The following is a 72,089-nucleotide window of genomic DNA, read 5'->3' on the forward strand; positions in this document are numbered from 1 at the left end:
TGAGAGGTATTTTTTACCCCTTTGCCAGTCTTTATATATATATATATATATATATATATATATATATATATATATTTGTCTGTGTTGGGTCTTTGTTTCTGTGCGAGGGCTTTCTCTAGTTGCGGCGAGCGGGGGCCACTCTTCATCGTGGGGCGCGGGCCTCTCACTATCGTGGCCTCTCCTGTTGCGGAGCATAGGCTCCAGACGCGCAGGCTCAGTAGTTGTGGCTCACAGGGCCAGTTGCTCCGCGGTATGTGGGATCTTCCCAGACCAGGGCTCGAACCCGTGTCCCCTGCATTGGCAGGCAGATTCTCAACTACTGTGCCACCAGGGAAGCCCCCCCTTTGCCAGTCTTAAACAAGACTAGTTTAATTACCTAACTTGTGTATTAAAGAAAATGATTTCTTAGGTTTCACCTTAAGGCTTTGATGCTTTTAGAAATGTTAGTGCCTTTTTGAGATTTTAGTGTCTATTTTGGATTACAAACCTGTTGAAATAAATGAAATTTGGGAGAGGGGGAGTAAGGATATGTCTTTAGCTATAAGATGTCAAAAATGAGATCCTAAACTATTCAACAGCTCAAAATGGCATAAAATGGCTTTGCTACTATTATTCTCTCCTTCCGTCTTGTGATGTTGAGGTATGATATGTCATAATAAGGAGCTGGCATGATCCATTGACATAAAATACCAGCATTATGTGGATTAGCTCACTGAAATGGTATATTACCTCTTTCTCTCATTCTGTTTCCTTCCTGGAGCAGAATTTGTCTTATTTGTCAGAATGTGGATATGATTTATATTGGGAGAGTTTGATGATTAACCAGAAACTTGGGGATTTTCATAAAATCCCCCTTATTTCAGCTAAGCAATACGTCCTTGACTTTTTCCTACAAGTAAATGAGTGGTAGCCCATGATTTTATGGCAAAATTTAATTTCAAACCTTTGTTCATATTTAGAAAGGAATTTAAAATAAAGTGATCTGATTCTCTGGTCACAGTTCAAAGAAATAAGATACAATTAGGTAATTTCAGGAGAAGACAATGTACATCTTAAAATTTGATTTCACTTTTTAGTTATTCTAAGCTACTCAAATTAATGGAGCAGTATAAGTTTAAAAAAATGATTTTTTGGCTAACATTGTAAAATAGTTCATCAAAACAAAGGTGATTGCCTATATAGTTTAATATTATCTGAAGCAATCATTAGGTTAAAGACCTTTAAATTGCTGATAAGTTATTTTGCACAGGGATCCCAAAACACCCAAAATTCTTAGGGGACTTTCATGATAAAAGAATGAACATACTTCCTTTTCTTAAGACATTTTTGATTTTAGAGGAGGCTTTATAAGAAAATACAAATCCTGAATTTAAATTAGCGTAAGGCCTTTGGGAATCCATAATAAGGGAAAAATCTCTAAATTAGTGGAAGGATTGACACAATTTAGACTCAGAATAATATAAGGTCAGAATTTTTGGACAAACCCAAAATTATATAAAGAAAGACATTTATTGGTATAATTTTTTCAGTGAAATTTTTGACTTTTACTTCTCTTTTTCCTCCTTACATGGAATGTTGTCAAGAGGAGAGCCTACATGTTGCTTTATAGAAAATAAAGTAAAACTAAATAAAGAATTAAATGAAAATAGAATAAGTGTTAGTAATTCAAGATCATATTGCTTTTTTTTTATTTAAAGAAAGAAAATAAGTATAGGTTCATGATTTCTTATCCATAATTTTAAATTGCATAGAGATCTAAAAGAAAGCTCTTTCATAATTTACTTTATTACAAATCCAGACCTGAACTGACCCAAGCTATTTAGAATCTTTATCACACTTAATGTGAATGTTCATAAGTTTTGCTGATGAAACATTAAAGTATTATGTAAATAGTATATATACTTTAGTACATTTCTGAAGTTACAGTGAATTCCAGGTCTGACACATTTGCCAGGAATTTCATTTAGGATAACTTGAATGTAATTCAAGTCTAATGCTTATGTTAAGAAAAATCTCACCCTTAATATTGGTTTGTTCTTAACATTATTTTTTATTTTCTATAAGGGGTCATGACTGTGAATCTAGACACCATGGCATGGATTAAAACCTGGAGAAGACTGATCAGTCAGCTTTTGCCTCTTAAGGTACCTGTTTTCTTTTCTTCTTTAAAAAAGAAATAAAATGTAGTGTTTCAGAGCATGGGCTTTAGATCCAATTAACTTGGGTTTGGATACCTATGCTTTACTAGTTTTGTGACTTCGGGCAAGTTATTTTGACTTTCTAATCTCTAAATCTCTGCTATCTTTTCTGTGAAATAGGAATGAAAAATTGTATGCCTCTTAGGGTTGATACAAAAGCAATGAAATATTTCATGGAGAGAATTTAGGCCAGTGTCTGTTTCATATATGCATTTAATAAATAGCTATCATAATAATAATAAAAAAAATCTGGCCTAAAATCAAAACATGGAGGGGCACTAAGAGAAAGATTATTATTATTTTTTTTATTTTTGGGGGGGACGATCTACTTTTTTTTTTTTGCTGTACGCGGGCCTCTCACTGCTGTGGCCTCTCCCGGATCTACTTTTTTTAAACATCTTTATTGGAGTATAATTGCTTTACAATGGTGTGTTAGTTTCTGCTTTATAACAAAGTGAATCAGCTATACATATACATATATCCCCATATCCCCTCCCTCTTGCATCTCCCTCCCACCCTCCCTATCCCACCCTCCCTATCCCACCCCTCTAGGTGGTCACAAAGCACTGAGCTGATCTCCCTGTGCTATGCAGCTGCTTCCCACTAGCTATCTATTTTACATTTGGTAGTGTATATATGTACTAAGAGATTATTTTATTTTATTTTATTTTATTATTATTTTTTTTTGTGGTACGTGGGCCTCTCACTGCTGTGGCCTCTCCCGTTGGGAGCACAGGCTCCAGACACGCAGGTCCAGCGGCCATGGCTCACGGGACCAGCCGCTCCGCGGCATGTGGGATCTCTGCGAACCGGGGCACGAACCCGCGTCCCCTGCATCGGCAGGCAGACTCTCAACCACTGTGCCACCAGGGAAGCCCAAGAGATTATTTTAATACATTCAGGATGAATAGGATTATAATGCTGGGTAATCTCTAAAACTAATTTTCTAATATAGATATTTATATGATTACATTCCAAAACAAAAATATGACCTCTCTTCCACCTTTTAACCTGTGGTAATTATGCTTAAATCTTTAAACATGTCTTAAGTTAGCTCATTTGGGGAGGCACAAAGAGGTGATACAATGGAGGAATATACTATTGAGTAAAATTGAAGGTTGCAGAGGATTCAAAACATTCTCTGTCATGGTTTCCAGTCCATAAACTCCAAAGGCTGTTAATTCCCCCACATTTTTGTGTTTAAATTATAGTGAAAGTGGCTAATGCTTGTCACAGCTTGTCATGGCTCTCAGTGAGAAAAATCAAGTGAAAATTAAAAGAAACAAATCGCTAGCTGAGTAATATATTCATAATATTTTGAACCTAGAAAGATCATGTAGAATTAGATAATGTAATGTAACCATCACTTTGTTTTATGTACAGGGGAACCATCACTTTGCTTTATGTATGTATGTAAGGACCAAAGAGGCTAATTTGTTTGCCTAGTATGACACAGGTAATAAGTAGCAGAAATAAGCCTAGAAGTAGTTCTCTAATTTTCAGTTCTTCCATAGTAAAACTCAAAGTGTATTACTTCAAGGAAGTATGTATAGATTCTTCTGTATGAGCAGGAAGATGGTGTGACATTACAAGAATAAAATAAATGTTATTATCTGATATTTTGGGCAATTTTTTATTGTAGTTTTTGTAATAGCATATATCTGTGCACAAATGTACTTCATCATGCTAGAACCCACTAGCAATACTTCACATGAAAGCACTTTACATTTGGTCTCCTTGCTTTATTTCTCAGCCTGCTTTTATCAATCAAAAGACAAAAATAATTTATGATAGAAAATATATTACATTAACATCAAAACATAGATTCCTGTAAAAAATGAAATGGGAAATATGAAAGGTGTAAATTTTTTAAAATATAGGACTAATAAAAATTGCTAGGCTAAGACACATAGTATTAGGAGTTATAAAAAATATCAAATCTATATTTAGTTTTGGATAGGAAGGTAGATTTTGTAATTATTTTATAATCTTATTGATTTGTAGTAACTTCCTATATAAATATTACCTTTAAAATAGATTTTATCTCCTTTTGTTATTAGTTTAATGAATTCCAAGGAAGATCTGATGTGTACACACACACACAATTTCAAAGATAATTTTAGACTTGAACTTATTTTTTCTACAATGTTCATGTTAGGTTGTTAAATATGCTCATATTGTCTTTTTAGTGGTTCAGAAGGCTCCAGAAGAAACTGAAAGTCAGAATGCGATCATATTATATTTAATCCACTTTCTAGCTCTAAGAATTTGAGAGACTTAAATAATACCCTTAAACCAGTTTTCTTATCTCTAAAATGGGAGTCATATAGCACCTATCTCTTAGGATTGTTTTGGGGATCAAATGTGACAGGACATCAGAAAGTAAGTGCTCAATACACATTAAGTATTATTATTATCATTATCAACTTCAGTGTGTAAATTCTCTGAGTTATGTCAATTAGACTTTAAGAATGAATTGAATTTTTGTTGGTGAGATTTCAAATTCAACATTTCTGGTGGGTAAGTAGAAAAAATATATCAAATACCTTAAAATGGTTTTATACCATGTAACTTCTAGAAATTTACTAAGTGTAACTTTGTTTATATTACGTTATATGAATGCACTCAAAAGGACTTTGTAAAATGCTATTCTGAAAGTGTTTTTTATAAAAGTTAAATCATATGTGGAATGTACTATTTTGAAGCTACTAAGAATTTCTTAAAGTATTTCATGAAAGAACCAATTATTCATATTCACTGAATCATAATTCTAAGTATAAGAATTTACTCCAAATATTTAAGAAAACAATGGCATCAATACTTAATTATAAAAATGCTCATTGGAGCACTTTTGTAACTATTAAAAAGAGAGAATATAAAAATGTCCAAAAACAGGGAATTGTTCATCATAGTCATACCATATAGTACTATGGAATCAATCAGAAATTTTTGTTTAAGAATATTTAAAGAGGGGATTGGAACCAAGATGGTGGAGTAGAAGTACATGCTCTCACTCCCTCTTGCAAGAACACCAGAATCACAACTAGCTGCTGGACAATCATCGACAGGAAGACACAGGAACTCACCAAAAAAGATACCCAACATCCAAAGACAAAGGAGAAGCCACAATGAGATGGTAGGAGGTGCGCAATCACAGTAAAATCAAATCCCATAACTGCTAGTTGGGTGACTCACAGACTGGAGAACACTTATACCAAAGAAGTTCACCCACTGGAGTGAAGGTTCTGAGCGCCACGTCAGGCTTCCCAAACTGTGGCTCCGGCAATGAGAGGAGGAATTCCTAGAGAATCAGACATTGAAGCCTAGTGGGATTTGATTGCAGGACTTCCACAGGACTGGGGGAAACAGAGACTCCACTCCTGGAGGGCACACACAAAGTAGCGAGCACATCAGGACCCAGGGGAAGGAGCAGTGACCCCAGGGGAGACTGAATCAGACCTACCTGCTAGTGTTGGAGGGTCTCCTGCAGAGGCGGGGGGTGGCTGTGGCTCACCATGGGGACAAGGACACAGGGAGAAGAAGTTCTGGGAAGTAATCCTTGGCGTGAGCCCTCCCAGAGTTGCCCATAGCCCCACCAAAGAGCCCACGAAGGCTCCAGTGTGGGGTTGCCTCAGACCAAACAACCAACAGGGAGGGAACCCAGCCACACCCATCAGCAGTCAAGCGGATTAAAGTTTTACTGAGCTCCATCCACCAGAGCAACAGCCAGCTCCACCCACCACTAGTCCCTCCCATTAGGAAACTTACATAGGCCTCTTAGATAGCCTCATCCACCAGGGGGCAGACAGCAGAAGCAAGAAGAACTACAATCCTGCAGCCTATGGAACAAAAACCACATTCACAGAAAGATAGACAAGATGAAAAGGCAGAGGGCTATGTACCAGATGAAGGAACAAGATAAAACCCAGGAAAAACAACTAAATGAAGTGGAGGTAGACAACCTTCCAGAAAAAGCATTCAGAATAATGATAGTGAAGATGATCCAGGACCTCGGAAAAAGAATGAAGGCAAAGATCGAGAACATGCAAGAAATGTTTAACAAAGACCTAGAAGAATTAAAGAACACACAAACAGTGATGAACAATACAATAACTGAAATGAAAACTACACTAGAAGGAGTCAATAGCAGAATAACTGAGGCAGAAGAACGGATAAGTAACCTGGAAGACAGAATGGTGGAATTCACTGCTGCGGTACAGAATAAAGAACAAAGAATGAAAAGAAATGAAGACAGCCTAAGAGGCCTCTGGGACAACATTAAATGCAACAACATTCACATTATAGGGGTCCCAGGAGGAAAGGAGAGAGAGAAAGGACCAGAGAAAATATTTGAAGAGATTATAGTCAAAAACTTCCCTATCATGGGAAAGGAAATAGCTACCCAAGTCCAGGAAGTGCAGAGAGTCCCATACAGGATAAAACCAAGGAGAAACATGCCGAGACACATAGTAATCAAATTGGCAAAAATTAAAGACAAAGAAAAATTATGAAAAGCAGCAAGGGAGAAGCGACAACTAACATACAAGGGAATTCCCATAAAGTTAACAGCTGATTTCTCAGCAGAAACTCTACAAGACAGAAGGGAGTGGCATGATATACATAAAGTGATGAAAGGGAAGAAGCTACAACCAAGATTACCCTACCTGGCAAGGATCTCATTCAGATTCGATGGAGAAATCAAAAGCTTTACAGACAAGCAAAAGCTTAGAGAATTCAGCACCACCAAACCAGCTCTACAACAAATGCTAAAGGAACTTTGCTAAGTGGGAAAGACAAGAGAAGAAAAGGACCTACAAAATCAAACCTAAAACAATTAAGAAAATGGCAATAGGAACATACATATCCGTAATTACCCTAAACATGAATGGATTAAATGCTCCAACGAAAAGACACAGGATTGCTGAATGGATACAAAAACAAGACCCATATATATGCTGTGTACAAGAGACCCAATTCAGACCTAGGGACACATTCAGACTGAAAGTGAGAGGATGGAAAAAGATGTTCCCTGCAAATGGAAATCAAAAGAAAGCTGGAGTAGCAATACTCATATCAGATAAAATAGACTTTAAAATAAAGAATGTTACAAGAGACAAGGAAGGACACTACATAATGATCAGGGTATCAATCCAAGAAGAAGATATAACAATTATAAATATATATGCACCCAACATAGGAGCACCACAATACATAAGGCAACTGCTAACAGCTATAAAAGAGGAAATCGACAGTAACACAATAATAGTGGGGGACTTTAACACCTCACTTACACCAATGGACAGATCATCCAAAATGAAAATAAATAAGGAAACAGAAGCTTTAAATGACACAATAGACCAGATAGATTTAATTGATATTTATACGACATTCCATCCAAAAAGAGCAGATTACACTTTCTTCTCAAGTACGCATGGAATATTCTCCAGGATAGATCACATCTTGGGTCACAAATCAAGCCTCAGTAAATTTAAGAAAATTGAAATAATATCAAGCATATTTTCCAACCACAACGCTATGAGATTAGAAATGAATTACAGGGGAAAAAAGGTAAAAAACACAAACACATGGAGGCTAAACAATACATTAATAAATAACCAAGAGATCACTGAAGAAATTGAAGAGGAAATCAAACAATACCTAGAGGGCTTCCCTGGTGTCTCAGTGATTGAGAGTCCACCTGGCAATGCAAGGGACACGGGTTCATGTCCCTGTCCGGGAAGATCCCACATGCCATGGAGCGGCTGGGCCTGTGAGCCATGGCTGCTGAGCCTGTGTGTCCAGAGCCTGTGCTCCACAACGGGAGAGGCCACAACAGTGAAAGGCCCGCATACCGCCAAAAAAATAAAAATAAAAATAATAATAATAATAATTATACCTAGAGACAAATGACAATGAAAACACGACAACCCAAAACCTCTGGTATGCAGTAAAAGTAGTTCTAAGAGGGAAGTTTATAGCTAAACAAGCCTACCTCAAGAAACAAGAAAAATTTCAAATAAATAATGTAACCTTACACCTAAAGGAACTACAGAAAGAACAAACAAAACCCAAAGTAAGCAGAAGGAAAGGAATCATAAAGATCAGAGCAGAAATAAATGAAATAAAAACAAAGAAAACAATAGCAAAGATCAATAAAACTAAAAGCTGGTTCTTTGAGATGATAAACAAAATTGATAAACCATTAGCCAGACTCATCAAGAAAAAGAGGGAGAGGACTCAAATCAATAAAATTAGAAATGAAAAAGGAGAAGTTACAACAGACACCACAGAAATACAAAGCATCCTGACAGACTACTACAAGCAACTCTATTGCAATAAAATGGACAACCTGGAAGAAATGGACAAATTCTTAGAAAGGTATAACCCTCCAAGACTGAACCAGGAAGAAATAGAAAATATGAACAGACCAATCACAAGCAGTGAAATTGAAACTGTGATTTAAAATCTTCCAACAAACAAAAGTCCAGGACCAGATAGATGGCTTCAAAGGGGAATTCTATCTAACATTTAGAGAAGAGCTAACACCCATCCTTCTGAAACTCTTCCAAAAAATTATGGAGGAAGGAACACCCCCAAACACATTATATGAGGCCACCATCACCCTGATACCAAAACCAGACAAAGATACTACAAAAAAAGAAAATTACAGACCAATATCACTGATGAATATAGATGCAAAAATCCTCAACAAAATACTAGAAAACAGAATCCAACAACACATTAAAAGGATCATACACCATGACCAAGTGGGATTTATCTCAGGGATGCAAGGATTCTTCAATATATGCAAATCAATAAATGTGATACACCATATTAACAAATTGAAGAAGAAAAACCATATGATCATCTCAATAGATGCAGAAAAAGCATTTGACAAAAATCAACAGCAATTTATGATAAAAACTCTCCAGAAAGTGGGCATAGAGGGAACCTACCTCAACATAATAAAGACCATATATGGCAAACCCACAGCAAACATCATTCTCAATGGTGAAAAACTGAAAGCATTTCCTCTAAGATCAGGAACAAGACAAGGATGTCCACTCTCACCACTATTATTCAACATAGTTTTGGAAGTCGTAGCCACAGCAATCAGAGAAGAAAAAGAAATAAAAGGAATCCAAATCAGAAAAGAAGAAGTAAAACTGTCACTGTTTGCAGATGACATGATACTATACATAGAGAATCCTAAAGATGCCACCAGAAAACTACTAGAGCTAATCAATGAATTTGGTAAAGTAGCAGGATACAAAATTAATGCACAGAAATCTCTTGCATTCCTATACACTAATGATGAAAAATCTGACAGAGAAATTAAGGAAACACTCCCATTTACCATTGCAACATAAAGAATAAAATACCTAGGAATAAACCTACCTAAGGAGACAAAAGACCTGTATGCAGAAAACTATAAGACCCTGATGAACGAAATTAAAGATGATACAAACAGATGGAGAGATATACCATGTTCTTGGATTGGAAGAATCAATATTGTGAAAATGACTCTACTACCCAAAGCAATCTACAGATTCACTGCAATTCCTATCAAATTACCAATGACATTTTTTATAGAACTAGAACAAAAAGTCTTAAAATTTGTATGGAGACACAAAAGACCCCGAATAGCCAAAGCAGTCTTGAGGGAAAAACACAGAGATGGAGGAATCAGACTCCCTGACTTCAGACTATACTACAAAGCTACAGTAATCAAGACAATATGGTACTGGCACAAAAACAGAAACATAGATCAATGGAACAAGATAGAAAGCCCAGAGATAAACCCAGGCACCTATGGTCAGCTAATCTATGACAAAGGAGGCAAGGATATACAATGGAGAAAAGACAGTCTCTTCAATAAGTGGTGCTGGGAAAACTGGACAGCTGCATGTAAAGGAATGAAATTAGAATACTCCCTAACACCAAACACAAAAATAAACCAAAAATAAACTAAAAATGGACTAGAGACTTAAATGTAATACCGGACACTGTAAAACTATTAGAGGAAAACATAGGAAGAACACTCTTTGACATAAATCACAGCAAGATCTTTTTTGATCCACCTCCTGGAGTAATGAAAATAAAAACAAAAATAAACAAATGGGACCTAATGAAACTTCAAAGGTTTTGCACAGCAAAGGAAACCATAAAGAAGATGAAAAGACAACCCTCCGAATGGGAGAAAATATTTACAAACGAATCAATGGACAAAGGATTAATCTCCAAAATATATAAACAGTTCATGCAGCTCAATATTAAAAGAACAAACAACCCAATCCAAAAATGGGCAGAAGACCTAAATAGACATTCTCCAAGGAAGACATACAGATGGCCAAGAAGCACATGAAAAGCTGCTCAACATCACTAATTATTAGAGAAATGCAAATCAGAAGTAGAGTGAGGTATCACCTCACATCAGTTAGAATGGGCATCATCAGAAAATCTACAAACAACAAATGTTGGAGAGGGCGTGGAGAAAAGGATACCCTCTTGCACTGTTGGTGGGAATGTAAATTGATATAGCCACTATGGAGAACAGTGTGGAGTTTCCTTAAAAAACTAAAAATAGAATTACCATATGATCCAGCAATCCCACTACTGGGCTTATACCCAGAGAAAACCATAATTCAAAAAGACACATGCACCCCAATGTTCATTGCAGCACTATTTACAATAGCCAGGTCATGGAACCAACCTAAATGCCCATTGACAGACGAATGGATAAAGAAGTTGTGGTACATATATACAATGGAATATTGCTCAGCTATAAAAAGGAACAAAATTGGGTCATTTGTTGAGACATGGATGGATCTAGAGACTGTCATACAGAGTGAAATAAGTCAGAAAGAGAAAAACAAATATCGTATATTAATGCATATATGTGGGACTTGGAAAAATGGTACAGGTGAACCAGTTTGCAGGGCAGAAATTGAGACACAGATGTGGAGAACAAATGTATGGACACCAAGCGGGGAATCTGGCGTGGGGGTGGTGGTGGTGGTGTGTTGAATTGGGTGACTGGGATTGACATGTATACACTGATGTGTACAAAATTGATGACTAATAAAAACCTGCTGTATAAAATAATTTTTTAAATTAAAAAAATATATAAGTAAGTACTAGGGATGTAATATACAACATGAGTAATATAATTAACACTGTTGTATGTTATATATGAAAGGTGTTAAGAGAGTAAATCCTAAGAGTTCTCATTACAAGGAAACATTTTTTCTTCTTTTTTTTTTCACTTTAGATGATAGGATGTTCACTAAACTTACTTTGGCAATAATTCCATGATGTATGTAAGTCAAATAATTATGCTGTGTACCTTAAACTTAAAACTTGTATGTCAATTATATCTCAATAAAACTAGAAGGAAAAAAATTAAGTGATAACAAAAATAAATAGATAAACATTGTTTTCAATGAGTAAAAAAATATATTTAAAGATATAGAGAAATTTTCACATATTGTTAATTGGAGGAAAAGCAAAGTATAAAATTATCACAGTTCTAGTCATAAATATATCTGTACATTAAAATATGTTAACAAATTATATATTACTTCTGGTTTCTGACAGTGTTGAGAACTAATGTTAGTTTTAAATCCTGTTACCTTCCTCATAATCATCATTAGAGAAAATATAGAAATAGAAAACATTGATTTGAAGTACTAAACGAAACCAAACCAATCTGTGAGAAACCTCTGCACATGGAATGTTGCTTGAACTGGTGTGTTCGTGTATGCGTGTGTGTGTGTGTCCAGAGGGGGACAGTGTCTGAAGCCTGAGGTGGAGTTTGACCAGAGCATCTGATTGCAGGAGTGATTTTAAGGTCTGATTTTTCCTGATGAATGTCATTAGCACAAGGTAGGCACCTGCTGCAGTAAAACCTAATTGACTGACCTACTGCCCTGGGCAGTCTCTCCTTCATCTCAGCCCCTCCAAAACCTTAAGGTTGGTAGATTACAACCTCGACAGGCTGCCTTCTCCAATGGAGCTATTTTTTGAGTATTTAAAGACTTGAACTCTGGTGTGTTTCCCTGGTGGAGTTGTCCCAGGAGAAAAAGAGCAACAGTGATTTTTTTTTTGTCTCTTTGGGGTTCTCCACCCTAGAACACATCACCACACCTCTCCTAACATTCTTTGACATTCCTTTATTACACATGACCAGATAGAATAGGTGACATCCCCAGCTGAAAATGAGTACTAAATAAAGACTAAAATAAAGTACATAAAGTGGGAGGTGAAGAAAGGAGCACACATACCATATTTAAATAGTGCTTTTCCGTGCTTGCTGTATTATGGGTGATTATTGTTTTCATCGTGCTGTTTTTTCAGTTTTTTCTACATTTTCAGCCAAAAGAACAACATGACTGTCTAGTTTATATTATCAGAATAAGAAAGATAAATATTATCTTAAACAAGGTTTAATTTACTCATCTAGAGGATTGAGATAATTCTACATTTTAAAGTTTTTATTAGTACCTTGTAATCCCCTTTAAAAGTACTTGTTTTTCTGTCCATCTTTGAATGTCATTTTTAAAAGCAAAAACAATATGTCATGTCGTATTTGGCAGTCCCCAAGACCACCTTCAGTTTCAGTGATTTAGGATAAGGACTCACCAAACTCAGAAAAACTGTTAAACTCATGGATATGGTTTACTTCAGTGCAGGGGTCAGATTGAGATCAGCAAAGGTGAAAGGCACATAGGACAGAGTCCAGGAGAGAAAAGGTGAGGCTTCCTGTCACCATCTTTCTGTGGAGTTCTGCGGTCAGTGCTTAATCCTTCAGTAACAGTGTGTGACAACATGCCTAAAGTACTGGCAACAAGGGAAGCCAATACTGTCAACCTGGCAACTGAAAACCTTGGTGTCCAAGTTCTTTACTGGGCATTGTTCAGTAGGCACAACTGACAACCCACCTGGCTGACTTTAGTTAATTCCCAGCCCCGCCAGACTTCAAATTGATATCTTGTAGCCCATGGTTCCCATGATAAATCACATTGTTAGTATAGAATATCCTGGCATGGCCCAAGGCCTCAGATAAACAAAGACACTGTTATTACATAGGACGTTCCAAGCTCTAAAGGTTATCTCCCAGGAGCAGGGCAAGGGCCAAACCTTTCTTTTGAGCAGGTTTTGGACAACTCAGGCTTACTGACTTAGTCCTTTCTTGCACATATGTAAATCTTGCTTTGCTTGAGATGTGTTGCCAGAAAGGGATGGATGAAGAACAAGGAAATCACACCCAAAGTTAGTGGAATTGTTTGTACCAATAAGCAAAATCCAAAAGGTTTAACTTTCAATAGTACATGAGAGACAATGTGAAGGAAAAAGAGGACAGATCCTGGATATACAGTGTCTAGGTTTATATAGGTGCTCTACTATTCTCCTAGCTGTATGACATTTTATAAATACTGTATCATATAACTAGTTGCCTCAGTTTCATTATGTGATAAACAAGGATATTATTATAACTAATTTGAAGGCTTATTACAAGAAGCAGTTGAATTAATACACATATAAAACTTCAACTTGTGTTTGGCAAGTAGCAATAATGTGATAAACATCAGCTTGTTTTGTTATTAACCAAATGATGATACATACTTATGTCATTTGAAAGAGCCCTGTACCTACTCCCATTGATTATTTTATTTGTCTTCTTAATCAGTTGACAAAGAAGTGATGGGGTGAATATATGGATTTCTGTACTTCTGAGAAATTTTCATCCTCTAAGAAAATTCAATACTTTTCTCATTTAGAGAAATAACCACCCTCCTAGCCCAAGTGGAAAGAAGTGATACATATTTCTCAATTATTGGCATCCATTTAAGTTCTGATTTTCTGTCTTATGTCAGAGAGAAATAATTTTATTATCAAATATTGATAAAATGAGTTTATCATGTGTATAGAGCAAATGCATTGAATAAAAGAACTACTGGGTAAGCTCTTCAACAGGTTGCTATCTGGATGGATCAGCTGCAGCTCTCTTTGGGGTTTGTTATTTTTCTGTTCAAGATTTATAGTCACAAGGGAGAGAGACTCTGGTTAACACTGGTCATATGCCCGCTCTTTAGCCAGGAGAGGGCAAGAAAACTTGAAGGACAGCTCCACCTATTCCCCACCTATCATGGGAGGGTAAACTCTCTGAAAAAAAATGGAGACACAATTAGCACACTAGGAAATGGGATGCTATGCTTATATATAGTTTCCTTCATAATAGTAAATGATATTATCCAAAAGCAAACTCCATTAACAGAATAATGTGATGGGCAGATATGAAGTACCCAATTGCCTAGTTTAAACCATGGTTAGATTTTAGAGTACTACAGCAGATGATTTCAAGCTCTTTTGGTAAGAATGTGATACCTAGAGTTGAGCCCTCATCTCAATTTTAAGTATGTTAAACTTCAGAAATTTTTATGCATGCATAACTCTACTAATTACTTTTACATTATAAATCATGCACAGAAATATAAACAGATAGGAAAAAATAGAAATTCTAATATTTTCTTCCTATCCCATCTTGGGTGTGTCTCCTGTTTTGGAGACTGGTATAAAGGAGTGAATGTACAATAATACATGAGGTATCCTATGTAAATGCTCTTTCTTCATTTCATCAAAATTGGATAGCATCAAGCAGTCACAGTCTGACATGTGTCTGAAGGACAAGTGCGTTTCATTGTAGTTTGATGGCAGATGCATGTGCAATGGCTAGGATCACTCATCAAGCTACTGTATATTTGTTATACAAAGAGGATGCTACTAAAGTTTTTGTCCTTAGGCCTGGGATCCGCTCCTCAGTAACTTTGTTATGATTCCCCCTAGTGATTCTCCTAAACATTACTTAAGGGTTTATGAGTGCTTTCTTTCCCAGAATGCAGAATCTTTTGATGTAGCTTCCACTCCTCTAAATAACCTTCTTCTTTTGTGTTGTTAACAGGTCTGTAAGTCACCACTATTAACAGAAATAATGTGCTCTTTCCTTTAGCCAGGGGAATTGAATAGTACCTGTGCATCAGGTACAATTGCTCCAGGTTAGCAGTTAGCACGAGGGCTGTCCTTTTGAAAAGAATATACAAATTTTGCACAGCTTCAGGCTCCTGAGGTACTCAGTAGTCTGACCTCTGAATAAGTTTTCTTACATAAAATGTGAAATGCTGTCCTTGCTATTGGAGATTAGTGACCAGTTAAGTGGTTAATCTTAGATTTTGAGGTCTTTGAACTGTTGGCAATAGCTGTTTAGCTGTGTTGTGGTAATTCACAGTACAGTCAAAATACTTTTTGGTAGGTCACTTTTTGGTCCAGAGATATATGATTTTATACATTTCATAGCCCATGAATAAACATGCAGGAGTTACTGTTAATAAACCAAACAAATACTACCGACTCCAAACATTTAATCCCTTGTTATTTTTTAAGATGTCAATAGTATATTCACATATTAAAGTCTTTTAAATTACATAAAGAATATACCAGAAGATCAAAACAGCATATGTCCTTATTACAGTAATACACAGTAAACACATATATGTTTTTTAGCATCCAGTACAAATAATAGATAGTTTTGCCAATATATTAGGCAAAAAGCTAGTATTTTTGACTATCTTGAGCCTACAAAAACAGTACCATCACGTGGTTCAATCAAATATATTAGCAAAGTTTTTTTAGTAAAGGCTTTCTGCCAGGACTTCTAAATGGACATGTTACATCATATCAGTTATTATGAAATTATTTGATAAAGTGGATTTCATTTCAAAGTTCTTAATGTATGTTGACCGAATTTTTGAAAGCAAAAAAAAATATATGTTTTGTGCTTTAAATAACTGTTTAATATGTACTAAAATAATACAAACCTACTACTTCTTCAAGAGTTATGAAAGGATAAAGCTACAATTCAGATTCTACCTAAAGTACCATAAATTCTAAATCAGTGCAGTTAAGTATAATAGGGACATATTCTTATCTGATGTAATAAAAAGATAGCCAGCCTTTTTTTTAAGACAATGTATTAAATGAGCATTAAGGCCATAAATAATTCATCTTCTTTACTTTTTAAAAAATAAACTATAAAATAAATACATTTGTCATAGAAAGCAAAAAACAAAACAAAACAAGCCTACTACTCTGCCTCAGTAAGAATATGAAATAAGCTTTTGAGGTCACATTGTCACATCACTGACTATCCAAAATGACAATGGATAAGATCAAATAATTGATGTACATGTTGCTATTCTTGTATTTTTCTGTGTACATTTCATAGCTTCTACAACTCTTTCTTTGTAATCCTCAGATAAGGGATCAAGTTATTATTAAAAACATTTTTGTGACTTTCCTGAGATGAAATAGGTGGCCTACAGATGAATGACAATTATAGCAGCATGAGCATGAGGGGACTTAGCAATGTTGAATGTATTCCAATGACAGTCTTTTAAAGAATTCCATGAGAGTAGTTTCCTCAGAAAAAGAGAAAGAAATTGAAATAAGAAAAATGAATGAGTTTTATAGCTTTTATATATGACCTTAAATAGTAAATAGTAAAAATGTTTAAACCAAATTGAAAATGCAAAATAAATTGTGGGAATTTAAAGGTATTCTCCCAAAAGCCTTCCTTGAATTAATTGTTTGCCTGATTTTATCATATAATTTATCACAATGGCCAATAATCTCTAATTCATGTGTCTGTCTTACCTTACACAAAACAGGTTTCATCTGTAATTCAACATTGCATATTCCCAATGCCAATCACAATGCCTGAGCACTCATTAAATATTTATAGAATGAATTGAATGAGTAAATATATTATGTTATATTAAAACAAGGGTATATGTATGTAAATTTGAGAGTGTTAGTACCTTTTTTTTCATTAGAATTGTTTCTTTTGGAAAATTATGCTCTTTTTTGGTGTGTTTATCAATTTGTTTTTGTTTAAGAACATATGAAAGGTAGGTTTAAACTGGCAGCAATAAAAAACATTCTTTGTATTATAAATGGAAAGGAAGAGTTTTTGACCTTTTTGTGTCTGTATGTGTGTGTGATGATGATTCTGTGACTCCTTATTCCTAACAGTTGTACTTGCAGTGCACTAGAAAAAAAAAAAGAGCATAGGACCATTAAAAAATTAGACAATTTGGTAAATCATGTAATCCTAATCACATAGGAAAGGCTTTCAGTAATACATTTAGAAATCTATTGGCCTTTTGTACACTCTGGCTTATACTTTAGATATAAATTTGCTTGCTGGAGTTTTAATTTATATTCCCCAAAATGTCACTGAATGAATGTATAATAATGTGAGGCCTTATACAACTATGTAACAATACCAGGATACAATAAAACTATTTCCTGACCATCTGCTTAAAATGATTTGACAACATTATCTACAGATTGTTTAATTTTATAAGTATTTGTACTTATTTTAAATGATTCTCTACCTCTGTACCAAACCTTAGTATAAATATTACACAAAGTATGTGAGCTCTGATATTAACTGAATTAATAATCATTTTGAGAATCAATGACAAAATAAATTTAAAAATCGTAAAACAAATGAAATGTCTTTAAATCTGCATTCTGTTTGAATTATCTAATTGTTATCATTATAGCATATTAAATACTGTCATAGACTCAAGTGATTTGTTCCCCATTTCTATTTTTGAGCTTTCATAACCATCAGTAGTATAATTTTCTTTTTAATTAGAAAAAGTTATATGAAAAAATTTTCCCCTTCATAGTGAGATGAGATACAAATTTGTCTTTTAATTATGTGAAATGTGGGTTAGTTTCTTTGAAAGCAGCTACATTCTTATAAGGCTCTGGACCCATTAAAGATAAAGTAATGTGAGTGAAGTATTTTCCAAAATATATCAATAATTCTCCATTTAAAATACTAAAATTCGGGCTTCCCTGGTGGCGCAGTGGTTGAGAGTCCGCCTGCCGATTCAGGGGACACGGGTTCGTGGTCCCGTCCGGGAAGATCCCACATGCCGCGGAGCGGCTGGGACCATGAGCCATGGCCGCTAAGCCTGTGCGTCCGGAGCCTGTGCTCCGCAACGGGAGAGGCCACAACAGTGAGAGGCCCGCGTAGCCCAAAAAGGAAAAAAACTAAAATTCAAGTGTAATTTATTTCTCAAACCTTGTTCCAACCATCTTTTTTCTTGTCTTTAAGTTAATTTTGATGATGCCTCTATAGACTTTGGTTCAACAATAATAATTTGAGCTGAATTCTATAACCCTCTTGGCAAAGAGGTTAATTTTTTGAATATTTGATCCCCCAAGCAGTAATTTCTTAGATATAATTGCAGTGAACCACACCTATGCTATTATTATATTAAAGCTAATTTATGCCATTAGCCCAAGTAAAATAATTCTCTGAGTTAAAAGGCTTAAAGATTCCTACAAAACATAGAATATTGTTCATACATGGCCATAGAGATCTACATTGCCATAGAATTTTAAAGCTTGGATAGATCTCAGATATTGTACAGTCTATAAATTTTATTTTTTAGTTGAAAACAAATTGTGGTTCAAGAATGAAAAGTGACCAACAGAACCAGAGCAATTGTGTCATTTCTAGTATAGTGCTCATTCTTCCATCCTCAGGTGTTTAATATTTTACTGCATTTTCAGCTAAGCTAAGCTCTGATTTTCTGTGTTTACAACTAAGCTTTTTCAATTCCCAGTTGTATCTCAAGAGATTCTACTTACATGCTCCTGTTAACATACACTAAGAACATAAAAAACTAAACTTATCTTCTTATACTTCCATATCTGTGTTAATGGCACTAAGACTTGAAATATTGAAATGACCTTTTACTCTCCTATAAAATTATTCACCAAGTATTACAGTAACTAGCAATATATAGTAGGAATAGTTCTAAGTACTTTATGTGGATCATTTGATTGTTTCTCAAATGAATCTCTACATAGATAGTATTATTCTTTCTGCTTGAAAAAGGGGGAAATGATCTTAGATAATAAAGTTGCTTATATTCACAGTTAATTATTAGTTTACCCAGGTTTCAGTTGAGACCATCTGATGTCACAGCTCTCTCCCTTGACCACTATAATAATTGTCCCACTAGAGATTTCACTAATATTTTTTGTTTGTCTTCCTTTCCTTTTATTCTGCTATGGTGACTTGATTCCACAGTCATGTATTTAGATGCCTGTGGAGGAAGATGGCTGAAAAAGATATTTAGAAAAGAGAGATAGTTGACATAACAGCAGTTTGTTCAGGATGATAGATGAGTAAAGAAGAGAAGTGGGTTGCACTTTTTAAAACCTGGCAATCTCAATTTTAGAATAGTGAAATTAAATAAATGCAGATTGCATTAACAAGATGTACAGGATCATCTACTTCCAGTGATCCTGGATCATGGAGCCAGGACAGTGTCGATGGTTGGATGTCAGCAGCAGACAGTGTTGATGGCTGGGGATCTGGGGCAGGAAGGATCTTGATTTCATCACACTACTAAGGCACCTAATTTAAAATGGATGAATTGTTTATTTCTAGAATATTCTTTTTAATATTTTTAGACTCCAGGTGACCTCAGGTAACTGAAACTGTGAAAAGTGAAACCACAGATAAGGAGGTACCACTGTATTCTTTTTCTGGAATATCACATTTTACAAGCTCCAAGACTTGGCTGGTGTCCTTTATGATTATTTATGTTTTTTTTTTAATGTACAAACTAGTCATTCACCTTATATATTTTTTCTGAAATAGTCCTCTCAGCTAAGGTTGACTGTTGTATTCAATATTTCCACCAGTCAACTAACTGAACTTTTGCACCCAGTTGAAACTCTGGGTAAAGCCATAGGACACATGCTTATTTAGGGAACTTGTACATGGATTACTGGACATGTCTGAAAATAGACAAACCAACATGTTTATTCAAGCATCACCTAGTAATGATGCACAATGTAAAAATTAAAATTTATCTTATAGAAAGTACTAGCGTTAGGCCAAAGCTAAAATATAAATGTCCCTTATGGTTAATGCTTTGATAATATTAGATTATAACTTACTGAAAAAGAATCTGTGTGGGGAGTTATCTGTTTAATAAAGGTCATTGTTATTATTATAATTATAATAATAATTATTACTAAGCAAATCCCCAAATTCCCCACTCTGATAGCTGCCCTAATTTTTCTCAGACCTGCCCACAGCAGGAGACTTGAGGATACTTTAACATAGGTGAGAATGGGAAAGGAAGTCTTCCAGGGGCAATATCTACCATGGCCCAATGTTTGGGGCAAGGGACAAGTTTGTCAACTAAAAACATAAAGTGATTTTTTCCCAAGTAAGTGGTATTATAGTAGTTTTAATACCATTATGTGTTCTGTATTTTGTCTGCATTGTGGATTAAGTTGGATCTTATGAATAATCTTTGTAGTTCTAAGTGAGTTACAAATTGTGTTTTGAATCTGTCCCTGGGGTGGAGCCTTTCAATATTTGGAGTATTAATAATAATAGCAATAATTTTATATATAAAATTTGGCCCACTCTCAAGAAATTCCTGAAATTATAATACAAGTTTGTCATAAAACTAGATAATCTGCATCTAAAATAGGAATTCCACATTACTGAACTGAATTTTTCAAATTCAGATTATTTTTAATCAAATAAATTATTTAAAAAATATATATGTAGGTTGAAGATTAATAAATGAGTGAACATGATTTCATAGGATAGGTGGTAATCAAAATACTTTCTATATTTGTGAGTTTTGCAAATAATACTATATAGTTGTTTGTAGATTTAAAAACCTAATGGGCCTATTTGTCTACTAACTATAATTAAAAATTTAATATTTACTTTATATCTTTTAAGATTGTTATAATCACATATTGAATGGTAGTATTTCCCCTTTTAATTGAAAGAATTAATAAGATCATTCATCAACCCTCCCTTCTTATATTCAATTTCAATATACAATCACCACCATATGAGTTTAGCTATTTTCCTTTTCTCTTTCACTGAAAATGTTTTTACACATATATTTAAATATGCGTTGTCCTTTCCTGAATCACTTAAGTTCTTACATACAGACATTACCATTTTCAGGTGAAATGCACATAGGAAGAATGCCAGCTCATCCAGAACTTGGATTCCTGAGTTTCAAAAATCAAAGATCCTGTTATTTGACTTGATGGAGACTGTATTAGCTGTCATTCACATTAAGACTTTTATTCTCCTACTAGATCAACTCCTGAGGGTTTGAAAATGTAGGAAAATGTGGTTCTGCTTTTGGTACCTTTCAATGCTTGCACACTAGTGGAGTGAGACCATGATTGTAGGTTGTGAGAATTTTTAAGATATTTAAAATACAAATTTTTTTTTATTTTAGTAAACAATATTCCTCCCAAAATAGTATTTGAACTTAAAACTAATGAAGATTGTTTGAAATCAATGTAAAACATATCCCTTTTAACATAGAGAAAAAAATTAACATGGTGAAAAAGTAAATTAGTGGTCTTTGGATCCACATTGCTTTTACATTCTGATATGTATTCCTGAGATTCCTGAATTAGGTAAGGGGATTGCTATAACATTTTCTATCCATTATTTCTATTAGTAAAATAAAGCATGTTTCTCTACAGTGTATTAGTTTCTCTGGACTACCATAACAAAAAGTACCACAAACTGGTGGTTTAGAATAACGGAAATTTTTCTATCATGGTCCAAGAGACCATGTCTGAAATGAATATGTCATCAGGGTTGGTTCCTTCTGGAAACTCTGAGTAAAAATCTGTTCCATGTTGCTCTCCTAGCTTCTGGTGGTTACTGACAGTCCTTGACGCTTGTTGGCTTGTATCACTCCAATCTCTGCCTTCATTGTCACATGGCCTTCCTCTCTCTGTGTCTCCACGTGTCAGGCTTCTTCTTACAAGAACACTAGTCCTTGGATTTAGGGCCTGTTCTAATCCAATATGACTTCATCTTAACTGACTACTTTTGCAATGATCTTATTTCCAAATAAGATCACATTCTTAGGTTCTCAATGGACATAAATTTTGAAGGAACACTATTCAACCCACTCTGGCTTTCTGTCAGAGAGTTTTTTCACTATTGATGACATAATCCACATGGAACTTGGTGCTTAATTAATTAAGTATATTATTCTCTATCCTGTGATATTCCAGTTAATTCACTTAATTTTAGAGCATCAATGTTTCTATTTATAAACATGGAGGATAATAATTTCTGTATTAGTAGGTCTTAATAAGATCATGCAATATAGAAATTTATAACCATTTTGACTAAGGATATTCAATAACTTAATAATATCATTAGAATAAGAACAATTTTCAAGTCTGCTAGTAATCTGTTGTGTGACCTTGGGCAAATCACCTGCCTGTCTAAAGACTGCATGATTGATACATAAAGTAAAACCAGTAGCCTATGGGTCAGTTTGATCTATATACATATCTTATTTGACCAGCAGAATAATTTAAAACAATGAATTTGATTTCCTTTATGCAAGATTTTTACTCTCCAGTTAATCACAGTCCTTATCCCTTCCTAAAATGTCATATTGACTGCTTCATATTTAGAACCTGGTGACCCCTGAAGGCATATGAGTTTCCAGCCCTTGAATTTTCTAACTTATAGTCTCATGATTCCTAAGTCATAGATTACTTTCAGAATAAAAAAGTCACATTCTGTAACTAGTTTATCACTTTTGAAAATGTTATAAATTCATTTGACTCCTTAAAGGACAGCTATTTAATAGGTATAAAATACTATTATGCTTCTATCTCTTTCTTACTGCTTGAAGTACCACTGTGTATTAAGTGGACATCTTCATTTAGCTTTTCATTATGAATTCTAGATTATTTCTTTGAGAGGTTAAAACTAATTCAGCTCCTATCAGTGGATATGAGTAGTCACAATTGCCTCTGCCCAAGGACACTCATGTAAATCAAATGTTAATTTCATCTCTGCAAGGTGCCATTAAAACAGCAATAAGCTGTCTGCCCACATTTCAGCTTTGTGAAGACAACATGCATTTAAATACTCTCTTTTATATCCTTGGCCTTCTACTCACTAGAGAAATTTCTATTCAGGAGCATTTTTACTGCCAATGTCTGCCCATCCCCTCTCTCTTCAAAGTAATTTCCAGTCCAGGGAAAAGTCTTAATTGGTGGTGACATCCAGACCAGTAGTTGAATATCTATATTCTAAATGCTAATGTAGTTGAATATCTTACTTACAAATGGGTTTTACATATAAAGTTAATTGAAGATGTAGAATTCTCCTTTAAGGAAGGAATGAATCCTGCATGCCATAAAGAAGCTTGGGGTCTGGCAGAAGAGACAAATGGCTGTAAAAATATTTATTACATTAGAGTTGTAGTAAGTGCTGTGATAAAAATTATGTTTTTCATGAAAAGACCTTTTCCAGGTCTGAGAGGTCAAAAGACACCTTTCTGAAAAAGGACAATAATTTTTAAAAATTTGATTTAAATAGAGAGTGTGTGCCGATGCAGGGATAAAATGTGTGTGGAGTTACCCTCAATATCCCAGACCTCTGTTTCACTGAGTGTCTTGATTGCCTGTATCCTTGAAAGTGTTGGTAAAGCTTGACACTAAGCAAGAAACTGGATAATATTGATCACAGGGTCTGCCTTCTAACTTCCTTACAGTATAAGATCAATTCTTTTCTGGAAGAGGGTATCATAATCCAGAGCCTCTATAATATTTTATACACAATGTCCAACATTTAAACAAAATTATCAGACATATTAGGAGGTAGAAAAACATGACTGAAAAAAACAAAAGGGTAAAATAAGAAAAATTTGAAACAGATCCATAGGAAATACACAGATACACATTATACAATAACAGCACTGAAATAAAGGTGTGAAAATATTCAAGAACATATATGACAATATGAAATATTTTACAGGAGAACTGGGAAAATCCTGAAATTTAGTGAGTAATACATGGGTTTTACAACAGCAGAGAAAGAAGGAAAGAAATGATTAGTGAGTGGAACATATGTCAGTAAAACTTATCCACACTGGGGCAAGGTGGAAAAAAAGATAGAAACTAGAGAGAAGAACAGAAAGGGTGTAGAATTCATGGACAAAAGTACACACGCACATACATGCAACCTACATGTGCAACACTCTTGGTAAATGTAAAAAAAAAAGGAGGGAGGAAAAAAAAAACTACGTACATCATAGTGAAGTGGCTGAAAACTGAAGGTAAAGAGGAAATCATAAAAGCAGGCAAAGGAAAAAAACCGCAAATTAACTTTAAAGGTACAACAGAAAAAAAAAAAAAGATGACTAGATGACTTTTCCACAAAATAAAAGTAGAAGGAAGTGGGATATAGTTCAGAGTTCTAAAAGAAGATAACCACTAGCATAGAATTCTGTGTTGAGTGGAAAATTTTTTCAAAATTGAGGGAAAGGAGAAACATTTTCTGATGAACAAAACCTGAGGGAGTTTGTCACAGCCAGCTAGTACTAAAAGAGATGCAGATGAATACACTTGAAGAGGAAGGAAGATATTCCTAGAAAGAAGCACAAAAATGCAGAATGAAATAAACAGTCTTGCAAAGGGCAAGTAGGAAGATTAATTAAATAAAAATATTTGCAGAATGAAAGAGTAGTAATGACATCTTTTGAAATTTAAATATATGTACAATCAAGTCCATTTATTTCCTGCAAAAAGACAACTGGTAATAGGTATAAAAAGATCTAAGGTTTTTGCAATGTTTTAGAAATGGTAAAAGTTCTAATTTAGAAAAGATGTTAATATATCAAGAATGTAGATTTTAATCTCTTTGCTAACCACTATAGTAAACTGTGTATAACTAAAGCCTAATAGATGAAAAAGATTTTTTAAAAACCCCAATGAAGCCAAGATAGAAGAAAACAGAACACAGAACAGCTAGGGTAAACAAAAAGCAAATAGTAAACTGATAGCAGTAAAATCAGTAACTAGAACAAATATAATTGCACTAAATATGCCAATAAAAAGACAAATATGTTAGCCCCCTAAAAAACAGTATGCTACTTATAATAAAATTAAAAAACCATTGAATACTGAGACATAAGAAAGTCTAGATATATAGAAAATTCACAGATATTTAGACATTAAATAGTACACTTACAAATAACCTGAGTCAACATAGAAATTAAGAGAACGAAATGTGTATAATAATATGAATAATATATATGTACATATATATTTTAACCTAGTATTCACATATTATAACAATCAAAATTAGTAAAATGAACTCACACGATACTTCAAAAACAATTTATGTTGTTAAGTGGATTTATTGGAAACAAATGCTGAAAATCAGTGGACTAAGTTTATTTCTTAATAAGTTTTTAAAAAGATAATAAATCACCTTTCTCCAAAACAGAAGGAAGCATTAAAAAGAAGTGTAAAAGTGAATGAAACAGAAAACAAATGCACAATGTAGAAAATCTATAATGCCTAAAGCTGTTTTTTAAAAAAAAATTTATAAAACTGATAAATTCTAAGAATGACAAAGGGGATATCAGTATAGAGCTTACAGATATCAAAAAGAAAAACAGATATTATGAAAAAATTTATAACAATTAACTAGCATTTAGATGAAATAGAAAACTCTTAGGTAGACACAACTTCCCAAAACAGACAAAAGCAGGAATAGGAAATTTATATAGTTGTATACTTATTAAAGCTTTGGAATACATAATAGAAAACATTCACATAAATAAAGATGAACTTTTCAGTGGAGTTTTCCCAGCATGTAAGCCTAAATTCCTGTCTTTTTCAGCGGATTCACATATAACGAAGGAGTAATGTTAATTTAGAAAAAAACAAGGGGAAGCATTTAATAATTAATTTTATAAGGCCAGCATAACCTTAATGCTAAATCTTGAAAATAATATATAAGAAACAACCTAACAGTCTGATCTCTCTCAAGAAACAAATGCAAAAAAGTCTTGGAAAATAATAGCCATTTGAATTCAACAAATAGAAAAAGGAAAGTGCCTCAAATGAAGTTGGATGTAATACTGAAACACAATATTAATTTACCATTTGAAAAATTAATTCTTCACATTTACAAAATTAAGGTGAAAAATCCTGTGATCTTTTTAGATACAGAAAATTCATTTCATAATATTCAGTACTCATTTATGATAAAACAAAGCTCCTAGAAACCTAGAAGTAAAAGAAAATTTTGTGAATGTGATAGAGTACCTAGAGACCAGAATGCCCTTAGACCCCAGTTCCATTGAACATGCCCTGGAGACCTTGGTAACATTACACAGAGGGATGAGATCAAAGGCTAAAAAACAGACAGCGAGGCTCTAAGAGTGATCTTTCTAAAAAATCCTAATCTGATTAAATCATCTATATATTCAAAACCTTTTAGTGGATAAAAGTTAAGCTCCTTAGCCTGCTATACAATGCCCTTCAAGATCTGGTATTTACCTCTCTTGACCCTCTAATTAAATCTTCATTCCCTGTGAACTAGCCATGCATTCTCAGGAGGAAGTTAAAGCAGCTGGATCGTGATCCACTTCCCTGGGGTACAGTGCCACTGGAAAGTAAAGAAGGCAGACAAACCAGTCTAATCTTCTTGTCAGCATGATTACTGGACCTCCAGGTAAATAGTCAAATAATATTTATAAAGAGAAGGGTTTTTATCCATGAAATGTTCTTAACAAGATGTCCTTGTTTAAACATTGCTTATAGTTATTAAAACACTCAGAATCCATGGTTTTAGGACTCATGCTCCCTGGAAAAGGTCATATAAGCTCGAGTATAAAATGAAGCTTTTTCATAAACTAACCTCTCCCCATGATGTGGGTTAATAACCTATGTAACTCATTTAGTGACCTTGTCTACACTGGACCAGAAAGTGCATGTTCCGTGCAAGGATGGAGAATTTGGGGAGCCACCATCAATATTCCAGGCCTCTGTTTGACTGAGTCTCTTGATAGCTTATGTCCTTGAAAGTATTCATAAAGCTTGATAATAGCTAAGATCTCTGATTCATGTAACAGTTATTTTACAAACCAATCCATTATGATAGTTTACAGGTCTTTACTCATTTATTGCTGGTGCTGTTATTGACACTTGGTATATATCATTGACATGGAAGATAAGACCTTTCCTATTTTTTTCATGGAACTTTAAGCTAAAGGAGGTGAAGATAAACAAGAAAATAAAAAAAAAGACCAAGATAATTTCAAATAGTGTTAAATATTAGAAGACAATTCAAATGGAGAGTACTTCTAGAAGGGAATATATTAGATAGGGAGAACAATGAATGGAAATTTTAAATGATGACTTCTGAGCAAAGATTTCACTAATTTGTATGTGAGATACTTAAAATGATCTAAATGAAGGACAGAAGAGGTGAAATTAAAGGAGAGTTGCAAAGCTGTCTGATGAATTGAAGATGGATATGAAAGAGAACTCCAGGCTAATTCCTGGGTTTGGGATCTAGCAATTGAGTAAATGGTAAGATCACTCATTGAAATGAGTAGAGTTAAAGAGGAACAAGTTTGGGAGGTGGGGTTGAAGTAGGGATTGCAAGTTATTTGACATTAAGTTTGAGATACCTAACTGTCATAGGAGAGGAGACCTTGAGTAGGAAATTGAATATATGTGTCTGGGACTCAGAGGAGAATTCTGATCTGAAGTTATTAATTTAAGAGTCAGGACTTCCCTGGTGGCGCAGTGGTTGAGAATCTGCCTGCCAATGCAGGGGACACGGGTTCGAGCCCTGGTCTGGGAAGATCCCACATGCTGTGGAGCAACTAGGCCCGTGAGCCACAACTACTGAGTCTGTGCGTCTGGAGCTTGTGCTCCACAACAAGAGAGGCCGCCACAGTGAGAGGCCCGCACACCGTGATGAAGAATGGCCCCCGCTCGCCGCAACTAGAGAAAGCCCATGCACAGAAACGAAGACCCAAAACAGCCAAAAATAAATAAATAAATAAAAATGAAAAAAGAGTCATCAACATATAGATACTATTTAAAGCAAAGGGACTATATAAAATTAACGAGGCAGAATTTTCAGACAAACAAGAGAGGAGGACCAAAGACTAAGTCCTGGGTCACTCAGATATTTAAAATATGAGAAAAGCCAAGAGATCATGGTATGCTGGAAGACAAATAAAAGACATGCTTTAAGAAGGAGGGAAATAAAATATGACAAGTTTCTGAAAATTTAAAACAAGGACCAGGAATCATTGGACTTGGCAAATTGAATATTGGTGACCTTGCAGAGTGGTTTTATGAGTCCTGAGGAAAAACACCTAATTGGAATGTGTTCAAGAGAAAAGAGGCTGAGTGAGAAGGTATTACATATTAATATTCCTTTAGCTGTAAAGGGCTACAGAGAAGTGAGGTAGCAACTGGGGACAGCACTGGTATTATGTGTATATGTTAATAGGAATGATCTATTGGAGTAAGAATATTGTCAGTAGTTAGAAAAGGTAAACTTTAGGAGAATAAAAAATCTTCTGTTCACAGACTAATTGGAGTGAGATCTGGAATACAAGTTAGAGTTTCGACTTGGAAAGAGAGGGGACTGTTGGTCAATTTTAACCAGAGAAAAATTCAACATAAGGGGGGACGTAGATGTACAATTATTGGTAGGAAAATAAGGTAGATATCTTTCAATCACCTTATTTTCTAAGATAATTAGGAAATAAAGTTACCATTTGAGAGGAACAAGTATATAGGGGGTACTGAAAACTTAATGACAGAAGAAAAGACATTTAAAAAATATTTTGGTTAGATGCAACATTTCCAGAGGAACTCTACTAGTATTGCCAGCTAGTGCTGAGGACCAATTTGAGATTGGGAAGGATAAAATAAAGTGAAAATAATCATTGTATTTGCATGTTCTCCTATATGGTGTAGGCAGGGAGTCAGAGAAAAATCTGGTTAAACCAGAATTGTCTTTGCTAGTAGAGTGCAACTGAGGAAGAGAGGTGTAAGAGAGTGAAGTGTATATGTAAAGGAAGCATTGAAATGAAAATTAATCAAGATAAGGAGGAAATGAGAACACTTTACTGGACAAAGAAAAAATTATGGTGTCATCAGATACTGACGTGGTCAAAGATTGGATATAATAGGGGCACTAAAATGATCTAAAAAAGAGGAAGCTGAGGGCTAGAAGTGGGAGAATTATAATAAATATTTTGGATATGGTACTCCTATTAGAGATAACAAGGCCTGGAACAGTGATTCTCAAACAGGACACCACCAGTATTTTGTGGTGGAAAATTCTCCATTGTGTGTAATTTCATTAAAGAATATTTGCTTTCCCTGACCTCTATACACTAAGTACCAGAAGCATCCTTCCATTGCAATAACTAAATACCCTAACAAATTTCCAAAGCTTGCCTGAGGTACCTCCCAGGTGAAATCACTGGTGGATATGGTAGATCCATGGATCCATCTCCTGGAAATGGCGGAGAGTCATTTGGAACTATTTCCTTACTTAAGGATACCGTGCACGCTTTTGCATCCATGTCAATTAACTATTACCTTTAAAATGTTAAGTACCAAATCTGTCTTTTCTGTTCCATGTCTAGCCCACAGAAATAACTCAAAGGTATTTTGAATAAATACATAGAATGATTGAATCTATTTGCCCTGCTTTATTTCTAAGTTTGGCTGCATGTCTTACAAATGCTTTTCCATGAATTATTGTATTTACTTTCCTAATGAAGAATAATGACTGTATTATTTCCCTTCTTGAATGCTAAAAAGAAGCTCTTTTCTATTTTTTTAACCAAAGTAGGCCTCAAAGTATGTTGGTCTTAACTCACACAGTGTTTATAATTTTTTTTGTAAGGTTGGATGCTTTCAGATGAACACATACTCTCACAACTTCTTACCAGTCCCTATTTTTTTTTTTTATGTCAGTCCTCCTTCCTTCATTTATATTAGCTCTGTGGTCCTTGTAGGTATTTGAGTTTGAGATTCCTGTTATAATCTAATAATTTCAGTTTGGATGATACTTATATTTGGCCTGACATACATAGTGGGCACAAAAGAAATATTAATAGTAAATAGCATTCATTTGATTTTATTTATTTTTCTTAAAAGTAAACTTTGATAGAATATAATACTACTTGAATTCCAGATGCATAGAGAAATGTGTGCTTAATTTACAAAAAAATGCTTATGTGATAGTGCACAATGATTAATGCTTGGCATATTTTATTTTTAAACTACAATTTCTAATTTATATGAATATTACTCCCAGTTAAAGACTTCAACATATTAAATATGCATTAGAGATGTGTTATTAACTCTAGTTTGCTTCTAATAAGAGCATATTTTTAAAACCTTTGAATGTGCTTAAAATTCCATAAACTAGAATAACTTGCATTTTCAACAGCTATTGAATTTAGCTTTTCCCAACTTTATTTTACCCTTTTACGCCATAACCAGGTTCTATCTTGCTGATTTCTACTCTGAGTCCAAAATATTACGTATGTAAAATAACCTACAAGAAAAAAAAATCTAGTTTATATAATTCAACATATTGCCACTTAGTCATGTATCCTGGTAGGTTGATCCAACTAATAGACTAATTTTTGCAATACCCACCCCAACATTATTTCACAATATACATTTGATAAGGTAAAAGGAACTGAAAGGTAAAAAAGGAAGACTGGCAGAAGGCATTAGGTTTTAACTTGACTTCACACAATGTTTTAATATGATCTCATTGTTTTCAAGACATTATTTTAGGTGCTTTTTATGTGGTTGAACAGTTCTGTTTCCAACCTAGCTTTTTAATATTTGAAATCAAAGACTTTTTTTAAGTCATAAAATTATTCTCTAATTAATTGATGGAAAAAATGAATAATGTGATTTAAACCAATATGAACTTTTATGAAATTTCACTAATTATTGCAATAACTTTGGAGTAAGATAAAATTATCCCTGCAGTAGACAATGAATTTATACTTAATATCACCATGACTTCACAGGTGTTAAATTAGCCACAAAGGAACTCTTGGTAGCAATCCAAACTTAATAAGAATGGACAGGAATACAATTTTAAAGGAAACATAAAGCCAAATATCTGGTATACAACTCTGATTCAGTCTACAATAATGTGTCAGTATTTCTCTGCTATTTCTGTAGATAGGAATTATAGTTTGCCTCTATTCTTAGTCTTCTTTCTTTCTCAAAGAAGGCTGAATTTAGAACTAGGTTAGTGGTTTTTTTTCTTTTCTTTTTCTCGCTTTATAAAAACCAAACTATATTTAGACCTCAGATATTTGTATCATTAAACCCATGTGACAAAGTATATTTTGAAAAGGAACATGACTGATAAAATGATTTTCAAACTGTGAGTATGTGGATACTTCTTTAATTCTGGAATAATAAAACAATCTGGTATCAAAAACCTTTTGGATTGGCTACCTGCCAGGCTTCAGCACACAGCCCTTTAAAGATGTACCTTGCTAGACACTGGGGTTCTTGGCAAAGTACTCTCCCAGTTTATGGAGCTTTGGGAGCCACAGCCTTGGCCTCTGTTGGAGTAGTAGTTGAGCATCTGCCATGACAGAAAGCCCAGGATTCCACTGGCAAGAGTATTTTCCTGCCTAGGCAAGCACTGTGGAGTGCCAGAGGGCCAGAAGACTCCCACAAGGCTGTAGGCAAGGACCTTAGTTACCAGGCTGACAATTGTAGTTGCCAGAATCAAGCAGTTGCTGTTAAGCCATGACTGCAGAAATAGCTTAGGAAAATCTGTAAGAATATTTGTGTTTGAAATATCTTTGTACCATCACATAAACTTTATCTAATGTGTGGGTCATCAATAGCCAGAAGGTCCCTAGAGAAATCAAAGTACTTAGGGTTAGGGTTGAGGATTAACTATTCCACACTATGGCACACCTGAATTTCTGTTTTATTATTTCTATAATATTAGCCACTATTATTGAACATGTATTGAATGTCAGACACTGTGTTAAATGCTCTACACATTAGATTTTGTGTTCTTTGCAATAACTTCCTATGCAGGGCAATACAATACTCAATATAAAAGTTGTGAAATTGACACAGACAAGTTAAGACATTTACTCAGCTCAAGGATAGTGGGTAGGAGAGCAGGAATTCTAATTCATGTTTTTCTGATATCAAAGCCACTGTGCCATCCTGCTTTTCTGGTGGCTTTGCAATTTTAATTCTAACTCTCAGGACTCATTAGAGCAGAAAGATATAGGGTTATAAGACTTCCTATATTCTAGAATTCCGGGTCTAGGTTTATTAAGGAGACTAGGACTAGTATCAAAATTAGTTCTGATCAAATCTTTAATAATTTTTTAAATGTTAAGGTGTTGGGCTTGTATTACTCAGGATTGCTTTCTTTTCATTCTTTCACTGAAGTTCTTCTTAACTTTGGATAAGCCTGCCAATGCCTCTGTATCATATGTGTCAGGATTATACATTAGAAAATCAATTACTTAAAAGAACATGGTGCAATTAACTGTTATCTGAACACTGGCTTTAACAGTTGACATGAACAAAACATTTGGAATCAACATTATGTTTATATGATACTGCTTACCCATGAAAAAGATTTACTATATATAACATAGGTATAAACTATATAATGAATACATATAGCTATATAATTTTCACTGCTGTGGATATCAGATGTCATATGTATTAAGAGAGACACATGATTGAGATGCCCTGTTATAACAGATACACAGACAGATTCATGCCATGGCCCAGAGAAAGTTCTTGTTTTCTATTCTAGAATCCTAAGTTACATAAAATAGAGGCTTTCAAGAAAGTTCATTTTATTGTGGAAGAGATTTTTTATAAAGATATGATACTTCATAATTTGTTCATTTGTTGGTCTAAATATTGTCTATTATACTATATCTTTATTCATTTATTAAATTACATGTAAATGAAACATAATAAAGAACATCATGCACAGAAAACAAAAAAATAAGTGCTGTCACCTGTTTGCTCAAAAGAATAAATGTTCCCCTTTGCAGATATTATTTGCATGCACATCATGATGCTTATAGAGAAGGAGAAACACAAATTTAAGTATTTACATGTTTCAAGACCCTAAACAAATCAGGAGTCTATATTCTGCTATCCTCCAGAATTAGTTGTTAATGAAAACTATAAAATAAAGGCAATACATGCTTTATTCAGAATATAATGTATCCAAACTCTTCATCTTGTGTTGACCAATTCATTTGAGAGACCATGTGCATACCACTGAGAAGAAAGGAAAAAAACCTGGAAAAAACATATAAAATATCATAAAACAGAAACGCCCTTTTTCTTTACTCCCTTGTGCCATTTCCAATCATTTCTCATGTTTTGCACACATTTTCTTTTTTTTTTCTTTCCTTTTTTTTTTTTTTTTTGCCGTACGCGGGCCTCTCACTGCTGTGGCCTCCCCCGTTGCGGAGCACAGGCTCCGGACGCGCAGGCTCAGCGGCCATGGCTCACGGGCGCAGCCGCTCTGCGGCATGTGGGATCTTCCCGGACCGGGGCACGAACCCGTGTCCCTTCCATCGGCAGATGGACTCTCAACCACTGCACCACCAGGGAAGCCCCTGCACACATTTTCTATCAGCTTTAAACTCTCCCTCTTCTCTAGTTAACTCTCATATTCTTGCCTGAAGTATCACTCCCTTGGGGAAGTTGTGCCTGCTGCCCCCAGACTACACCAAACTCTCCACTGCATGCTTTCATAGAGGTGCAATAATTTCCTTCAGAACCCTTATCTGAGTCTGTAATTGGATATTCCTTGGTGTGATTATTTGATTATCTCCCTCACTAGTCTGTAATAAAGGACCATGTCTATTTATTTTTCTCCATTTAATTCATATCATTAGCACATTGCCTGGCACATAATTAATTGTCAATAAATCATTCTTGATTGAATTAATACATTAATGAATGATTCAAAATTTAAACTGGATGTCTGTTTGAAAAATCAAGGAAAAACTATCCAAATAATATGAGAGAGTTCAGATACTCAAAGTTTTTAATATACTTTTTCTCTCTTTCTGGAATATTATATTTATTCTTTAAGATTCAGATTAAATATTATCAGTACTATTCCTTTGTGAAACATTTTTTACTATCCAGGAAATTTTAGTCGCTCCTTCCTTAAGAGCTTATGGTTTTGACCACCCCTGTTATGCTTCTGCTACCTACCTTGAGAGATAGTCACTGGTCTCAGAATGAGAGACATGCAGAGAAGACCTGAACCCAATCTGTACCTTGAAACTGAGGCACCTCAGACAAAACAAGAGCAAGGATAGAAACCGTCTGCTGTCATAAAGCCACTGAAGGTTTAGGGTTGTTTATTAAACAACATTACTGCAGAAATAGCTAACTAATGAAGCTATTAACTCTTTAACCCAATCACATGACCAAGAGGTCAAAGTAATTAGATTTGGTTTGTAGTGACACTAATACATGTGAATAATTATTTGCCCATATTTCAGAGTTACAGAAAATATTTTGCTGTGTATAATGGTATATTCTCTAACGTCATTTAAAAATGATTAGAACAAATCAAAAGCTGGAAACTTTTTGGATATTGGATAAATGGCTTTGTTTGCTCTTCCAATGCAACTTCAAAACTAATTATTCAACCCCTTCTCCTAAACCCAAGAGCCAAAAAAGAAAGGATTGTTTTTACAGGATTTCATATTTAGTTTTAGTATTAGGCTACAGACCTAATGACAGGCATACAGAATTATTAGCCACTGTATTCAAGTCTATTTGATGTCACATATCATCCAAGGTTCTGTATGATGTAGGTTTTGCATAACAGTCATATTTTTCTTTTAATCCAACTAACCATTTCTCTGCATACAAAGTAAATTGAACCTTAAGACCAGAAAGTACCCTATAAAATGGTATCAACAGGGTGTAACCGGTAAAAAGATTCTGATTTCCCTTGATAGTAAAAATCATTTTGCTAAGTAATACCTGGGTTCTTGGTGGGTGTTAAATAGCCATAATATGAAAAAGATTAAGGCCACCCATTGATGTAGGTGAGATGTCAGTGGAGGGAACCCCAAGAAGTGACTGCATATGACACACTCTGGCTTAATGGAATGGGGAGTGTTCTTCCACTTCTCTCTGCCTTTGTATCACTAGCTAGGAGCCTGTGGCTATCAGCACTCAAAAGAATATAGGCTTGTGCTATGGATCTTTCACCCCAGACATTTATGACTTCTCCTGGCATAGTTTTTAATTCATTTATTCATTTCTCATAGGCCTGGCACATCAGCAGTTTGATTACTATCCAATGTACTGTGCCTTATATCTGTCACATTAATATTTCTTTCAAGTGGTCAGACTTGAAAAGGGATTAGGACTTCTTTAATCATAGTGTGTTTGAGGGTCTGATTTTCCTGTTATTATCATCAACCTGAAATGGAGGAAAGATTGAATTGAAGTAATGGTAACATGTCCCTCCATAATTAAAGCTCAGTTGCCAGGAAAAAAACTTCAAATTCAAATTGGTATTTAGTACAGTACCTCCCTAGTGATTAGGAATGAGGAAATCAGGGTATCAAAAGAGAGAGATTATGTTAACTCTAACTAATATTTTCTTTGTTCACATTCAAGAGGGATACAGAGCAGGACCTTCATTTCTTGGGGGAAGGAGAGATATATGAGAGGTTTGTGAGAGGCATGAGGGGAGAAATAGAGAAACTGAAAAATAGAAATGGTTTTCTAGGTCTTCCTGCATGTATTTTCCATAGTATCTTCAGGAACTGTGCAGGGTAATACATTTCTTTTCTGTTAGACAGTCATATACATTTGTAAATGTTGTTCCAGGTAAGCAGTGAGTGCATAACAGAAAGATATCTGAGTTCAAGTAATTGTGATTTTATTAACTATTCAGTGTCTGTAGGTCCATGCCAAAACCACTTTTGGTTTTGATTTTCTTATCTATTACATGACGAAGTAGGATTATAAACTTTCCCTAAACCCTCTCTCAGTTCCACCATTCTCCAGAGTCAACCAAATTTTAGCTCAAATTATTTAGAGGCTACATAGCTAAGATACTTGGATTTTATTGGCTTCTTGTATCAAGTACTTTGAGTTACCTAAATGATGAGAGCCATCAATGTAAACAATTTTACAGTAGTAACCAGATTTTATTTAAAACTATGGTTAAAATGACCAGACTGACTATTAATTGGGTAATTATACACCGAAATAATGATAGATTTTTAGGGCTAAGCTATATTTCAAAAAGTAACATAGTGCCTTCTTATGATTCTGGAAATAGAGAGACTGATATACTTAAACACAAGTAGGGAAACATTATTCAGTATACATGCCACATAAATGCAGTGTCAGAATAATTTTCTTGGAATTTCTGAGATGCATGTCTTCTATATCTTTTTATAATAAACTGATGATCTAGTAAGTAAAATGTTTTTCTGAGTTCTGTGAGCTGCTCTAACAAATTAATTGAACCCAAGGAGGGTGTCATGGGAACCTCTAATCTATAGCCAGTCAGTCAAAAGCCCAGGTGACAACCTGGGCTTGAGACTGGTGTCTGAAATGGGAGGTGGGGGCAGTATAGTAGGAATGAACCTTAACCTGTGGAATCTGATGCTACTTCTGAGTAGATAGTGTTAGAATTGAGCTAAACTCTAGGACACCCAGTTGGTGTCCTGAGAATTGATGGTTGGCACAGGGAAACCTCCCCACCACCCCACATCAGAATTTGGTAGCCAGGACACAAAAGAGCTCCCTTAGTCATCAAATACCCAATCATTTTCATTTTGCTGCCAGTAGCCTACTCTGTCTAAAAGCTGCTTGTAGTTCTCTTTCAGTATTTAAACGTGTTCTCTGTGGTGATTATGATATGATTTATTTTAAAACTGAGCAAATATTGAGTCAAACTTGTTTCTGCTCTAGGCGTTGCTTTGAGTTTCATAAACAAAATGAAGTCCAAATTTTAAAGTCCTGAGAAAGGCTAGTGAAAGGATTTTGACTGTCCCTTCATTTTCTCTCTATTTCTATGCTCTGCCACATTTAAATATTACACATACTACTTTTCGTCACCTCTCTCTCTGTGTCTCTCTCTCTGTCTCTCTCTGTCTCTTTCTCTCTCCCTCCCTCCCTCTTTCCCTCCACACACCTTTCATGTAGTCTGTTAGAAAATCCTGTTGGCTATGTCTTCAAGATATACCCCATATGATTATTATTCCTTACTGCTAATTTTCCTATTTCTCTCTCACTGGGATTGTTAAAATATCCTCTTAACTAGTCTCCCTGCTCTCATTTTTACCTCCACTGTTTAATATCCACACGGAAACCAAATCATGAACTGTAACTTGTTAGATCATGCCTTTTTGTTCAAGACCTTACAGTGCCTCACATTTTTTCTCAGATTAAGTGCCAAAATCCTTATAATGATCCATAGAGTCCCCATGATCTACTCAAAACTCCTAAAAGCAGGCAATTTTGTCTATTCCATTAACTGGTGTATCTTTAGTCCCTTAAATAGTAAGAGTACAAGGTAAGTGCTAAGGAAATATGGATGTATGAATAATGTTTGAGTAGTTTCCGAATCTTTGGTTTATCTTGGATTGCTAGGACAAATGAGTGACATATAGACTTCGAATGGGGGGAGTTGTTCTGAATTCCTTTATTACTTCACTTAGGGTGGAAATGATGGGCCTGTGGGGGTAGACAGTCTGAACATCCTTATACCATTGGAGTTAGTGTTAATAGTGGCTACTAATTCCTATTTTGCTACCTCCTTTGGGACACTGATGATAAAGCTTGTAAACATAGTTTCTGGACAAAGAAACTTTTCATAGGAATTTGGTAACTTGAAGCATTCCTTATCTGCAATATAAAAATTTTATCAGTAGGAAAGGAAAGCAGTTCTTGATACACCTTGCATTAATAGTCACAGGTGATTGGGGAAAAAAGGGATATAAACAATCCATACAAGTTGTCTTCAGGGTTGTAAAGGTCTATTTGATCTAGCATCTCACATAGTAGATCCACAATTTCTCTGCTTCATTTTTCTTTACCTTAAATCTGTGAATTGAGCTATTATGAATAACAGTATTTCCATGTTTGAACTGTATTCATAATTAAGAATTCTAAAAACAGCACAGGTAAGGACCTAAATGATAAGATTTTTATGTTTTAAAAGCTTTCAAGAAATTGTTGAAAAGGTCAATCTGGTTTAATATGTTTAAGTTAAAGCACACTTTCAAAGACCTGGCCAACCAACTTCATTTTTATAATCAACTAAAATATTAGTTCTGGGATAAATTGCCCTATAGAGAGGCTTGAGTTCAATCCATCCAGACATTTTGAAAAGCAAATTCATTGGTCAAATTTCTATTGTTCTTTTTATAGTAATTTTTATTTTCCTATGGCAAGTGTTATCCCCTGATACTAAGCTGAGGAAATTGAATATATAGTAATATAGTGTAACATGTTAGGAAATTAATGATACTCTAAATACCTCAACAAAATACTATCCCTAAATTACTCCTACGTAGTGACTAGACAGTGGGGAAATTTGAAAAATATAATAATAAGATTATATGAGAATCACTTTTACAGTGTAAAATTACATAGAGTAGGAAAAGAGCTTTCTTAAGAGCAAAAATAATATGTTATTTCCCTAAATCAAAAAATATATACTGAACTTATTTTTACCAATCTTTAAATTGGATAATTGAGTTTTAAATTGAATAATACATATTATGCATTAAATCATAGTGGTTATACTCCAGCATATTTTAGGTCTCAGCTTAACACCTCACGTGACCTATAGACTAAGGCGAATTACCTTTATGTTTTCTCATAATACTACGTATAGTACAGTAAAAATGGCACTATGCCTTGATGCTCTATTATTATCCAGGAATGGATTCCTATGTTCTTTCTTTCCACTCTGTTTCCCCAAAGTGCTTTTCCACTTTGTTCTATAACAACATAGTTTCTCAGATTTAAGTGAGTTTCTGGGTAGATGTAAGAGAGAATGCATCACCAGGTCTGTCCCTTGGAAATATTTCCAGAATGTATGATCTAAATTATTGCGAGTATATGGTAAAAAGCTAACTCTAGTAAGTCTAGTCTCATACTTCATTCCTATAATGGAGCAAAATCAGAGACAACATGGTGTGAAAATGTAAATTTACTTAAAATGAAAGATACATATATAGAGAACCTCTTTGAATGGTTTTCTAGGACAGTTTTTCTTTCCTCTCAACCAAGTCTATGTTCTAGTGCCATTTTCACAGTGAAAATTGCATTTACCAAAACATGAACATCTTATATTTGCATAGTATTTTATGTCCAAAATGTAATTTTTTCTATTAATTGCTTAATTGTTCTATCCATTTTCACAGTGTTTAAATATGAATGACTTATTTCTAAATCCTAGATACTATTTTTATATCCTGTGAATATGTGAAACATCTAAGCTTGTTTTTTAAGTTGTCAATCTGGTTTTAAGCAATTACATACACACATACACACAAATTCCTTTAGATTTTATATTAAGTTCTGTTTTTTAAAAAAAATTTATTAGAGTATGGTTGATTTACAATGTTGTATTGGTTTCTGCTGTACAGCAAATGAATCAGTTATACATATATCCACTCTTTTTTAGATTCTTTTCCCATATAGTCATTATAGACTATTGAGTAGAGTTCCCTGTGCTACACAGTAGGTCTTTATTAGTTATCTATTTTATATATAGTAGTGTGTATATGTCAATCCCAATCTCCCAGTTTATCCCTCATCCCTCTGTCCTCCCTGGTAACCATAAGTTGTTTTCTACATCTGTGATTCTATTTTTGTTTTGTAAATAAGTTCATTTGTATCATTTTTTAAGATTCCACATATAAATGATATCATATGATATTTGTGTTTCTCTGTCTGACTTATGTCACTTAGTATGATAATCTCTAGGTCCATCCATTAAGTTCTTCTATTTTTGACAAAGTTCTTCTAATGTATTTTCAGTGTTTCTAGGACTGTTAGTGATGACAGGTGCAATGTTATGAACAGATCACTTGTAGATGTATCTTGGCATTATTTGTTCAACTCCATCCATATGTCTTTTCATTTCATTATTAAAAAAATATTTCCTGATGCTGTCTATATGCTAGAAAATTGTGCTGGATGCCATGTATATAGTCATAAACAATACAGCTCTTGTTTCTGCCCTCACAGAGTTGATTTCTAATTCTTAAGAAAGCCATAGAATAAGTTAATTATACACATAAAGAGTAATAAGTATTATGATGGCAAAAAGTATACAGTGTTATCAGAAATCATAGCTGTAACTCACCTAGTCTACAGGACATTTGAGGTTTTCAGCTGAGACCTAAAATATAGTAGAATATGACCATTTTGATTTAGTAGATGATGTTTATTTTGTTCACTTAATATGTCTTGGCACCCAGTATACTACATACTGACATATAGTAGGAAGTCAAAAAAACTTATGGAATAAATGATGGATGAATGAAAGACTTTGGCAGACAAAGAGGTTTGGCAGTGTTTTTGGTGCAGGGTTACAGAAAGAATAGAAAATATGAAGGATTGAATGTGAGAGATTATAGAGGGAAAATGTTCACCATTACTAGGTGAAGATGATTAGAACAGGTTGGAATGATCTAAACAAAAGATTCATGTAATTACATCATCAATTTGCATTTTAGAAAAATCACTCTGCCTGCTCAGTGGAGGACAGCTTGGAGAGGCCAAATCTGGTGGAAGAGATGTAAAACACTGTAAAGGTCATCTAGCTGAGATCAAATGATACTTCAGACTAGTAAGATAACAGGTTTTTTCGAGAAAAGTGGGTATATTTATGAGCTAGTTAGATTGGAGACATGATAGATGTTAGTTATTGATTAGATGTGATGAATGTGGGAGATGGTGGCATCAAGGAGAATTCCTAGGTGCTTAGGGAATTATGATAAAAGTGGTGATTTAGGGAGAAGTAAGCTTACATGTGAAGAATCTGAAGAATCGGAGATGCCTGTGTGATATCCATGTAAAGGTGTCCACTTGACAAATTGAAATAAGGGGTACTACGGGGTTATCAGTTTCCTTCTTAAAATGATAACATATATCTGCAAGATGTGAAGGGTAGCATTTATCTAGGGATTTGAATATCTGATTTGTAGGGAAGTAATTGTTTTAATTGAAAAGTCATTTCTGAGGATTTTGCTGTCCAAGAGGCTCTGGAATTTAGGCTTGAAGAGATGGATCATGGAATCTAAGCTAGAGAGCCAAGGAATTGAAGGCAGGAGGAAGTGGAGAAATGAATTAAATGTCCTCTTGAGTCAAAAATAGCATATAGGAGTATTTGAACCAATGATTTGGAGGAAGAATTGCTGTTACTCTAGGTTACTGTGTGAGTTTATTTTATTTTATTTTATTTTTTTAACGAGAGTAAATGTATGATCCTGTGTAAGCACCTACAGAGAACTGTACTGGTGCATATAACTTAATTTCTTGGAAGTAACCAGGGTGCAAAATAAGCCTTGCTTATCTTTACTTTCTAAACAGCAAAGTTGAAACGTGAACTCATCAACATATTGGGCTAACACTGTTCAAAAACTAAAGTAGGTGAGGAATGACAGTTATCTAGCATCTCTCCTTGGACTCATTTGACATTTAGGCCAAACAGTTTAAGAGCACATATGTCTATTTTCTCTTAAAGCTGGGCTAAAAAGAAAAAAAAAATAGGGCTTTCTAGGTTTGATCAACCATAGGCTTATTTTTATTTAGACAATAAAAAATTTCAGTATTTATCTGTTCAAAAAAATATACTGGCAAAGGTATTTTGTGCTCCAGAAATTTTAAAAGTATCATTGATATATTAGGAAACCAAAAATACCTATTCTATGACAAAATTAAATGGGAGCTATTTCACCTTCTAGCCAATCTTGCTTTTGGCAATAGGTAGGATCGGTTTAAATAGACACCATTTTCATCTCAATGTGTTCACTGTTCTCCAAGAGAAATCCCTTGCTGAGATAAATGATTTCTATCTCCTTTAAAAAGATGAAAGTTGTAAGATAAATGTTTACATTCAGCCACTTTTGGTGGTTGAATATTATGTAGAAATGTACTTAATTTTCCTCAAAATAAACAAAAAGTTCAGGAATATAAATACCTGTTTTGCTAGGAAATAATTGACTATTTTGTTGAGAAATCAATTCCAAGAATTTAGTTACTGTGAGAGTGAAGATTTTGAACTGAAGGAGATATGGAATTAAAACATGCTTAGCATTGTCAAAACAGAAAGAATTGTACAAATGCACAGTTTATTGGGGGGAGTAGGGAATGATTTTTTCTGACATTGTCCATGGGGATCTAAGTTTGCTATGCTAAATTATTCCTTATTATCAGTTTCAGTTTACCACATGAGCCTTCAAAATTTTATACAGCATAGACCAAAAGGAATGAAGAAGTCAGGGAGAGGCCAATACATGATACTTACCGATAAACTTAGTGAAGAGGCAATCTATTTTTTTCCATTTTGAAATATATATATATATATATATGCATATATATAGGTATATATATAGAGAGATATATGTTCACCTGTCCTCAAAACACTGCTCGTTGACCTAGTCAAAAGGAAAATGTTGAGGTAGTAGTCCAAGCACTGACTTTACCCTATCGAGTCCAAAAAAATTTGTCTTCAAGCTTTAGATCACCCTGACACATAATTTAACAATATTATGTATGTGCCATTTTCTTCTTTTACTTTTGACTAAAGAGAACCATGATGTCAAGACTGCACAACCCAATATGGTAACCCCTAACAACATCTGGCTTTTTAAATTTAAGTTAATTAAAATTAGATGCAATTAAAAATTCAGTTCCTCAGTCATACTAGCCAAATTCCAAGTGCTCAGTAGCCACATTTGGCTAGAGGCTATACTATAGAACATTTCCATCACTCTAGAAAGTTCTATAAGACAGTATTTTCAGAGAAAGATTTAAGCTGAAAGCACTCCTGTATTAAGCTCTTTGATCATTCCTAAACAACTAGGTTATATTTTTATGGTTATTTTCCAATAAAAAGAAACGTGTTAAGAGAAGTTACACCAGTGCTTGAAAATTTAGAATAAATTTTTACAAAGACAAAAGCAAAGGTTATAAAGGTAGGTTAGATTCTTAATCTAATCCACAAAGCCTATATAACTCTAATGGTCATTGAACTGTATTAACCATCAATAATAGGGCTTAAGTCCCTCTGGGGCTTATAGGTTTTTTTGGCAGAAGTTTGTAAGGAGTGAGACCATATACCCTCACTGGCAAATCTCTAAATTTAAAGCTATTTATGCAACAAAGCAATAAATATATAATTCAGTCTGATGAGATTTTTGGATTTATTTACTAACCTAATTGTAACTAATAGGATTGAAATTCCCCCAAAGCTCAATGATTATAGTAGATTGTATTTTCAAATATTGTATTTCCAAAGGCAACAATATTCACTATCTCTGCTTTTTTATGATGTGACCTTTTTTTTTTTTCCTATCGAAGGTGGAACTTATTTTCCCCAACCTTGAATTTGAGGTATTTAGGTTGACCTGCCTTCCAGATTGGTCCAGGAATGCTCTGGTTTTGGCAGTGAAAGTCCTGCATTCCAGGAAACACCTTGGCCCCAGGCAAAGAGAGATGGTTGGTGACCCTAGCCACCCCTGTGATGTTTTGACCAATGGAACACAGCACAAGTATCTGTAACTTCTGAATCTGGGCTTTAATAGATCCATAATTTCTGTCTTCACTACTTGGAACGCTCTTTCTTAGACCTAGTCACCATGTATGAGGATACCTAAGAAGCCATATTAGGAGTATCACTTGGAGGAGAACAAAGGCCCCAGGCCAACAGCCTCAGCTGATCTCTCCTCCAGCAGCGAATCTAGATTGATAGTCTTGTAAATGAGACCATTTTGGAAATGTCAGCCATTACTGTGCCCCAGATGACACCATATTAAATAAAAAGAGCAGCTTTGTCCACCCACAGATTCATGAGAGATAATTAATGGTGGTTGTTTCTTTAATTCTCCAAGTTTCAGGATGGTTTATTATGCAACAATAGATAATTGAGACAATGAGTGACAAAAGGTACTATGCTGATTTTAAGCTCCAGATCCTCATTTGCTAGCTGAGGGATTTGTAACAAATCATTTACCTTTATTTCCTTATCAATAAACTGGAGATTACAATACCTTACAAATTTGGGGAGCTGTCAAATAAGATAATACATATGAAAAATCTTTAAAACACAAAGCACTTCATGAATACATGACAGTGTTACTATATCAATCATAAATGAACAGATCTATCCTGTTATTAAACTTTAAATATAACAATATGCTTGTTTAGAATATGAGTCTTATTATAGAGGGGCAGTTTAGATAGAGGTGAAAGTTGCAACTGGTTTCCATGGTAGTTTATTAGTAAAATCTATTGACTTCTATCCCAATAGGGATGAAAAGCAACAAATCCTGTTTCTAGGTTTGCCATGTACACTAAAGTACTTTGCACAATATCAAGAAAAACTGTTTCATGTTCACTGAGAACCCATATAATTACTTTATACCTCATGAGACTCCTCCACATTACATTTCACTATGGATCTTTCATTTTACTATTTTAAAGATTCAAAGTTTACTTTGCTTTTACCATTAAATTTGCCTTAGTTTTCCTGTATTTTTTTTGTTGTTCATTTTCTCTATGAGGGTAGTGTAAAGAGGATAACTCAGAAAGTAACACATGGCTTCAGGCTCCTGTGATGACACAGGAAAAAAGTGATTCCCTTGGCAGAAGGGTCTTTGAGAGAATTGTGGAAAAGGGAATGTTGTGTGTTAAAGGTATTTATGAACATGAGATCTGAAATCAGCTGGTTTTGTGGGGGTGGGAGGTTGTTTATGAAAATTTCTTTCTTATTGTTCTCTTTGGTTAATATGCAGAAATACCGAATCATGAAAAGTTTAATTAAAAACATTAACCTCACTTTCCAGGTCTTCCTATAGAAATGATAATTAAAAACAAATCACCATAAAAAACAGAAAGCCATAATATTTGTGTATCAGAATACATTTTAGAGCATGGAAAAAAATAAGGCTGAGTTTTTACAAGACAAAAATATTTTTTATCTTTTTCATGGTTAGTACAATACTGGGGCATTTTAAAACTTGTTACAGAGGATCCATTAAATTTTACTGCTGAAAGTGAGGGAGGAAAATTACACACATGGGGTCTTTAACAGGTTTTGTATCTAACAGCTTTGACACTGTCCTACTGATTTTTGTCCCTGCCCTGATGGGTAGCCTTGAGAAGTTCCTGTTGTCTGGAGTCTAATGTCGCAGCAATTAAATTCCCACAGGAAGCAGCAGCTTTAGAGATGTGATTAGATTGGAGACACTGATGCTTGTTTTGATTTTGAAAATGCATCATCGATCAAGCCTACTGATTTCAGCAACTGCTCTAGCTGAGGGAAGTGTGGGCTTAGCTTCTGGCTTTATATTTAACTTCAGGGAAAATGAAGTCTTACCCTGCCTGTCAAGCCCTTACTCTGATACATGGTCAATGCCTTTAGCAGATAATCCCAAAAATGTCAAATAACCTTTATTTCCCAGAGGTCACGTTGATCTTTTTCTTCTCATTCTGACCCCAGAACAGACCTATTCATTTTACATCTGATATCAGACCAAGAGAAAACAGAATAAGTTTTATCTTTTTTTCCAGGGTCTTGTTGAGATGCTTTTTTTGTAGTTATCACTATGCCTGCCTGCCACTCCTCACCAAAACAGAATGTGTTTCTTGTGTATGTGTGTGCCTGTGTGTTATTATCATTAGTTCAAAGCATGTCAAAGAAATTCTAAGCACTTCATTTAAGTCAACTGATTTTTATAAACAAAGGAAAACATCATTGATGTTAGGTAGTCTCCAAATGAGACTAAAAACTCAGCAAGTTTGTAGTTAACTGGCAAAGATCTTCTCCAGCCACCATTTCGGAGCAGATTTCTCTCTCCCACAATTACCAACCTCCTAAATTCCGTAAGATATTCCTCAATGGCCTTGCACATCTGAAAAGGAAGTTAAATGAGTCCACCTATAATACTGAATGCATGATATTTTTATTCATACAAAATTGTCCCCTAATACAGGTGCCTCTGCAAATTAGTCATCACTTATTGAAATTTAATTGGCAGAGTAACATACCCAATGAATATGCATATAATGTGAATTGTGGAACCAAGTGAATATCTGACCAATTGTATAAGTAAAGGTAACTAATCTGTACTAGTTAAAATCCCCCAGCTTTCCCCTAAAAGACCCTCAAAATTATTTTTTAGTTTAGCTGACAAATTATCTTGATGTGTGTCTCAATATTATTTCAGCATTATTTTGGAAACAGAAACTCCAAAAATTAAAAGCTACTTTTTTGATTATTTCCATAATAAAAAATTGTTAGAGAAAAGTACAAGTTTATAGTAAACACCTCCTAAAATATTTATATTACATCGAAATATATATTCTTTCTTACATGAAAACTGCCTTTCAAAAAACAAAAAAGGATAATGTGCTTTAAAAATAAGGATAATACAATGATCAAGCTTGTGTATTCTTTTTTTGTTTGTTTTGTTTTTTTGCGGTACGCGGGCCTCTCACTGTTGTGGCCTCTCCCGTCGCGGAGCACAGGCTCCGGATGTGCAGGCTCAGCGGCCATGGCTCACGGGCCAGCCGCTCCGTGGCATGTGGGATCTTCCCGGACTGGGACACGAACCCATGTCCCCTGCATCGGCAGGCGGACTCTCAACCACTGTGCCACCAGGGAAGCCCCAAGCTTGTGTGTTCTTGATCCACACAGATATGGCTTCAGTAGCTGGCTTCACCTTCAAGTTTTATGATTTTAGGAAATATACATAAACTTGTTAATCCTCAATTACTTTGACTGCACTTTGGGATTATAATAATACTTAACTCACAGGGTTGTTGTGAGGATATAATTAGAAAATGCATGTGAATCACTTTATTGAGCCAATGGTACATAACAGGAGGACAGTAAATACTAGTGACTGCTAGGCTAGCTGTTCAAATATAATTTATAAGAAATAGCTATAAATATCACTTCACTGTAGGAACTAATCCTTATTCACTCATTCATAAATGTTTTCTTGGGTGCCTACTATGAGTCAGCAATATGCTGTGTGCTTAGATTACAAACTAAATTAAGAGAAGTTAGAAATAAAGAGTTTGGGTTGGGGTAAAGAAGAATGATCCACACACAGAGCAATGGAGAGCTTCATTAGCTATTGTGGCAACATCAAGGAAGGACACCCAAATTGACCTGGGCCCCTAGCCCTTCCTAGACAAGTAATGACAAGCTATGTCACAGAGGATGAGGGGTTGTGTAGGGATCAGGGACACTGACTGGGAAGTATGTTCAAGACAGGCTATTAGCATGATCAAATGCACAGAGGTGAGAAATGGCACAGAGCGGAGGCTGTAACTAAAAGCATGAGACAGAGAATGCAAAGAATAAGAGATGGAGAGATACACGAGGGCCAGTCACTTAGGGCCTTGAATGTCCTTTTTAAGAGGCTCTGACATTTTTTTCTGGATGATAGGTGGCCAGTACACAGCAATAAGATATAGTCAAACTTTGCCTTTTAAATAGATCATTCTAGCAACAATGGAATGGATGCATTTACAAGGGTCTCTGAGACCGTTTTAGGCTGGGTCCTTAATCTTTGTAGCAGCAGATGATTTAGGTCAAGAAACTGAGTCAAATAAAGAGGTTAAACTAGTGTGTCAGGACCATTATCTGAAGGCAGCTGGTACAGGTACACCCTTCTTTCGCAGCACACTTACCGTGACCTCTCCTACCCATCAGGTGCTACTATTACTACTTCACCTCAAACCACCTCTATGATTAACTGGTTTCAGTGATGCCACTGCAAGAAAATTGAGCTTTTTTTTTTTTTTTTTTTTGCGGTACACGGGCCTCTCACTGTTGCGGCCTCTCCCATCGCGGAGCACAGGCTCCGGACGCGCAGGCTCAGCGGCCATGGCTCACGGGCCCAGCCGCGCCGCGGCACGTGGGATCCTCCCGGACCGGGGCACGAACCCTCCTCCCCTGTATCGGCAGGCGGACTCCCAGCCACTGCGCCACCAGGGAAGCCCGAAAATTGAGCTTTTTAAAAGAATTTCTGAGACTCTTTAAGTGCATTGGTATTGCTCTGTTTAAATCTGGATCACCTGGTCAGGAGGACTATGCTGCCGGAGGGCGGAGGGTTTCCTCTGTGTTCTCTCTCACAGATATTGAATCCTTTGCAGCCACAGCTGGTTTTCAGGGTGCAGATGTTAAGAGTAAAAGAAGATGAGAATGTTTGATTTTTGCTGGTTGGTTACAAATCAGATTTAGGAGCTAAAAGTGAGGTTTATGTAGAAAAGGCGAAAACCGGAGCCAATCAGTGGAATGTTAACTATCTGGAAACATCTGCTAAAATGCGAACTAATGTCAACAAGGTATTTTTTGATTTAAGGAGGGAATTTCAAACCAGAAAGATGGGAGACATTTTTCTTTTTTTTCGGGGGTGGGGGGGTGGGAAATAGTATTTATTGTGTCTCTAATTGTATATATTTAGATGTGCGTAGTCGGCTGGCCCAGTTCATATCGTTTGTACAGCAAATATATCCGCGGAGTCCGCTCTCCGCGGGGCAGGGGGCAGGGGGGAGGGGGCGGGGGAAGCGGCCACCCGTACAGTTCAGTAAGGGGCCCTTGGCTGCCTTTTTCACAGCGCTTTTGTCCTCCATCTCCTGTTGACGCTCCGCATGCTGCTTTTGAGCCAGGTTGGCCTTCTGCTAATGGCTCTCCATCCCCAGCCCCTCCCAGTTATCATCACCCCACGAGTCTGGTCTCTGCTCAATATTCTAAAGAACACTGCTCACAACCATGTTACACATGCACACAAACATATATAAGCATAAAATTTGTAAACAATTAAAGTCCTAGCTAGAGAAGAAAGGGGCTAAGGATTTTGTGTCCTGAGGGAAAATAAAATAAAATGATTAGGATGAAGTGATTCAATAATGGACATCATTAATGTTGCACTGATACAGAAAATGAAACTCATTTATCAAAAACACATAGAGAAGGCATTTTAGCATGTGGTCAGGAAGCTTTCATGAGTATGATATCAAAGTTTGATCAATGCTAAACATTTATTTTTTCAGCCACTCAGTATGCATTAGTTTCCAGTGATGTTTGTGATATATAACAATGCAGAGTGGTTTGCAATAAGAGACATAGCTTAATGATCTCAGGATTCATGATCTCAGGATTCTGTAAGAACTTTACCTCCTGGTTTTAAAAGAAAAGTCAGGACATAAAATGCATATATAAAGTTAAGTATACAATTCTGGAATACTGACAAAGTGAATTATGTGATGTTCTTGACTTTTATCCATTTTTAATATTCAGTAATACTACAGGCATCATTGTGGCAGTGTTTTGATTATACCAAACTAATTTCTTCCAGAGTGTCATTTATCTGATATACAATATTGAAAAAGATGTTACAACATCACATACACACACACAAACACACAAACACATATGTGTTTATATAAACATATATACACACACATATACATACATACCCAATACATATATACATGCTTAATATATATACATTTATACATACTTAAATGTGTGTGTATACACATATATACATCTACATACTCAAGATATTGGCAGTTTTTTCAAATAGCAGGTTTTTTCAAATAAGGATATTCTGTAAACAGCAAATTTTTAAAAGGGAAGATTTAACTGGTGGCTTTCTAATAGAATGAAGTGGAAACAAAGGTGCATTCAAACTACTGGATTATCCCTCATGAAATGGGAACATTGATGTTATTCATACACAGCAATAGCTATACTTCCAGCAAGTTTAGGAGAAGCATATTAGAAAACCGTGAAGTATTTATTAATAAATAAAACTGTTAAATAGTATGCATCTGCAGACCTAGAATGATTTCATTTTGTTGACTAGTAACTTCTACAAAATCAAAGTTAATATTTCTTTCTGGGTATGTGGAGACAATTGATTCAAATAAATAATTTGAAATTTCAGAAACAGTGGCTGATGGAGATCCTGCCTCTGATTTTATTGTGGGTTTATATTGGTATTGTTTTCTTTTCTTTTTATTGACATTTTAGAAGATACTTATTTCCATTTAGATTTAATAATATTTTAAAAATACAGGTCTTGGTATCCATTGAAGATTAAAAAAAAGAGAGGAAGGAGGGAGGGAGGAAGGAAAGGAAGAAAGAGGAGAGAGAATGAGAAAGGAGAGAAAGAAATGGAAAGTAAAAGACAAAAGGAAGAGATAGAAAAAATAAAATATGAAAATGACATTTTCCAATAAATAACATTTAATGGCAATGCACATATTTTCATGTAAGAACTGTATAACAGAAAAAATACTGTGAGCTTAAGTACAATCTCAAGATTGTCAGGAGAACTGATTAATTTTGCTCTCATTCCCATTTTCTCAACAATCTTTGTCTTCAGAGTGGATAAATGCAGTGTCACTCTGGGTTCACTTGGCAATCTTAAAATTGTCACAAGAATGGATTGGGTGCCGTTTTCTCTTCTTGTTACAATCTTTGTCATGAGCTCTCACAGACCTTTTAATGCTTGATATGCTCTCATTCTCATTACATATTCTCATTCCCATAACAAAGATTATAATGAAAGAAGAAAATGTCATAAAATTAATCCATTCTCATAACAGTCTGTAACGAGGGCAGAAAATTGAGCAAAATTAATCCATTCTCATAACAATCTGAAGATTGTAATGAGAACAGAAAATGGCATGAAATTTATCCTTCTTGTGACAATCTTTAAATTGTAACAGGGCAGAAATGGGATACAAGATTAACAAGCCCTCAGGACAAAGGCTCGAACTAGAACTGAAAATCATGCAAAATTAATTTGTGTTGTGTGTGTGTGTTTGACAAAGGCCTGAAAGCCTGATATTATAATGCCTGATTCCACTGGGATGTCATATTAAAATCAGTAACTATTTTAATGTGCCTTAAAATACTAGAGCCCGACACCTTTGCTAAGATGGTGAATTAAAACAAATATGGATGTTCACTCTTTAAGTAGACCCTTGAGGGCAAAATTGTTTTAGTAAGTAGAATGCTAAAGAAAGTGGAACTTGTTATTGAATTCATGAGTTCATGAATAACCTATTTGTTATCCAGTAACTTTAATTTTAAAATCTTTTTTAAAAAAATGAATAGCATGGCATATTTAACCTGATATAGAGCAACAGTTGTGTGATTACGAATCTTAATACATTTGTATATACAACTGACCCATGTATTTGTCTGTGTGTAAACTATAGTTTATACTTTGCTGTGACTCATTTCCACTAGCAAGAGGTCTAATATCCAGGTTTTTGGTTTACACTAACTTTTTAAATAATTTACCTAATGTATAATTTCTTCACTTTAGTCACTTAATGAATTGAATTTATAATTGCCTTTCAAAATGTTTTAGTTTTAAATATTCTCAATTTCTAAAAGGAAACTAAGGTCAGACAGTACTTGCATAGAGCTGCAAATCTATTCAAGCAGAACATGAACAGCTTTTTATTTGCCTTAATAACTGAAGTATAAACAATGTAGTGAATTAATGTGCTAATTATTCTTATGAAGGCACACATATTTGTGCATAGAATGGGCTTTTAAAATACTTGTTTAGCACTTGTGATAAAACAGCCATTATAAATGGATTTATGAATTTATGCATACTTTATAACAGCTATAAAGTTTTTTCTGTGAGTATGGGGCTTATTACAAACAAGCGATAATTTCAATAGCTTAAACAACAGCCCATCATTTTAAAGATATATACTAGGAGCTAATAATGAATGACAGTAATATTAAATACTTTTAAAAGTTTTATTTTTATGATATCAAAGTGAAAAGCCACATTTATATTGTTGTTTTCCCTCTTTAAGGCTCGTACCTCCGAAGACATTTCAGAAAATTGAATGTCAGTGAGATTGCAATAAATTACTGGGACACAAATCTATTTTGTGGTATTTTCCTGAACCTTTAAAAGGAAATATCTATTTGAAAAACCTCACTGTTACATATAATTATATCACTAGTTGAGAATACAGTATTGAACATCAACTGTCTTAAACATAAAATATAGTATTTCAATACATTGGAGGTACAGTTAGCATGTTTAAAAATAGACTCATTTTTAGTTGTAGCTATTAGGTTTTTCATATCTGGAGACTAGATTTGAATGACTTGTTAAACTCTATCTTCTACTGTGTCTTTTGACAAGAATATGTAGCTGTAACTACAATTAAGAGTGCTTTTTTTGATAAAAATATCATCAAAGCCTTGGTCAAAATAAGTAAATCTGGACATGGTCATTGCTCCATATTTTGAGAAACATGCCATGCCTGGGCTTAAATTGCCACCCATTTTTCTACATCCAGGGGGAAGATAAATATAGTGATTCATAGTACTTGTGAAACCTTCAGAAAGTAAACCTTTGCTTCATGGAAAAATGAGAAATTTGGGAGGTTGCACTTTTCATCATCAACAAAAGCTATTTTTGTAGACCAAAGAAGAAATGAAAAACTTTTCATTTATTTAGCTGTTCCTGGAAAGGTTGTAAAAGGTCCTATCATGAAAGACGAAAAGGAAGAGCTGTTCATAGAAAGCTTTTAAAGAACAAACATCATAAGCACAGATTCATACAGTAGGTGGAATATTGTAGGAAGGTGCAGGGGGCAAAAGCACCAGGATATGTTCCCAGAAAGAGGAGCCTCTTCTCTGTACTTTTTCCATTGTTCCCACCTTTTATATACTTAGCTATAGGTATGTTCCAATTTAATGCACTATTCTGCATGGAAATACAAGTTTTCCAAAAAATATAAATGAGTGTAAGTTATCTTCAAAATCAGTTTTACTAAATAGTACACCACGGGGCAGTTTTAAAACGTATGCTCCTATAATTAGTGTGATATGTGCCATTATCAAAGTGTGTTCATTTTTCAAGGTAGGCTCCTCCTAATTTTACTGCTGAGGTGCTCCAAAGTCTTTTTATCTGAATTTATTGATAGAAGAACCAAATGTCTGTACCTCTTATTAGGAAATAAAAATAGCCATTTCTGAAATAGGCAAAATGGAAGATTTTTGTTATAGCATAATTATTAATTTGTACATGAGAGGAATGGAGAAAAGGTAATATTCAAAGGAAAAATAAAATAGCATTCAGTATTCAGCTAGTGGACAGAAGTTTTCTTAAAATAAAGACACTTAGTCTAGTAATGTAGCTGTGTTTCCTTAGTAAGGAATATCCCTCCAAACTTCATCAGTCTTCGAGTGTAGATATGATTCGAGGTAAAGATGAGGTTGTTAACTAGGTGGTAGTGAGAATTTTCCATCCGATTTCTCAAGGATCTCTTATCCTTGAAGTTGCTCCAGTTTCTTGTACATGTTTCTTCCTATACATAAGGAACCATTGCTCCATCCCAAGAAGATCCTGCTTGGTGGGTACGTCCCCTCACATCATTGCAAATGGAAGGTGTCATTGTCTCCAGCTCTAGATACTCCCTGGAAACCATGGGTGTTTCCAAGGTAGCTGTGTTCCCTGAGAAACACAGTCTCTTTCTCTAGTCTAGAACTATGGGTAGGTTTGTCCATCTGCCTTATTTTTTAACTTATTAAATATTTAACTTTTTGGTGATGATTCCCTGTCTGTAATTGTTTGCATGAATAACAGGGATGTTTCTCAGGGACCTAGTCTGCTAAGGCTGGAGCTCTAAGACAAAAAAACTGTTTTCTCATTCTTATGTTATTTTGGCATTTCTTTATCTTTTCCACACCATTGTGCCTGTCAAGGTTACTTGACAGTAATCGCAGAAGTTCCCACTGAGTTCCTTTAGTTTATCCTGTTCTGTCCCAAAAATTTATTTAAAAATTTTTCTGTTTATCAACCACTTTTCTCAAATTATAGTTAGGTTTTACACTCCTCTGGGAGTTTTCAAACCGGGATACATAAACTTTATTATTTATATATTAAATCCCTAAATGAGAACTAAATGCTGAATATGAATAAAAACTCATTGAAAAGACATAGTCGTACACTACCCCAGATAAAACTCAATATGTTCAGCTAGTAAAATGATCACTGTGTATTTCCTTAGCAATACTAAAATCATAAAGTAATTCTGCTGTGTCTTAAGTAGTATAGGTAATTTCCCCAGGATTTCATTGATGATGTGCAGAATTGCACTTTACTTCGTTTTAATAAGAATGAGACAGGTGACACACTGAGTCCAGCATTGTGAATGGAGAGAAAGTGCTTTGTTTAGACATAGTAGAAAAATACTACTTTATATGTAGGCATTTATTTAGGCTTTATTTCAGACATTTTAACAATTATACTCTATCACTTCTGACAGCTGTTTCTTAAAAGCAAAGCCTGTCTTGAAAACTAGTCCTGAGTCCTAATAGCTCTGACACTTTGGATAATGCCTTATAAGAGACAAGAAAATAAGCATGAGCACTAAAACTGGAGTTAGGGAGGGAAAAGTCTCAGTAGGGTGAAGGTGAGTCACACTTTAAAAAAAAATCAAGAGGGATCAGTTTTATTTCAGTTTCCAGATGTTTTCATGTTCTATTATAAAGCCAAAGGTGTAAAAAAAGTGCTTCTGTTTTCTTTGTCTCCTTTTTTTCTTATTAGTAGAATATAAATTGATTTTGGTAATTTAAGGTAATTGGACTGATTAACATTTTAAAATATATTTCTACTAATGGTCAGTAAAACTTTTCTTTTTAAAACTGTGTTGAACATTATGACAGACTTTTTCTAGAACTTTGTTTAAAGTCTATTAATTGACAAATTAATAAAATATTTATTAATAAAACAAATACGTAGTTCGTAGAAGGGAAATGTGCAAACAGTAATACAATCTGCTCATTTATTTGCTTTTAAATATAAATACCTTTGGGATAATAAAAGGAATTATTTTTTCCATTTAATGATGATTTCTCTTCAGTCGGTAAGTAATTTTCTCTCTCTTCCAGGTACAGTGAAGGTCCAGTCTATTTCAGAGTCAGCTCCACCAATGAAATAGAATGAAGGAGAGGAGAAAGCAGTGAGTTTAAGTTTGTGACAACTTTTGCCTAGAAAGTGTAAATCTATCCTCTGTTGTAAGTGGGGGGGCTTAGACATTCCACGTTAGACATAAAATAATTAAAATATTTAGGTGGGCATGAATTACTTGAAGTGCAGTTTGTTGTTTTCTATCTTGATTTGTACAGTTTGGGAACTGTACAAAGAGGAGGCTATCAAACCATGGCTAATGTTGGCAGTTTATTCAGCTGATCTCTTTTATTTTTATTTATTGATTTATTTATTTTTAATTTTCTGCGGTACACGGGCCTCTCACTGCCGCGGCCTCTCCGTTGCAGAGCACAGGCTCCGGACGCGCAGGCCCAGTGACCACGGCCCACGGGCCCAGCCGCTCCGCGGCATGCGGGATCCTCCCGGACCGGGGCACGAACCCGCGTCCCCTGCATCGGCAGGCGGACCCTCAACCACTGCGCCACCAGGGAAGCCTGATCTCGTTTATTTTTGATGCATACCTGAAAGGTTTCCAAAGCTGCATATTTTCAGTGTTATCTTTATTATTGTTTCCTTCTGATTGTTCAGGTCCTCTTCCTCCCCAAATTGACATTCTATAGCAGAGGAACTGTTGTTGGATTACCTCTTCATTTCCACAGAAGTCCTTCTTACCCCAAAGCTGCCACTCTGCTGTATCCTTACAAGAAAGCGAGAAGCGGCGATGAAGACTATATCCAGAATTGGGTCACCGTGTGGAGGCAGTATCCCTCTGTTTTGTTTCTGAACAGAGACATTTTATTGAAACATAAAGTGTGTTTTAAGAATATTCATAGGGCTTCCCTGGTGGTGCAGTGGTTGAGAGTCTGCCTGCCGATGCAGGGGACACGGGTTTGTGCCCCGGTCCCGGAGGATCCCACGTGCCGCGGAGCGGCTGGGCCCCTGAGCCATGGCCGCTGATCCTGCACGTCCGGAGCCTGTGCTCTGCAAGGGAGAGACCACAAAAGTGAGCGGCCCGCGTACCGGGAAAAAAAAAAAATCATAAAGTGTAAATGTTATTAAAACAATGCTAAAGCACTTTGATATTAATGTATTAAATGTGAAACTGATAATGAATTACATAATTTATTACATTTAATATTTATGGAAAAGGATCTTGGGGTATGCACTTCAAAATCCACTATATACTGTATTTTTATCTTCTACTGATACTTTAATATTTCTTCAGTTTGAAGATTGTTGATCATTTCTAAAGAAAATAGAGCTTCACTAATAGACTTGCATTTTAATGTTTAACTCATGTCCTTATGAACTGAGAATCAATGAAAGAATTAGAGAAAAAAATTTATTTGTGATTGCCTAAATCAATCATGTGAACTAGTTAATTTATACTGATTATAAGCAGAAAAAATCATAATGTTTAACTGTAAAATATCTCATTCATTATTTTAGTCCCATCAATCAAGAAAACATACCTTTAAGATGGAAATATTATTTTAGCTTTTCCTTGTAAAGCCTTCTCTATTGATATAGATGTTCCTATTTAACCTTCATGTTGTAGTTTGCATCAACATATTTTCTTATTAAAAATAAGTTTATTTATAATTATGCAAATAATATTTTTAAATTAAACAATTGTATGGTCAGGCCACTCAAGATGGCCGTTCTCTTGCTCTCTGTGCATCCCCTGCCGAACCAGTGCCTGCTTCACCTATACCCTACTCACCTGACTGACTTTCCTACATATTTGCCCCAGGCCTAGCTAGTGATTGTTCTTATCAAAGGGGCCGGCTGTGAAGGGCATACCCCTCCACTGGTTTCCCTGGTAACTAATGAGCCCACCTGACTTCAATTCCCCTGTAACTGGTAATCTCTCATTCCCCCTAGGAGCGAAGGCAGCCAGCATGGCCTGCCTGCTTTCTGCTGCACAAGGTGGGGTGTCGCTCCAGGAGCTGGCTTCAAACGTGTAAGCTCCTGCATTCATTAAACCGTTGATGGCTCTGTTGCTACTCTGCTCTCTATCTTCAGTCTTGAAGCTGGGCAGCTGCAGGCCTGCGGGGTGCAGCCCAGCATCAATGTATGCACATATAGAGTCAAAATTATTGTTTGAGATTTCATTGAAATTTTTCACTCATGTACACACACCTGCATACATATGGATTTATATTATATTTATTTTTCTTGATTTTTTTCATTTAGTATGTCATACAGACAAAAATAAGGCTTGAATATGATAAAAATACATGGAAAATTTCTTTGAGTTTTTTTAAATGGAGTGCTATTCTATTTATTGTTGCTGCATAAAAATTGACTCCAAAACTTAAGGGCTTAAAGCAACAACAGTCATTCTATTATTTCTCACAGTGTCTGTGGGTCAAGAATTTGGGAATGCGCTAGCAGCATACTCTGGCTACAGGTCTCCCTTGAAATTGCAGTCAGATGGTGAGTAAAGTTGGAATAGCAGGTGACTGGAGAAGCTAGGGGCTTTGCTAGACATCTCTTTTTTATGTATTTTCCTTGTTTGGTTTTAGTATCAGCCTTAAGCTGGTTACATAGAATGAGTTAGAAAGTGTTGCTTGGTTTTCTAATCTATGGAAGATTGGGGGGAATATTTGATATTATTTCTTCCTTAAATAGTTCAAAGAATGCATCAGGTGGAGCCATCTGACCTAGTGCTTTTCTTTTTTTAACATGGATTTTATATGAGTTAAATTTCACTTACAGATGTAGGATTATTCAAATTTTATATTCATTTTGTATCAGTATTGGTAAATTGAATTTGTAAGAAATTTGTTTTATTAAAAATTCTAAGTTATTGGTAAAATGGTTTATATAATAGCCTGTTATTATAGTTTTGGTATTTACAATAAATATTGTGGTGTCCCTATTTTCATTCTTGATACTGCTAATTTGTATATTCACATATATTCTTGATGTCTTCTGTTAGGTGTTTATCAATTTTATTATTCTTTTCAAAGATCCACCATTTGGCTCTACTGATTTTGTCTATTATATGTCTATTTTTGTTCTTTGATATTTCCTCATTTTTAAAAATTATTCTTTCCTCTTTTATACTTTAGCTTTAATTTTCTGTTCTTTTGCTAATTGCTTGAGTTGGAGTTTAGATAATTTATTTTAAACATTCTTCTTTTATAATACATGCTTTTAAAGCTATAAAAGTCCATATGAACACACTGCTCTAGGTACATTACACAAATTTTGATACGTTGAATTTTCATTATCTTTCAGCTCAAAGTATTTCTTAATAAAATCTATTGCTTTCTTTTTTGGTTCCTTAAAAGTAGTTTCCTTAGTTTCCAAACACCTGCTGAAAGATACAGTGGTTATTCTACTAGTGGGTTCTTCATTATACAATTTTTTTTTCTAAACTGCTGAGAGCTTCTTTTTGGCTCAAATTAAGATCTTCTTTGGTATATGTTCTATATGTACTTCAAAAGAAAATTTTCGTTCTTTTACAAATGTAGGTGAAATGTTTTATTAGGGTCTATCAGAGTAAGTTAGTGAATTATATTGTTCAAATCTTTTTTACTGATAATTTTTATTTGCATCATCTCTGGTACTGAGAGATATGTGTTTGTTAAAATCTACAGTCAGGATTATTGATTTCTTTCTCTCTAAATCCTGTTTTCTTTATGTGTTTTGAAACTGTATGTCCTGATGTGTATCAAAATTGTATTTTTATGTCTTCATGTTGAATTAAGCCATTTATCACTATGAAATAAATATTTTCTTTATATCCTATGAACTTCTGGCCTTAACGATTATTTTATCTGATATTGATATTTGCAACAGCTACTTTTGTTTCCACAGTGTACACGTGGTAAATATTTTTTCATCCATTTGCTTTCAAGTAAATTGTGCCCTCCTTTAGAGTGGTGTGTGTGTGTGTGTGTGTGTGTGTGTGTGTGTGTGTGTTGGATTATATAATATATATAGTATTACATATCAATATATAACACATATTATAATTATACATCATATTATAATATTACATATATAATAAAATTTATACAATCTGAATATGTCAATCCTTCTTTTTCTTTTATTTAATCAAATTTTAAGTCAATATTTTATTAACTTTTAGATTTTGGTTGTACCTACTTTTATTGTTTTATTAATTGTTACTCCAGAGATTATAATATTCATTTTTTCATTTATTAAAACTGCATTAAACCAATGGATGAGCCACTTTCTAAATGATGCCACAGATAGACTCCATTTACCCTTCATGTGTCATTTTTTTTTTTTTTTTTTTTTTTGTGGTATGCGGGACTCTCACTGTTGTGGCCTCTCCCATTGCGGAGCACAGGCTCCGGACGCGCAGGCTCAGCGGCCATGGCTCACGGGCCCAGCCGCTCCGCGGCATGTGGGATCTTCCCAGACCAGGGCACGAACCCGTGTCTCCTGCATCGGCAGGCGGACTCTCAACCACTGCGCCACTAGGGAAGCCCTTCATGTGTCATTTGTTCTATTGTAATCTTATGTTTTACTTTTATATATGCTATAAATTCTACGATAAATTCTTATCATTATTTTAATGTCAATATTCATTGTATTTACTTCAATAACAAAAAAGCAAACAACCCAATTGAAAAATGGGTAGAAACCTAAATAGACATTTCTCCAAAGAAGACATACAGATGGGCAACAGGCTTATGAAAAGATGCTCAACGTCTCTAATTATTAGAGGAATGCACATCAAAACTACAATGAGATACCACCTCACACCGGTCAGCATGGCCATCCTTAAAAAGTCTACAAGTAAATGCTGGAGAGGGTGTGGAGAAAAGGGAACCCTCTTACACTGCTGGTGAGAATGTAAATTGGTGCATCCACTATGGAAAACAGTATGGAGGTTCCTCAGAAAACCAAAAATAGAGTTGCCATATGAACCAGCAATCTTACTCCTGGACATATACCCAAACAAAACTATAGTTCTAAAAGATACATGCACCCCTATGTTCATAACAGCACTATTTACAATAGCCAAGACATGGAAAAACCTAAATGTCCATGGACAGATGAATGGATAAAGAAGATGCGGCATATATATACAATGGACTATTACTCAGCCATTAAAAAAGATGAAATAATGCCATTTGCAGCAACATGGATGGACCTAGAGATGATCACACTAAGCAAAGTAAGTCAGAAAGCAAAAGACAAATACCATATGATGTCACTTATATGTGGAATCTAATATACGACACAAATGAACATATTTACAAAACAAAAACAGGCTCACAAATATAGAGAAAAGACTTGTGGTTGACAAAGGGGAGTAGGAGTAGGGGAGGGAAGGATTGGGAGGTTGGGATTAGCAGATGCAAGCTAGTATATATAGGATGGAAAAACAACACGGTCCTACTGTACAGCACAGGGAACTATATTCATATCCTGTGGTAAACCATAATGGGAAAGAATATGAAAAATATATATATGTATATCTGAGTCACTGCTGTACAGCAGAAATTAAACACAACATTGTACATCAACTGTACTTCAATAAAAATTTTAAAATATTCATTGTATTTATCATTTTGAAAATTTTTGGTCTTTCTTGAGGTTTTATGGTTTCATCTGGATGCTTTACCTTCAGCATAAATAACTACTGTATTTCTCGTAGCTCAGATCTGCTGGAGACAAATTATTTCAGCTTTTTCTTTATTTATAAAAACTCTATTTTGCCTTTGTTTTTGAATAATATTTTATTGACATTTATATCTTTCAACACCTAAAACCTGTAATTCTGTTGTATTCTGCCTTCTATAGTTTCTGATGAAAAGCCAGCTTCAATGGTATTTTTAAAAGTAATTTGTCTTTTTATTCCTTCAACTGTTTTTACATATTTTCTATCTGAATTTGTGTTTAGCAATTTTACTATAGTACATTTATCTGTGATTTTTTTGTAGTTATCCAGCTTCATGTTCACTGAACTGCTTGAACCTATGGTTTTGTATCTTTCAACATTTCGAAAATTTTTAGTCCTTTTTCATCAATATTACTTTTTTAATATTCTCCTCTTGTCCCTTCTTGTATTATTTTATATATATTACATATATTTCAAATATTTTGAGCTGCTTCACATGTATCTTCTGTTCTTCCTCTTTTTCCATTTTTTTCTATAAGCTTCAGTTTGGATATTTTCTACTGATCTCTTTTTTAAATCACTACTATCTTCTGTTGGTTACAGGCTTCTGTTGAACACATCCATCAAGTCTTTAGGTATTGTATGTTGCATTTATAGAATGTAACTTAGATTCTTATTTTTATTGATTCCAAATATATTTTGAAATTATTTCTCTTTCCATCCATTTTGTCCATATTTTATTACATTTTATTTAATGTATTAACCACACTATTTAGAAATCTCTGCCTGATACATCCAATATATGAATCATCTCAGGTTCTGCTGCTATCGACTAATAAGCTTTGGAAATGTTGGCCACACTTCTAAGTTTATCTTCTCTCATAGATTGTGGCCCTAAATTGGTTATTTCTCAACATCTACCAAGAGTTCCTTTATATATTTAGTCAGTTTTAAAAATAGTGGGTTTTTTTAAGTTGCTTTATATTGAGGGAATGAGCCTGATACCAGCTTTTAGATCATGACTGGAACTTCCAGTTGTGTTGGTGAAAGGATTTTCTTCTTCATTCATGTGGAAAGGGTAGGATTAGCCCTTTTACCCAGGATCAAGATCACAATCTCTTGAAGATATCTGTTGGTTCAGATGCTTCATTCCCTGTCAACCAGCAATAGGTTCAGTTTTCTCCTCACAGAGTCAGACTTTGTCCTAACAGTTTAAACTTTAATTCTCCCGTGGGAATTACAAGAAGTTCTGCCAAATGTTTTTCTCTGGCTCTGTACATGCATGTTCTCTTGTGAGCAAACTACTTCAGAATCATGTGACCCATCATAATCTCTTCTTCACACTCTATTAGAGTAATCCACTTCTTCATTGATTTGTTGTTTTAGGTGACCTTTTTTTTTAGATTTAAATAATTATGGTTCAAACATACCTTAAGTATGAATGCATCAACTGTGAATTTTAGAATAGATGATAGAATAAAATCAAACATTCTGTTCAGCTCCTGTATTTTGCAATATTGCTACACAGTAGGTTAATCTACCAATATACAAGAATCAGCATTAGAGACTATTTGTGTCATTTCTGATGTACAAATATCCTATTGTACAGTACCTGTTCATCTGACATGGAGGTGTACTTTCATTTATTTGTGTGTTTTTAATTATTAATACAAAATAATTGAGTGTCTACTGTGAAAATTCTATGGAGATCTAGGCCTGAAATCTCTGAGTCTCTTGAACCTTAAGTTAGAGCCTTCAGAATCTCTGAGAGGCATACAAGCCATGGAAATTGGAATTTGAAAACTAAATACTTAATAGAAAGTATGCCAGTAACAGATCAAATAAACATAAGACGTTCTATTCCAATTCACAATTTTAGAGCTCCATGGAACAGTTTTCTAAACTTATGTTTAAGCTAGTAAGCCAAAACTGCAGCTATTGCTTTTAGACATGAGAGGATTGTCTTCTGGTTCATCCACTTATTGGTAATTACATAACACAGACTTAAAAACTATGTTAATTTTTCTTTTCTATGCCTGAACTTCAGGGACATTATTTAATAAGATTTTACATTTGACTTGATTTCCAAGAGGGAAATACACATAATATAATAATACTTATTCTAAAATTGTGTATTTTTGCAAAGAATAATTGTAAATATTATTAAAAAGGGAAATTACCATATCTCATACCTAGTCCTCAAAGTCCTCCTGCAAGAAATATTTACATTATTTTAAGCCATTTTGCAGTACCTGGAAATAATACAAAGTCTAGTAAGAATCACTAAAATAGTGTAATAGAGATATCTCAATTTATAAATTTTGGTGACTGATTAAATTCCCTGAGCACTGGTTTATAAACAGAATACTAATTAGAAGTATATAGATTTTAAAAAGTAGAATTCCAAGTCAGGTAAACTTATCTTTTTTGGGAGCAGGCTGACCAAAGAAAGACAGATATTGCTCCAGGCTTCATATGAAACTTAATATTTATAAGTAAAATATAATGCCTAATTTCCCTTATGTGCAAACACTTTCAATATTATTGGCATCCCTAAGTGCTGGCATACTGCTATTAAAGTGTTGCTTTTGTTTTGTTTTTCTGTAATCCAATTGTTCTTAAACATGAATATATGTGAGTGACATAAGGTTTTTGTTCAAAAGTGTGTGTCCTTTGTCTCCAATCTCAGAGATTCCAAATACCAGTCTAGAGTGGTGCTCAAGAGCATACATTATAATAATGGAAATCTGATCCAAATTATCCAAGGATAACATTCGATAAATAGTACTTTAAGCACTCCAGTAGTACTCTGTGACATTGGGGTTGTTGTTTAATAATTGTGAGACTCAATTCCCATATTTTAGTAGATGGAATAATTGATCTAGCACATCTTTTAGGTAGACTTTTAGATATAAGGTAATGATGGCAATATTATCTTATTTTTATGTTTAATGTCAATCAGGAATCATAGTACCAGGATGAAATACTGATAAGCTTACTTGTGCATAATACTTTATACATTTATGATGTTTTATAAATTTTTTATTAATTGTTGCATGTGAACACACACACACACACACACACACACACACACTCACAGACCAAAACCAAACAAACTAAAAAACATTGTGCACATGAGAACATTGAGGCTAAGAAAGAATAAGTTACTTAAATTGAGAGGACAAATGGACTGAAGTCTGTAGATTCTGGGTTCAGTGCTCTTCTGAGTACACTGCAATGCATCCCTATAATCATGGTTGATTAAATCACCAGAGAAAGAGTTGACTCACCTATTCAGCTATTTACTTATTTAGTGCTAACTATGAAACAGGCAATATGCCAAATACTAGATTACAACAGTTAATGAAGCAAACAAAATTCCTTTCCCTTACGAAGCTTACATTCTACAGTGGAGAGAAAAGAATGCACAGAGAGTGTGAGTCATGTGTAAGTTGGTGAGTCCATGAGGTAGAAATATGCCTAGCACATATTGGAAAAATCAAGGAAGTCAATATGATTGTGAGTAAGGAGAAAGGAGCAGAACAGAAGGAAATAAAGTCAAAAATCTTACATAGCTTTGTGGACCATCAGGGGGATTTTGGCTTTTAACATGAGTGAGATAGAAAGTCATTAATGTTTTCTGATCAGAGAAGTATTATGGTCCAACTTATGTTGTACCAGGCTAATTTTGGTAGCTTTTTTGAGATTAGTATGAAAAATCTAAGTGCATGAGCAGGAGAGAAAATAGAAAGTTATCGAAATAAGAGATGTAAGTGACATGAGCCAACTTGGTACTTGTGGAGGTAGAAAGAAGATATCAGATTCACTATTAGGGAGGTAGAAAAAATAATTTTTGCCAAAAGATTGGATATTGGGTTTGAGAGAAAGAGAGAAGTCAGGGAAGACTCCACGGTCTTTCTCCTGTATATTTAGAACAATGGATTGACAGTTTAGGGAGATAAGGACAACCATGGAGGTATGTCTTCTTAGAGGAAGACGATGAGTTCAGTTTGGAGTTTTTAAGTTTGAGATGCTTAATAGACATTCAATTCTATATCCTAACTAGGGAGATGAATTCAAGGAGAAGATTCAGGGAAAGATTCAGATTGAAATACTAAATTTGGGAGTCCTCCGCATGTACTCAATGAAATTGCATTCATGAGACTGGATAAGGTCACCAATGGAGTAGACACACAAAAGAAGAGATCCCAGGACAGAAGTTGAGGAGAACCTTAGAAGAATCTAAAAGGGAGATTGATAAGTATCTAGTAATGTAGAAGTAAACCAGATAAGTGTTTTATCCTGGATGCCAAATGAAGAAAATGCTTTGAGGAAGAGAACATGTTCAACTCTGTCAGATGCTTCATATAGTGGATATAATTTACCATTTGATTACCAATGTGAAAGTGTGTAGTGACCTTGGTAAGAACAGTTTTTACAGTGTGAATAAGGTGTGGTATAGAAAGTCTGATTGAAGTAGCTTCAAGAAAGAATAGGAGAATTTTAGACAGCAGATTTAATAAACTTTTTAAAAGAGTTTAGTTTTAAATGGAAGAATAGAAAACAGGCAGTGAATTAAGAGAAAAGTAATGTTCAGAAGGGGTTTAATTAAGATGGAAGCAATGGAAGTTTAGTTGTATTAGGGTGGAAAAGAACCAACAGAGAAAAAAAAGTGTGTGATAAAAGAATGAAGAGGAGAGAATTGCTGGATTATTTTCCTGAGAAGGATGGGGCCTAGTGCCCAGAGGGAGGGAATGGCTTTACTTAGAAGAACAGGCAGTTTATTCCTGGTAACAAGGGGAAGGGGAAAGTATATGGCCTTAGATGCAAGTGTTACTGGCCCTCCTGTCTGTCCACAGTAAGGGTCCTTCTGCTGGTGCCCTTAGAGCCAATAGAAGCAAAGGAAAAATTTATTCTTTGATCAAAGGACAAGGAGGCAGTGCGCAGGCTCTAGAGCACGTGCTCTCCCAGAAAGGCTGCAGGTGGGGCTGCTTTATGAGGTTCTTGTCTGCAGGGCGGGAAGGGGCGGAGATCTTGGCGCCGCTGCTCAGCTCGCCTCCTGAGATTGAAGCACCAGGTGCAGCAACTCTGCACGCGGCCCCGCCCCTCGGAGCTGAGGTTTCCGCGCCGCCATTTCTCACCAGGAGCTCTGGTCTGAAGTCACGGGTGTGAAGGCTCTGCGCGCGGCGTCCTATGAGCAAGTGTAGCCAGACCAAGCACGAAGGAAAAGAAAAAAGGTTAGACTTTATTTTATTACCCAGATTCTATTTTTATTTCCTGAGAATTGTTAATGAGCTTTGCATGTGACACAAATAAGGTATGGAAGCAATTCCGTTCCAGAAGCTTGTGGGATTTCTCTTCTGGTTTTATCTGTTTTCTCCGTGATTTATGCTGCAAGGCGTTAAAGTGACTGTGACGATGAGGGAGGAGTTGCTGGAGATTTGAACTGAGGAGAAATTAGGAGTGTGGGACTGTGAATGGATTATTTAAAAAGGAGTCCGATTACTCTGGATCTCTAGGAGCTTTGATTTGGATCAGGAATTTAAACTGAAACCAGTCAGCAACTTTAAGCTAAGTTGTAGCTCATCTTCTGTAGGCACTGGTTCACATCTTAGTTTCATTCTCTAGGTCTTTACGATATTTGTATGAGTCTTTCTTATGCATATGTCAGGTTTGTGGGCGCGGTTCAGACGAGAATTCAGAGCACAGCTTTTGCTACCTTGTTTTTGGTCTTTCCTGGGCATGTGTGGTTAAGGCCTGAGGGTTCATATGCAGAATTAGGGGAATGGTTTTCTGGGTTAACTCCCCTCTGTGACTGTGTATGTTCTATAGCGCACAGGGCCCCCATCACCCCTGTGTCCAGACAGATGGGATTTCTATCAAAGTTTCATCTGCCTTAGCTTCTTTTTTCATGATAGTCTGTGACTAGGACTCCACTCAAGGCAAAGCCACAGGAAGGAAAAAAATAAAAAAAAATAGGAATTTCTGCTCCCCTGTGCTTAACTCCTCCAGCGTTTAATTTTCCTCCACAGGTCTTACTTTTCAAAGTCCTTACTAGTAATTTTGGTTTGTAGTTTTGTATTTTATCCACAGTTTTGCTTTTAATCAGCATGAGTTATGGGCTGTAGTGAGCTATGGGCATTATAGCCAAGAACCTAGACTCTCCCAGTCTTGTTTTTTGGATAGAAGTAATATAAAATTTGGTAAACTCTGTCATAGCTACGTTTTCTATGATGTGAACTGGTTTGAGGAAAAAAAATGGTTACAGAATCAAAGGTAAATAGAGCAGAGATACAGAGAAGTAGCCAGATGGACAAAGAGGATAATTCTTGAATTTCTTATAGACCTAAATTAATAGATACATTCTTTTCTACGGGACAGTAATATTTCTGCCCTTCAGTTTCATGAAGATTTCTTATATACTTACAAGATATTACCTCCTTTGTACTTAATTGTACTCAGAGTGCATTCCCTGAAGACAGTTACAAATAAAGAGGTAGGCTATAAGAGACTTTAAAAATTCTTTATTTTAAATTCTGGGAGATTTTAGGCCCTTTCCAAAGACAGGAAACTTTGAGATGGATTAAGTACAAATACTTGGGGACACATACTTGGGCCATGGCTCTAGGGCTTGATGCTTTATGAGAAAAGAAAAGAATCTTAGAAAGCTTATTTTTACTGTCTAGGTTTTCATTTGTATCCTGTTTCAATCAATTTCCTGTGTTAATGGTACTGAGTCATTTTAATATGAATTTAGCATCTCACAGTTCAGTTCCTGGACCACGCAGACAGAGTACCTGTGGACCATACCCTCACACTGAACACAGCTTGAAATTTTTCACTGCTGTGAGTGCTCTTTTTTCCACTAAAATGTTCAAAGAGACTAATCTTTAATGTTGTGTCTCTGGATTTTCCATAAGATAGGAAACTTTTCAGTGTTAAGGGCTTTATGAAGAAGGCTTGTACGTAACACGTGCAGATCTAAAACATAATTTTTGTTCTCTGATAGGCATTCAACTCAAACTTTAATGCCAATTTTCAATCGAAGATTTTACTGGCCCCAAAAGTCAGCTTCACCTGAGCATTCTGATTTTGCTTTCTCATTTCTTTTTTTGACATCTGGGGACTTCTCTTTTTCTAGCTGAGCTTTTTATTTCTTTTTCTAATTTATCCTTCTTTTTTCATGGTAATAGATGGAGTGTCGACTTATCAAAATCAGTTGGATTCATATGATATTTTCCTTGAATATTTAATGAAAATTGACATGTCTGGTTCCAAAATAAACACAATGTGGAGTAAAACCATCCGTAGGACAAACCTCCTGTCTTAAAAAATAAATATGCTTCCTTTTTTGAGCTGGGGATCTTTGATAGTTCCCCAGGCTTGGCAATCTCATGCTGGGAATTAGTTCAGCTAGTAATCCATGGGAACTCTTCAGCACAGCTTCATGAAATTAAATCTTAAAATTGTTTTGCTTAAGTCCCTATGGTGCTATAAAAAGTGGGAGTTTTTGTATTTATCCTTTTGTTCTTTAAAAAAATGGAATTCAATTGCCTTGATGTTACCTTTGCAAGAAATTTCAAGTGTTGGTTAAGTTTTGATAGTGTTAATCAATTTTGAACACATCAGAATGGGTGAAAATGACAATTAAATGAAAACCATTATCTGATATTCTCAGCACCTGCATAATGAGCTGGTCTCACTTATTAACCCTACTCCTGCTTTCTGGAACATGTAGTAGATTGAGGTTCTTCAAATATTTGAAGTCAGATATCTACATTTCCCTCTCCCTTGACTTACAAGAATGTAAGTGGAAACTACTTGTCAAAAACACCGAGGTGTTCAATCTCATTTTTACTTAACATAAAGCCATTGCAAGATTTTACATCACCAAAACTACTGTAAAGAAACTAAAAATAAATGTGAATGATTAGCCCTTAAACAAGAGAGTTTAGCTACTATTGGTGATACTTGCTAACCACCCCATATTAATAGTAAATCTCCCCAAGTTAGCTGCTCTGAGCAGATTGCATTTTCTGGAGAAAAGATGGAAGTTTGGAAAAGTTAAAGACAAAAGTCATATATATGGGGGAATAAAGCCAAGGCCTGATGTGGGCAGAATAGTGCAAATGTTTGTAAAGAGCTAAGCTAAGGACAAGGCTGTGCTCACTCAGTGCATTGCAGCCTATCTTATTATTATTGAACCAAATAATTCCACATTACATTGACAATGCTTTAATATTTATAAAGTGATTTCACATACAGCAATTGATTTATATGAGTTGGTATGTGCAACAAAGGGTGGGTCTTCTTACCTTTACTATACCAAGAGGAAGCCTTGCTGTTTCTTTCCATTTTACCACATGGCCTTCAGAACAGAAAAAGATCTGGGGAACTGAATTAGTTTCCTGATTCGCAAAATTGTTTTATGACTCCTATCAAGGGTGGAACTGAGTCCAGTGTAACCAGCCGGGGATAGCAGCAGGGAGCAGGTAATAGGGATCCCCTACTTCAGAAAAAGAACCTGACTGGGAGATGGGGGACCGTTTAAGGAGGGAGAGAGAGAGAATATGAATGAATGAATGAATTTCTTGGCTGGCTTTCTTGTGGCCAATAACGTTTTAAAGGGAGAGGAAGAATTTCATAGCTTCTTTCCAGCATAGACAGCCTGAGGCCACATTTAGGTATTCACTGAATTATGATGTTATTAGTAAGTCCTTGGTGAATGGAAATTATTGTTGGAAGACACAGGAGTTCTTAATTAACATTCTAGTCCGGCTGAAGGGTACCTCACAATGTGTATCAATTTACAGGCAAAGAAACTATTTCAATTCTACCTTCTGGGAAGACTTCAAGGGCCCAATGCTAAAATCTATGTATTTATTCTTGAGGATGAACTATCCTATATGCCGATCCTGGCCTTTTTCCGTGTTCAGCGACTTCTTAGATCAACACTGTGTGGGACCGAAAAACAAAACAAGGAAACCAAAAAACTCAACTTTCTTCTTGTGGTTCTTACTTGTCTCCTTTGCACTGCCTCCCTCCTCTCCACCCCTCTTTCCTCCAGCTGTGGAAACTTGTAGTAGACGAAATCTTTAGATTCTGATCTGTATCATGAGGCCTGGGTAAAGATCTATATTCTCTTCGCTTTTGCTCTAAAGTAGGTTCACCTGCATTTCAATTGGTGTTTTTTTTTCTTAATTTAGAACAGCTGATATTCTTTAGTCCTTATTCACTCTGCTTTTACTTATTTAAGACTAGTTATTATTTCTTTACAACATAATAATTAAGTTGATAAAAACTCAGTGTGTTCGATGGCTAATTATAAAAATACAATTGCAATAAGCAGCTTTTTATACTTTTTATACAATTATAAGTACACAATCAAATATGAGAATATGATACACAGTGGTTACTTTTTTCTGTTTTCAGTTATATATATCACTGAGAATTTTCCAAAACAAAGCACTTGTAAGTTTAGTTTTCTAAAGACAGCCTTGAATTTCATGGTTTTGTGGTACATAATTAAACAAAAATAATTCCTGGTATGCTGTTTCCAGGATTTTACAATAGTAAACAATGATATAATGATTAAACTTGTACATGTATCTTTGAATCAGTAAAAGGATATATGGTGATAAATATTTAATGAAAAATGACTAGGTCAAAGGTCAGATGCTTTTTAAATTAATTGCCCAGTACCCTGTCAAGCCAGAGACTTACTTTCTCACCTGAGGTGTATGCCAATGCTTATTTCTTCATGTCTTTATTGTGCGTTATAACTTTTTAGTAGTTGTTAATCTGATAGGAAAAATTTTATTCTAATATGCTTCTAATTTGATCTCATTAATTACGTTGAGTGTTTTTTCATGAATGTATGTTTTGTGTGAAACTTCCTATTGTGTGCTTTTATTCATTTATGTTTTTGGTAGTTGCTCTTTTTCTTTTATAAATTCATATCATGTTTATATTTTAAATAAGTAGCTCTATTTGCTACAAATATTTGCTGAAAATATTTTATATTCTTTATATTCTTACTTTAATAGAACTTTTGTACTTTGTAGGGATTTTTGTAGCATAAAAAATCTATTTTAATGTAGTCACATTCCAGCTTCCACTGAGGTGTCTCTAATTTAATATATTTTATAGGGTTCCATATAAGATTTTGTTTGAAAATGGTATTTATCTTCATAAACATTAACAAAAAACAGAACTCTGGCCCCCTTTATTAATTTAGTCACATCTTAACCTGATGTTAAATTTTTTTCCGTAGAATGACCACAGGCTATATTTAGAGTCTCTCATTAATAGAAACGTACATCATAAATCCAAACTGTATTTCCTATTCCCTTTTCATGGTCATTATTTCTTTTATTCTATTTCTTTCTGCTGGGAATGTCTTCTGTAGTCTTATTATTTTTATAAAATCTTATCAGATTCCCTTTTTGAAGGGCAAGAACCAAAGTGGGAATTCAGCAAATATTTGTTGTTCTGAATTGTCTTTGGCTGCTATTACAGACTTATTTAGTGGATTGGAGTAAGAAAATTTGGTGTGTCTTAAGTGCATTACTGAAAGCAGTATGACTTTTGATAAAACCATCATCCTTCTGAGACTGTAACATTTTAAATTTTCAATTTCTTTATCTACAAAACAGAGATCATACAAGAGTACTGCCAGGTTCATGTGAGATTAAATAATTTTAAAATAAATAATGTTTGTAAAAACACTTTTTATATTACAAATTTCAAAGTCAATAATTATTACTCTCATTTGAATATAAAATTGCATGGATAAGTATTCAAATGAATTAGGGTTTCTTTTTTGCATAATGAAATTCATATTTCCTTAACAATTGGTTAATTGAAACTGACTTGAAATTTTATAAGCATATGTTGTTCTCAGTCATTTGTAAACTTTAACAGGTCATTCAAGGACAGAATCCATTCTATGCCCTAAATGTTCCACTCTTTTGAGTTATATTCCGAACTAATAAGCTAGTGCACTAAAGTCTGTCAATTAGCTACATAGGTCTAGTAACTATGAGACCTGAAACTATTCAAACATTTTCA

The sequence above is a fragment of the Mesoplodon bidens genome (assembly GCF_964165515.1).
Source record: "Mesoplodon bidens genome assembly, chromosome: 4".
NCBI lineage: Eukaryota > Metazoa > Chordata > Mammalia > Artiodactyla > Ziphiidae > Mesoplodon > Mesoplodon bidens.